Genomic DNA, 72,089 nt, shown 5'->3' with positions numbered 1-72,089 from the left:
ACCCTGTTTCCAATTAGCTTTCATTCACTATCAAGGACTTTAGAAACTCGTGAGTTAAAACGAACCACCTTGACAATTTCTTAGCTTGCTGTCAGTCGTCATTTTGAAAGTTACAAGTGAATATTCATCTGCCATTTTATATTGCAAGAACTCATGTGAACAAATTCCCCTCATTTCAGGTCAAATACCTTAAAAATCAGTGTCCTCTGATTGCTGGCACCCTTCCCAGTGAAATCAGCTTCATTCCATTTACATTAGTGCAGCAAATTTTCTATTTATCGGCACATCTAGGAATGTGCCTGTTCATCAAACATACCAGATAATCAAGAGGTACGCTTAATCCCAGTATAACCTGGCCAAGCGAAACTTTGAGACATCAACATCCCTCAAAAAAATCTATGTAAAAGCATCAACACATCTCCTAAAATCAATGTAAAACCACACAGTAAGTAACAGAAATGTAATGCAGGGCATATATACATCTCGTAGATCACCCATGTAGATGCGATGGTTGAGAAGGCACAACAGTACTCAGCGATATAGAATTTTTGCTGGTTTATCAAAAGCGCCGTTGATTAAGGTGCCAGTTAAAACAAAATTCGCTGTAACACCTCGTTTGCATCAACGTTGCCTGTTCTGAGGAGCTGCTATAGCTCCTACATTCTGAATGTAGCTGAAATCTCATATTGTCAGCACCAACTAGGAACAGGCGTTGGCCATTCAGCCCCTCGACACTGCACTCCATTTAGCCACTTGAATCCCCTTCGACTTCTTTACTAGTCAATAATCTACCCCCCGGTAGCCTCGAAAGGATACAAGGACCCCAACTCCACCGTTCCCTGCACCCCCCCTCACCCCCCCACCGCTCCCTGCAGCAGAGAATTTATCTTGAAAACAATCCTCCATCTCTTCGTCTTCAATGGGATAGTCCCCATTTTGAAACCTTGTGATTCCCAGCTCCAGTCTATCCCGCAGAGAGAAACAGTTTCTCACCACTGGCCCTGCCGAGCCTCCTTAGAAGCCCAAGTATCTCAGGAAGATCACTTCTCACTCTTCTAAGTTCTTTAGGGCGGCACAGAGGCTCAGTGATTACCACGGCTGCGTCACAGCGCCAGGGACCTGAGTTTGATTCCTTCATTGACTTTCCATGTGGAGTTTGCACGGTCTCTCCATGTCAGCATGGGTTTCCTCCGGGTGCTCCAGTTTCCTCTCACAGACAAAAGATGAGCAGGTTAGGGTGGATTGACCATGCTAAATTGCCCATAGTGTCCAGGGATGTGCAGGCTAGGAGGATTAGCCATTGTAAATGCAGGGTTACAAGGATAGGATAGTGGGGTGGGTTTGGGTGGGATGCCTTTTGGAGGGTCGGTGTGGACTTGATGGGTTGAATGGCCTGTGTCCACACTGTAGGGGTTCTATAATTCTAAGCTCCAATGGAGACAGGGCCGTAACCTGCCCATTCTTGCTCCTTAATGAATGAATGATTTTACTGTCACATGTATCTTGAAGATACAGTGAAAAGAGTTTTGCTGCTACAAAAAGAATTCAGAGAAATTACTTAAATAAGGGTTCATTTTCTCCAAAGTGAACTGCCTCTAATCTAAAACAATTATCCTTTCTTAATTAAGGAGGACATGCGCTCCAAATGTGGTCTCTCTAATGCTGGGAAACATTGTAGGAAATCTTCCCTACACTCTCTCAAAGGCAGATGACACTAAGCTGGGTGGCAGTGTGTGCTGTGAGGAGGATGCTAAGAGGCTGCAGAGTGGCTTGGACAGACTGACTGAGTGGGCAAATGCAATATAATGTGGGTAAATGTGAGGTTATTCACTTTGGTCACAAAATCAGGAAGGCAGAGATACAAGGAACTGCAGATGCTGGAGAATCTGAGATAACAAGGTGTAGAGCTGGATGAACACAGCAGGCCAAGCAGCATCAGAGGAGCAGGAAAGCTGACGTTTCGAGCCTAGATTCTTCTTCAGAAATGGGGGGAGGGGAAGGGGGTTCTGAAATAAATAGGGAGAGAGGGGGAGGCAGATAGAAGATGGATAGAGGAGAAGATAGGTGGAGGGGAGACAGACAGGTCAAAGAGGTGGGGATGGAGCCAGTAAAGGTGAGTGTAGGTGGGGAGGTAGGGAGGAGATAGGTCAGTCCAGGGAGGATGGACAGGTCAAGGGGGCGGGATGAGGTTAGAAGGTAGGAGATGGGGGTGGGGCTTGAGGTGGGAGGAGAGGATAGGTGGGAGGGAGGATAGGTTAGGGAGGCAGGGACGAGCTGGGCTGGTTTTGGGATGCGGTAGGGGGAGGGGAGATTTTGAAGCTTGTGAAGTCCACATTGATACCATTGGGCTGCAGGGTTCCCAAGCGGAATATGAGTTGCTGTTCCTGCAACCTTGGGGTAGCATCATTGTGGCATTGCAGGAGGCCCAGGATGGACATGTTGTCTGAGGAATGGGAGGGGGAGTTGAAATGGTTCGCGACTGAGAGGTGCAGTTGCTTAGTGCGAATCGAGCGTAGGTGTTCTGCAAAGCAGTTCCCAAGCCTCCGCTTGGTTTCCCCGATGTAGAGGAGGCCACAACGGGAACAGCGGATGCAGTATATCACATTAGCAGATGTGCAGGTGAACATCTGCTTGATGTGGAAAGTCTTCTTGGGGCCTGGGATGGGGTTGAGGGGGGAGGTGTAGGGGCAGGTGTAGCACTTCCTGCGGTTGCAGGGAAAACTGACAGGTGTGGTGGGGCTGGAGGGGAGTGTGGAGCGGACAAGGGAGTCACGGAGAGAGTGGTCCCTCGGGAAAGCAGATAAGGGTGGGGAGGGAAAAATGTCTTTGTGGTGGGGTCGGATTGCAGATGGCGGAAGTGTCGGAGGATGATGCGTTGGATCCGGAGGTTGGTGGGGTGGTACGTGAGGACGAGGAGGATTCTGTTTTGGTTGTTATTGCGGGGAGGGGCTGTGAGGGATGAGTTGCTGGAAATGCGGAAGACGCGGTCGAGGGCATTCTCGACCACTGAGGGGGGGAAGTTGCGGCCCTTGAAAAACGAGGACATCTGAGATGTATGGGAGTGGAATGCCTCATCCTGGGAGCCATTGCGGCGGAGGCGAAGCAATTGGGAATAGGGGATGGCATTTTTGCAGGAAGGTGGGTGGGAGGAGGTGTATTCTGGGTAGCTGTGGGTGTTGGTGGGCTTGAAATGGATATCGGTTTCCAGGTGGTTGCCGGAGATGGAGACAGAGAGGTTCAGGAAGGAGAGAGAGGTATTAGAGATGGTCCAGGTGAACTTAAGGTTGGGGTGGAAGGTGTTGGTGAAGTGGATGAACTGTTCGAGCTCCTCGTGGGAGCACGAGGCAGCGCCAATACAGTCATCAATGTAACGGAGGAAGAGGTGGGGTTTAGGGCCAGTGTAGGTACGGAAGAGGGATTGTTCCACGTAACCTACAAAGAGGCAGGCATAGCTTGGGCCCATGCGGGTACCCATGGCCACCCCCTTTGTCTGTAGGAAGTGGGAGGAATTGAAAGAGAAGTTGTTGAGGGTGAGGACGAGTTTGGCTAAGCGGATGAGGGTGTCAGTGGAGGGGGAGTGGTTGGGCCTGCGGAACAGGAAGAAGCGGAGGGCCTTTAGGCCATGTGTATGAGGAATGCAGGTGTGTAGGGACTGGACGTCCATCGTAAAGGTGTTGGGGACTGGGGAATTGGAAGTTTTGGAGGAGGTGGAGGGTGTGGGTGGTGTCACAGACGTAGGTATGGAGTTCCTGGACCAAGGGGGAGAAAATGGAGTCGAGATAGGTGGAGATAAGTTCGGTGGGACAGGAGGAGTCGGAGACAATGGGTCGGCCAGGGCAGTCAGGTTTGTGGATTTTGGGAAGGAGATAGAAGCGGGCGGTGCGGGATTGGGAACGATGAGGTTGGAGGCTGTGGGTGGGAGGTCACCTGAAGTGATGAGGTTGTGGATGGTTTGGGAGACGATGGTTTGGTGGTCGGGGGTGGAGTCATGATCAAGGGGGCGGTAGGAGGAGGTGTCAGAGAGTTGGCGTCTGGCCTTGACGAGGTCAGTGCGCCATACTACAACTGCGCCTCCCATGACCACGGGTTTCATGGTGAGGTTGGGATTGGAGCGGAGGGAGCGGAGGGCTGCACATTCTGCAGGGGAGAGGTTGGAGTGGGTGAGAGGCGGGGAGAGGTTGAGGCGATTGATGTCTTGACGGCAGTTGGAGATGAAGAGGTCGAGGGAGGGTAGGAGGCCTTGGGGTGGTGTCCAGGAGGAGGGGGTGTGTTGGAGGCGGGAGAAGGGGTCAGGGGACTTCACAAGCTTCAAAATCTCCCCTCCCCCTACCGCATCCCAAAACCAGCTCATCCCCGCCTCCCTAACCTGTCCTTCCTCCCACCTATCCCCTCCTCCCACCTCAAGCCCCACCCCCATCTCCTCCCTACTAACCTCATCCCGCCCCCTTGACCTGTCCATCCTCCCTGGACTGACCTATCTCCTCCCTACCTCCCCACCTACACTCACCTTTACTGGCTCCATCCCTGCCTCTTTGACCGGTCTGTCTCCTCTCCACCTATCTTCTCCTCTATCCATCTTCTATCCGCCTCCCCCTCTCTCCCTATTTATTTCAGAATCCCTTTTCCCTCCCACATTTCTGAGGAAGGGTCTAGGCTCGAAACGTCAGCCTTCCTGCTCCTCTGATGCTGCTTGGCCTGTTGTGTTCATCCAGCTCCACACCTTGTTAAATCAGGAAGACAGATTATTATCTGAATGGTGGCAGTTTAGGAAAAGGTGAGGTGCAACGAGACCTGGGTGTCATGGTGGAACAGTTGCTGAAGGTTGGCACACAGGTGCAACAGGCAGTGAGGAAAGCTAATGGCATGCTGGCCTTCATAGCGAGAGGATTTGAGTATCGGAGTAAGGATGTCCTGTTGCAGTTATATAGGGCCTTGGTAAGGCCACACCTTGAGTATTGTGTGCAGTTTTGAGGACTGTGTGCAGTTTTGGTCTCCTAGTCTGAGGAAGGACATTCTTGTTATTGAGGGAGTCCAGCGAAGGTTCACCAGGCTGATTCCTGGGATGGCAGGACTGACACATGAAGAGAAACTGGATCAACTGGGCTTGTGTTCACTTGAATTTACAAGAATGAGGGGGGAATCTCATAGAAAATTCTGATGGGACTGGCCAGAACAGATGCAGGAAAAATGTTCCCAATGTTGGGGAAGTCCAAAACAAGGGGTCACAGTCTAAGAATAAGGGATAAGCCATTCAGGGCTGAATGGCTTACCCCTTATTCTTAAATCTGGCATGCAGAAACCCTCAGGTCTCTCTGTTATTACATCCCCTCGGAACCTGTACCAAAGGAAATAGGAACAGCAGTAGGTCATTCAGCCCTATGAGCCCTTTAGTGAGACTGTGGCTGACATTCTGATTCAAGGCCATTTCTTTACTGCCATGTAGTTTGCATTGTCTCCCCTTGGTCTCCCCATCAAAATTCCCTAATCTACATTACTCTGTGTCAAATTACACCAGGCAGACACCTTCCCATTCTAGCATGACCGCCCGAATTTTGTTCCTGCCCTCTTTATCGCTTACCGCATCTCTAGGTTTCGAGCCCTGCAGCACAAATCTTTCCAAAGAAATTGCGCAAAATTCGAGTCGGGGGCACCCACTTTCCTTAAACACGATCAGCAGTCTCAACATCCATGTCAACATTCTCTCTCTTGCATCAACTAGCTTTTACTTCATGCAATGGTTCTCATCTTCAGTTCATTCACTAGGCAAAGAGCTACTAATTATGGGAATGGACTGAAAATAGAAGCATTGTTATCACAACTGTTGCGGACAAATTCCCACTGGCCATGTTACTGAAACCAAGACCAACTTTGGTTCCCAGCAGCACTCATAAATAGCAGAGCACTGTTTCAACATCTGGCACTTCAACCATCCCTAATTCACTCACAATGTTCCTTCGGCGCTAGGTGACCATCTATCTGCCACCATAGATTCTACTGTAGTGCTACTCTACAGCTCAAAGGTCCAGGAAGCAATTTCCGCTTGTTGCAAACAATCTCTGCACCTATTTCGATGCACTCCCCCTGGGCTCTGCAGCCCAATCAGCTTCACAATGCGCAGTTATTAAAAAAAATTAGCCCACGAGCTGACACTGCGCATTCATCACATTATGTTGCCGCTGCCATCTGCTGCTGCTTTTTTTGTTAAGCCTGACAGATTACAGAAGTGGTTGAAAAGGATCCTGAACAACATCCCGGAATTTCTCCTCCTATTGCCTGGTTCTCGCCGTGCATTAGTCTCCAAAATGAGGAGACGCGTTAACTTTCTGCCAAGTTCCATTTGTTGCCCGGGTCCTGAAGAAAGAGAGCACGCAAGGTCCAATTTCTTCCGGGTGCCTTGTGCAGGTCAGGTTTTTGAGACCAGATCTTTAGCCAAAATGTAGGGGGTGCGACCTATTCACAGATAAGTTGCTTGAGGGTTTGAAATCCATCCTTTCCCATCATCCTGCTACCTTCCTCAAGGTTAGTTGAGCCACAGAGTTGCCAGTACAGAGACCGCTCCTGCCAACCCAACACCCAAAACGTTGTACAAGAAGGAGCCAAAATGTCAACAGTCTCTGCAGTCAGAGGTTAGGTGTCATCTTACACATGAGGTCAACTATATGTGAGTATATATGTTTTTTTTCTTTATTTATTCACTCATGGGACGTAGGTGTGACCCAGGATATATTGCCATCCCTAGTTGCCCATTGAGAACACAGTGGTGAATTGTCATCTTGAACCACTGCAGTCCATGTGCTGTGGGTAGACCCACAATGCACTTAGGGAGGGAATTCCAGGATTTTGACCCAGCGGCACTGAAGGATCAGCCAATATACTTCTAAGTCAGGATGGTGAGTGGCTTCGAGGCGACCTTGTATCTGTTGTCCTTGTCCTTCTGATGGAAATGGTCGTGAGTTTGGAAGATGCTGTCGAATGACCTTTGGGGAATTTCTGCAGTGCATCCAGTAAATGGCACACACTGCTGCTACTGAGTGTCGGTGGTGGAGGGAGAGGATACCTGTGGATGTAGCACCAGTCAAGTGGGCTGCTTCATCCTGGATGGCCAGAGAGTCATACAGCATGGAAACAGACTCTTTGGCCCAACTTGTCCATGCTGACGAAGTTTCCAAAACTTAACGAGTCCCATTTGCCTGCATTTGGCCCATATTCCTCTAAACCTTTCCTATCCATGTACCTGTCCAAATGTCCAACATCGACCATAACACCACACAACCCTGCCATAACAACCTTTGCAAGACATGTCGGATCATCGACTTGGATAGTACCATCACGCGTGGGAAGATCACCCACCAAGTGCACGGCAGATACTCATGTAATTTGGCCAATGTTGTCTATCTCATATGCTGCAGGCAGGGATGCTCCGAGCCACGGTACATTGGCGGGACCGTGCAAACACTACGACAACAAATGAGTGGATACCGCGCAACAATCGTCAGACAGGGATGCTCCCTCCCAGTCAGGGAACACTTCAGAGGTCAAGGGCATTCAGCTTCCGATCTTCGGGTAAGCATCCTACAAGGGGGACTCCGAGATACACAACAACGCAGAATCGCCGAGCAGAGACTGATAGCCAAATTCCGTACCCATGAAGACGGCCTCAGCTGTGATCTTGGGTTCATGTCACACTACAGGAGACCCCACCCCACTGTTCTGTATCTGTCAAGTCTTCCTTATTTTCCTGTTTTGACAGCATCAACTTGATAAATTGTTATGATCTCTCTAATTAATTGGTTTGTACAATTTTGAATTACTTGTTACATCTTTCACACACACACACGCGCACATGTACTTACACTCTCTCTCAGACACACACACACAGACTCTCTCACACACACTCTCTCACCCACATACACACACACAAAATCTATAGGGTGAATCACTTCACTGAAGATGTTTGTTTATGTGCAGATACATTCTATTTTGTTCAAAAAACACACAACTTGTAGTCACAGTCAGTCAGTGTGGCATCTTATAAGTTTCTGATTTTGGAATAAAACCAGCCTGATTCCAGGTTAAAACTCTGAGACAGATTCTGAACAAGGCCTCACACCTACAATTTAGTGTCTGACCTGAGTTGTTACCTTTTGTAGATTCCTATCGCTCTGCCTGATTGTCATGACAGTACAGCACTGACATAGACTTTATAAACACCTCATTCGCCTTCTTACACCTTTGGTCACCTGCAGAGACGTATTATCTGCACTCCACTCACACCAGTTGTATGATCTTTTGATCTCTCTGCCCTTGATCTCTCTGCCTATAAACTCTGTGCCTGTGTGCTCTTCTCTTTTACTGCACCTGACAAAGGGACTGCACTCTGAAAGCTTGAGTGATTTCAAATAAACCTGCTGGACTATAACCTGGTGTTGTCTGACTTTCTGACTTTGTCCATCCCAGTCAAGACCCACATCAGGGTCACGCCTCAGGTTTAGCTTTTGCCCAAGTGTTTTCGGGTTTGATTCCCATGCGGCAGATTGTGAAATTTGAATACAATGGAACAAAAGGAGAAAATGTGTATTTAAAATAAAGCCTTGGCAATCATGTATCCAAGTCAATTGTCATCAAAACCTATTGGGTTCACGAATGTCCTTTAGGGAAGATTTTCTGCCATTTTTACCTGGTCTGGCCTACCTGTGACTCCACAACTAAATAAAGGTGATTGACTCTTAACTGCCCTCTGGCCAGTTAGGAATAGGCAACACATGTGATGCCAACATCCCATGAACAAATAAAAACATACCCAGCTTCAAGCTGGCAAAGCCCTAGGCAACAGGTTGGAGATTTTGCCTTTTATTTGACAGAGAGATAAGGTACCCCCGAATTAAGCAAGAAATACAAACAAACAATAAGGTGTAATTAAAATTATGTAAACATGAGAATATAACATATTAGAAATAATTACAGACTCTCTCCAGCCATCCTTGTGACTTTGCTGCCGCCGTTAACTGTGCTACAGTGAGGGACGTAATCAAACATGTCTGATTACCAACTTTAATTAAAAGCAGCCAAATTCTCTCTTGCATGACAGTGCAGTGCATGCTGAATATTTTATTAATCATGCACTTTCTACCCAGAAGATTGGGAGAGTTGCCAAGCCACTCACTCCACACTCAGCAGTCTGTGTCGATTTGGCTGCTCAAATCACAGACCTGTCATAGCACAGGAGGAGGCCATTCGGTCCATCTTGCCTGTTCTGGTTCTATTCCCTCGTGCCAATCTCCTGCATCTCCCTGCACACCACTTCTAATCAAATAACTGTCCTCGTGAATGCCTCGATTGGACCTGCCTCTGTCACATTTCCAGGCAGTGCATTCCACACCCTCAGATTTTTCCTCACATCATCCTTCCTGCTTTTGCTCATCACTTTAAATGTGACCTCTCATTCCTGTTCCTTTTACAAGTGGGAACAGCTGCACAGCCCAGCCGCGATTTCGAAAACCGAAGAGTCATTTGGTGTCAGAGACCTTGAATATTGCTGAAGCTTTTCATCCTGCCCTCATTAGGCAGAAGCAAGAATGCCAAATTTCAAACAATCACAACAATTTGCGCTATGGAGTAATATAAGTGGGAATATAGAAAGTCAAATAGAGTCATAGAGTTGTACAGCATGGGAACAGATCCTTCGGTCCAACTTGTCCGCACCGACCAGACATCTTCAATTAATCTAGTCCAGCATTTGGCCCATATCCCACTAAATCCTTTCTATCCATCCAGATGCCCTTTTAAATGTTGTAATTGTACCAGCCTCCACCACTTCCTCCGGCAGCTCATTCCATACGCCACCCTCTGTGGGAAAAAGTTGGCCCTCGAGTCCACTTTATATCTTTCCCCTCTCACCTTAAACATATGTCCCTCTAGTTTTGCGCTCCCCTACCCTGGGGAAAAGACCTTTGCTGTTCACCCTATCCATGACTTTCGTGATTTTATAAATCTCTGTAAGGTGATCCCTCAGCCTCCGGCACTCCAGGGAAAACAGCCCCAGATAGTTCTGGGTGAATCCAGAAATAGGAGGCACAGTTTTACAATTTAGGGGTCATCCTTTGAGGACAAGAGGTGAGGAGAAGTTATTAGAATCATAGAATCCCCACAGTGTGGAAACAGGCCACTTGGCTCAACAAGTCCGCACCAATCCTCCGAAGAGCAGCCCACCCAGGTCCATCTCCCTACCCTATCCCTGTAACCCTGCATTTCCCGTGGCTCATCCACATAGCCTACACAACCCTGGACACGATGGGCAATTTAGCACGGCCAATCCACCCTAACCTGCACATCCCTGGACACTATGGGGAAATTTAGCACAGCCAATCCACCCTAACCTGCACATCCCTGGACACTATGGGGCAATTTAGCACGGCCAATCCACCCTAACCTGCACATCCCTGGACACTATGGGGCAATTTAGCACGGCCAATCCACCCTAACCTGCACATCCCTGGACACTATGGGCAATTTAGCATGGCCAATCCACCCTAACCTGCACATCCCTGGACACTATGGGCAATTTATCATGGCCAATCCACCTAACTTGCACATCTTAGGACTGTGGGAGGAAACCGGAGCACCCGGAGGAAACCCACAGACACAGGGAGAATGTGCAAACTCCACACAGACAGTCGCCTGAGGTTGGAAGCAAGCCCACGTCCCTGGCGCTGTGAGGCAGCAGTGCTAACCACTGAGCCACTGTGCCATGGAGGAATGTGTGACTTTGGAACCCTGCTTCAGAAAAGGGATCAAAAACAAAAACAAAACTCAGCAACTACGTTGGGAGAGAAACAGGTTTCAGGCCTTTCATTAGAATTGGGAAATGCTAGAGGTGTAATACATTTGAGTCGGCACTGGATGGGACAAGGAGGTATTGCATTTTGGTAAAATAAGCAAAAACAGGACTTATGCAGTTAGTGGTAAGTCTCTGGGTAGTGTTATCAAACAGAGAGACCCAGGCGTTCAGGTACATAGTTCTTTGAAAGTTGCATCACAGGTAGACAGGGTAGTTAAGAAGGTGTTTAGCACGCTTCATTGAGCCTTCAGTGCTCAGACCATTGATTGTAGGAGTTGGGTTGTCACATTGCGGTTGTACAGGATGTTAGTGAGACCACTTTTGGAGTGCTGTGTACATTTCTGGTTGCCTTGATCTAGGAAGGATATTATTAAATTAAGTATTACTAAGAGTTCAGAAAAGATTTACACGGATGTTGCTGGGACTGGGGTTATGAGGAGAGGTTGGATAGGCTGGGAGTCTTTTCAGTACAGCATAGGAGGTTGAGGAGTAACTTTATACTGAGGTTTATGAAATCATGAGGAGCATAAATAAGGTGAATAGCCAAGGTCTTTCTCCCCAGGTTTGGGGAGTCCAAAACTAGAGGGCATATTTTTAAGGTGAGAGGAAAAAGATTTAAAAGGAACCTGAGGGGCAACTTTTTCACGCAGAGGGTGCTGCGTATTTGTAACAAGCTGCCAGAAGAAGTGGTAGATGCAGGTAGAGTTAAAAAGACATTTGGACAGGTACATATATAGGAAAGGTTTAGAGGGAATATGTGCTAAACTCAGGCAAGTGGGGTAAGTTCAGTTGGGGAAACTTGGTCAGCAAGGACAATGTCTATTTCTTTTTAAGAATCATAGAATCCCTACAGTGTGGAAGTGGGCCATTTGGCCCATTGAGTCCACACCAACCCTCTGAACAGCAACACACCCAGACCCCTATCCTATAACCCTGCATTTTTCCCATGGCTAATGCACCTAGCTTATACTTTTCTGCACACTATGGACAAATAAACATGACCAATCCACATAGCCTGCACATCCTTGGAGTGTGGGAGGAAACCCACACAGACACAGGGAGAATGTGCAATCTCCACACAGACAGTCATCCGAGGCTGGAATTCAACCTGGGTCCCTGGTGCTGTGAGGCAGCAGTGCTAACCACTGAGCCACCATACTGCCCCTTGCTGTATGACTCCACGATTAAAGGAGAGAGTTCGTAATAGGGTGGAATTCAGGAGAGATCGTGAGATAGAAAAGTTAAAGCCAAGTCACCATTGGCCTACTCTTTACAGAAAGGAAACTGGCAACGAGTTCAAGCTGAGGGTCACCACATCTCACACAAAGTTTAGAAGGCAGGAGTCTCATGGTCCAGTATAGGAATTGAACCCACACTGTTGGTTCAACTCTGCATTGCAAACTGCTGTGCACTCAACTAACTGACACACTATAGGTAAATGATCATAGTCGTACTGGACTACAGACTGTTCTTATTGGAGCGAGATGACCGGTAGTGCTTTAACCTGAGATTGAGAGGGACAGTCCTGTCATAGTAAACTCAGTCATGGAGTCATACAGCATGGAAACAGACCTTTGGTCCAACACGTCCACTCCAACAAGGTATCCCAAACTAAACTAGTTTCATTTGCTTGCATTTGGCCAATATCCCTCTAAGCCTTTCCAATTAATGTATCTGTCCAAATGTCTTTTAAATGTTGTGCCTGCATCTACCACATCCTCTGGCAGTTTATTCCGCATACAGACCACCCTCCATGTGAAAACATTGTCTCTCAGGTCCCTTTTAAACCTTTCCCCCTCACTTTAACCTAAACCTGTGCTGTTGGTATTACTCAGTATCATAAACCAGCTTTCCAGCCAACTGAGCTAACCCAGCCCAATGGAAAAGCTGTTCTCCAGGGACCAAAAAGAAAAATGGCACAAGAAAAGCAATGAGATTTTGTTTGTCCCCAGCATTTTCTGTTTTTATTACTGATGCCTGATATCATTACAGTGAAGTTTGTCTCATGCCTTTTGTTTGACTGAATGAAACATTTCTCCTCATCTCAGTCCTAAGTTAATGACTTCTTATCTCGTGGACCACAATTCTAAATTCTCCAGGCCAGACCCTCAGTATCTACTTTGTCAAGTGCTCAGCAACACCACAAATTTCAACGATCAATGCACATCCATCTTACCTTCAGAGAATATAAGCGCATTCTACCACTGATTCTCTGATCTTGTAAATTACAATTGGTAAGACATTGGATGAATGAAAAAAAAACACAGGTACGTAAAGAAAAGGAGACAAATTCAGGACAAGAGTTGACAGTCTGGAGTCAGTGGTGGGGACCTAAGAGACCCATTTTGGACCTTCAACCTAAATGCTTACTTTGACTGTAAGTCACTACCTGCCATGAACTGGAGTGTAGCTTTTGCTGTCCCTGATGACCAGGAAAATGAAGAGAGAGCCAGGGACTGATCAGAGATTCTCTCCTCATTGCACACCAGCTTAAAGCAATAAATTATCTGCAGGCCAGCAGACCTTCACAGATGGTAGCACATACAGTCCAGGAGAGAACAGCTCATGGTAATACAATACAAGAGATTGATTTAACATTTAACAGGTAAATGAACATCGTTCAGTGCAAACAGTAATTGATGATCAATGTCGAAGCAACAAGCTCTGAACTGACCTGGGCACTTGCTTCCCATGTGGCCAGACACATTGCCATGCCACCTCTCTCACTCACCTAGAACCCTAGGTGGCTCCAGCTTTTGTGCCATAATGCCTGAGGTGCAGCCTTCAAAATCATGTCTGTCTTCACAAAGGCATCCAGCAAACAAAACTCAAAGGCTCCCGCTGGACGCGGGTAATTAAATGGAACAGTTCCAAACACTTTCAATAACCTGCTGAACGAGTGCCTACCCAGGGACCAAGATAGCAATCAATCTGCGAGAGGTGGCGAGAGCTAACTTCGAGAACAAATTCAGTACTGGCTCCTGCTGCATCGAGAGGCCTGGGTGGCTGGAGCTCAGAAAGTTAAATGTTAGAAGCTTTGGAAACCCACGGCTGGAGTCCACATTTTGGTGATTTGCAATGCAAAGGCCACTGACTGTGAACTTTCAGAAGGCAACCAAAGAAGGGAGTTAGAACCAGCTTCACAGACAGTGTTAACAAACTACAGAATACTTCCTCACAAATGTCTCATGAGATACAATTTCAAATGGACTGAAATGGGTTTAGGGTGGCTCAGTGGTTAACATTGCTGCCTCACAGCGCCAGGGGCCTGGTGTTCAATTTGAGCCTTGGGTGACTGTGTGGAGTTTTCACATTCTCTCCCTGTCCGTGTGGGGTTTCCACTGGGTGCTCCAGTTTCCTCCCACATTCACACTCCCCACCCTATCCCCATAACCCCACATTTTACCGTGGCTAGTCCACCCAGCCTGCACATCCCTGGACATTACAGGGCAATTTATCATGGTCAATCCACCCTAACCTGCACATCTTTGGACCATTGCAGGAAACTGGAGCACCAGGAGGAAACCCATGCACACATGGGGAGGATGTGCAAACACCACACAAACAGACTAGTGCTGTCCCATTAGGTTGGAGCACTATAGGGAACAGGCAGGAAAGTGGAGCTGAGGTCGAGCTGAGATCATCCACGACTGGACTGAATGGTGGAAGAGGTTTGAGGGGCTGAGTGGATTATTACTGCTCCTAGTTCTGCCCTTTCCTACTTCTGAAAATAGAGGATCTAAACCTCACTTGCACACACTCTGTGCAAAAACAGTTTTGTTATCTGGGTCAGCACTTGCCCTGTATTCTTTGTTTAATTCTATTTTCAACCGTAAAGTGCTTTGTCAGCTTTACTTGGTTGACAAGTCTGCCTCTTCACTCCTCAGTGGCAGGCCAATGAGACAGGGGGAGGCTCATTATTTAGGTTATCTGGTTGGCATGGATGAGTTGGACCAAACAGTCTGTTTCCATGCTGTACATTTTCATGACCATGACTTATATGACATAGGCATCGCTGGCTGGGCCCAGCATTTCTTGCCCATCCCTAGTTGCCCCTTGAGAGGGTGGTGGTGAACTGCCTTCCTGAACTGCTGCAGTCCATGTGCTGTAGCTTGACCCACAGTGCCCTTGGGGAGTTTGACCAGCAACACTGAAGGAACAGCTGATATATTTCTATGTCAGGATGCTGGGTGGCTCAGAGGGGCACTTCCAGGCAGTGGTGTTCCCATGTATCTGCTGCTCCTGTCCCTCTAAATGGAAGTGATCGTGGGTTTGGAAGGTGCTGTCTAAGGAGCGTTGGCGAGTTGCTGCAATACATTTTGTAGATGGTGCACACTGCTGGCTGCTGAGCATTGGTTGTGGAGGGAGTGGATGTTTGTGGATGCGGTGCCGATCTTTCCTGGATGGTGTTGAGCTTCTTGAGTGTTGTTGGAGCTACACTCTCGCTTTCCCTCAGAAGTCGCCAGCTTCAGAGTCACTTTTTAAGTGACTGCGCACAGAACAGAAACACAGCTGGGACTTGGAGCTGCAGGATTATCACGGATCGTTTGTCAGGGGAAAGGGTGAAATTTCAAAGAATACACAGTGCACGAGCCCCCACAAGAGTTCTTTTTTATTAACAGGATGTGGGAATCATTGGCTATGCCTGGCACTGGTCACCTAACCCCCAACTATCCTAAAGGTGGTGGTGGTATGTTGCTTCCTGGAACCACGGTGGTCCAGTTTATGGGTCGCAGTAGTTTATGTTCCATACTTCCTCCCACACAGGAGGCCCATCAGCCCTTCAAGCCTGCTCCACCATTCAATACGATGATCTGTTTGCATTCAAAATTCCCAATAACCTTTCATTCCCTTACCTAACTCGAATCTGACCTCCTCCATCTAATAAACACTCAAAGCCCCACATCTCCGAGTCTCTCTGAGGCAGAGAGTCCCAAAATTAAATAACCCTCTGACAGAGAAAGAAATTACCCCAATCGCTGCCTTAAAAGATAATTCCTAATTATAAAACAGTGCTCCCTTGTTCTGGAATGACCTACAAGAGGAAACATCCTTTTCACAGCAAACATTGTTGAAACCATTAATGTCTTATGCATTTCAATCAAATCACCCCTTACTCTTCTAAACCTCACTGGAAATAAGCCCAATCTGTCCAATCTTTCCTCATTAGATACTCCACTCATTCCAAGTATTAGTTGAATAAACCTTCTGCAATGCATTTACGTCCTTCCACAAATAGAGTAAAACTCTACACAATAGTTGAGATGTGGTATCACCAATGGCCTGTATAACAGAAGCATATTGAATATTCCTTTTGGAATAAAGACTAGCATCCCATTAGCCTTCTATATTGCATGCTGCACTGTATATACAAAACTTCATGGCTCATTGTCTAGAACATCTAGACCCTTCTGTAATTATTCATGGTTTAAGTAATACTCTGCTTTTTTTTAAATGCTTCTTGCCAAAGTGAACAATCTCACATTTCTCCACATTATACTCCAGCTGCCAGACTTAAGACCACAACATACAGGAACAGATGTAGACCATTCGGCCCACCGAATCTACATCGCCATTTGACCATAGCTGATATGTTTCTCAATCTCATTCTCCTGCCTTCTCCCAATAAATTTTGATCCCATTACTAATCAAGAACTTATCTACCTCCGTCTTAAAAACACTCAGTGACTTGACCTCCACAGCCCTCTGCAGCAATGAGTTCCATAGATACACCACCCTCTGGCTGAAGAAATTCCTCCTCTTCTCAGTTCTAAAGAGTCGTCCCTTCACTCTGAGACTGTGCCCTCGGGTCCCAGTCTCTCCTACTAGAGGAAACAACTTCCCCATGTTCACTCTATCCAGGCCTCCCTGTATCATGTGCTCCAACTTTGTATAGTAACCTTTGATGTTGAACCTTGTCAAATGCGTTCTGGAAATTGAACTGCAGCACATCAACAGGCTCCCGTTTATCCACAGCAGATTCCAATAAACTGGGGTGGAGATGCCTAGTGGTATTATACTAGATTATTAATCCAGAGACTTCATTACAGCCTTGGTTAAAACATGGACAAAAGAGCTGAATTCCAGAGGTGAGGTGAGAGTGACAGCCCTTGACATCAAGGCTGCATTCGACCGAGTGTGGCATCACACAGCCCTAGCAAAACTTGAATCAATGGGTATCAGGAGAAAACTCTCTGGTGGCTACAGTCATACCTGACACACAGGAAGATGGTTGCGGTTGTTGGAAGTCAATCATCTCAGCTCCAGGACGTCTCTCAGGGTAGTGTCCTAAGCCCTAATCATATTCCACTGCATCATCTTCTCTCCATCATAAGGTCAAAAGTGGGAATGTTCACCGATGATTGCACAATGTTCAGCGACTCCTCAGATACTGAAGCAGTCCATGTCCAAATGCAACAAGATCTGGACAATATCCAGGCTTAGGCTGACAAGTGGCAAGTAACATTCGCGCCACACAAACGCCAGGCCATGACCATCACCAATAAGAGACAATTTAACCACCACCCCTTGACATTCAATGGTGTTACCATCATTGAATCCCTGACTATCAACATCCTGGGAGTTACCATTGACCAGACACTCAACTGGACTCACCACATAAATGCAGTGGTTACAAGAGCAGATCAGAGGCTAGGAATACTGCAGCAAGTAACTCACCTCCTGACTCCCCAAAGCCTGTCCACCATCCACAATTTACAAGTCAGGAGTGTGATGGAATACTCCCCAATTGCCTGGATGAGTGCAGCCCCAATAACACTCAAGAAGCTTGACATCATCCAGGACAAAGCAGCCCACTTGATTGGCATGCATCCACAGGCATCCACTCCCTCCACCATCAATGCTAAGTAACAGCAGTGTGTACTATCTACAAGATGCGTTGCAGAAATTCATTAAAGGCCCTTAGACAACACTTTCCAAACCCATGACCACTTCCATCTAGAAGGACAAGGGCAACAGATATATGGGACACCACCCCTGCAAATTCCCCTTTGAACCACACACCATCCTTGGAAATATATTGCCATTCCATCACTGTCATTAGGTCAAAATTCCGAAATTCCCTCCTCAACAGCATTGTGGGTCAGCAGGTGGACTGTAGTGGTTCAAGAAGGCAGCTCACCACCACATTCTCAAGGGCAACTAGGGATGGGCAATAAATGCTGGCCAGCCAGCAATGCCTACATCCACAAAAAGAATAAATTTAAACAACTCAGGTAATGTTCTGGGAACCTGGGTTCAAATCTTGCCACAGCAGATGGTGGGATTTGAATTCAATAAAAAAAAACTGCAGCTAGAATTCTAATGATGTCCGTAAATACGCTGTTGATTGTTGGAAAAAAAGACCCATCTCGTTCACTAATGTCCCTTAAGGAAGGAAACTGCTGTCCTGACCTGATCTGGCCTACATGTGGCTCCAGACCCACAGCAATATGGTTGACTGTTAACTGCCCTCTGGGCAATTAGCGATGGGCAATAAATGCTGGCCTAGCCAGCAATGCCCTCAACCTATGAATGGATAAAAAAAATCTCCCTTTCACAAAACCGTGCTGAATCATCCCGATATTTTGAGGCTTTCCAAGTGCTCAGTTATAAGCTTAACGATCGATTCTAAATGCTTCCCACAACAGACATCAAGCTCACTGGCATGTAGTTTTTTTTTGTTGTTTTCTGTCTCCTTCTCTCCTTCAATATCCAGTATCATGGAACTTTTCCAGAACCTAATGGATTTTGGAAAATTTAAACCAAAGCATCCAGTAACTTATTTGCCATCACTTTTAAGACCCCAGCCTGAAGCCCAGGACCTGGAGACTTATCACAGAATCCCTGCAGTGTGGAAGCAGACTATTTGGCCCATCTAGTCTGCAATGACCCTCCAAAGAGCATCCCATCCAAACCCAGCCCCTTACCTATCCCTGTAATCCTGCATTTCCCATGGCTAATCCACCTAGCCTGCACATCCCTGGACACTATGGGCAATTTAGCATGGCCAATCCACCTTTGGACTGTGGGAGGAAACCAGAGCACCATAAGGAAACCCACACAGACATGGGGAAAATGTACAAAGTCCATACAGACAGTTGCGGCAGCCACCCAGACACCAGGCTGAGAGCCGCAGTGCCAACGAGAGACCAGACCCAGGACCTGCCACAAGCCGTTGGGAGACCAGGCTGAGGTATGCCATGCTGCCAAAAGACCAGGCCCAGGACCCACCATGAGCCACTGGGAGAACAGGCCCGATCCTGCGAAGAGACCAAAGGGGGGAAAAGAGAAATAAACAAAAGGAGTAGAGGAGGGAAGATCCAACAACACTAAAGAAGCTTGACACTCACCAGGTCAAAACAGGCCCCACTTGATTAGCACCACATCCACAAATGTCCACTCCCTTCATTGCTGATGCTCAGTAGCAACAGTATGTACAAGACACACGACAGAAATTCAACAAGACTCCTCAGACAGCACTTTTCAAACCCATAATCTCTACCATCCAGAAGGACAAAGGCAAAAGATACAGAGGGTTACCATCCCCTGCAAGTTCCCCTCTGGGTCACGCACCATTTGACTTGAAGCTGGGTCAAAAACCTGGAGCTCACTTCCTAATTCTGGCTCTACCTCCATCCCAAGTACTGCAGCGGTTCAAAGAAGAACCTCACTACCACCTTGCCCATTGGCAGAGTGGAAATGTCACTAGCCTAGCAATCTAGAGATCCTACTCTGGAGAACACGAATTCAATTCTTACAATGACAGCAGCTGAAATCACAATTCTTTAGCTAAAAAAAGAGTTCTCGATTTGAAACCTAGTCTCAGCAATGATCACCGCAACAGCTCTCAGTTCATTAAATCCCTTTGGGGAAGGATATGTGCTGTCCTTACCCAGTCTGTCCCTACATGGGTCTTCAGGTGGCTGAATGTGAACTCGCCCTCTGCAACGACCCAGCAAGCCACTCAGTTCAGGCGGCAATTAGAAATGGGGAGCAAATGCTGGTCCAGCCAGCAATGCCCTTATTCCATCAACAAGAAAACAGTTGCATACAAAAATCTCAATTCTAAGCTGACCCCTTTTTTCAAGTACTCTCCCGTCAAGTCATTATTCTTAGTTTAATTAGATTTTTATTCCAATTATGACTCAGTGGGGGCCGGAGTTTTCCCTTTTTGATGGAGAAATTATTCTTTTGCGGAATTTCGAGGCAGCAGGACGCTTCATTTTAATGACTTCATTAAGACTTTATCATTAAAGGATATGAAATTCCATAATTTCACCTGCAGTCACACTGAGACCTCACTGACTGAAACTGGGATGGGGGTGACCATCTCTGAGGATCTAAACCCACCGATGTGTAGTCACGAGGATGTTTGGGAGGCGGGTGGGTTAACACTGACAGTGCAGTTTCAAATCCCCAGTTATGGAAACACTGGAAGATTTTTGCATGTACATACTTGCAATTGTATTAAGTTTACTGAGAGATGGCAAGAACTGCAGATGCTGGAGTCAGAGATAACACAGTGTGCAGCTGAAGGAACACAGCAGGCCAGGAAGCATCAAAGGAGCAGGAAAGTTGACATTTCGGGTCGGGATCTATCTTCTGAAAAAATTTTGTATTTTATAAAAGTTCTGAGTGGATGTATTTAAAAAGCACACAATTTATAGACAGTCAATGTGGCATTTTATAAATTCTTACTTTAGAAATAAAACCAGTCTAACTCCAAACCAAAATATAAACAGATTCTAAACAAGGCCCCAAACCAACATGCATTGCATGACCTACAATGTCAGCTTTTCGTTACACTGATAAAACTTTCAGTTTTCTCAGGACGATGACTTCAAAGGAATTCGGGGATTTACATATACATATTAATCAATTAAAACCTTCTAACTGATTAAAAATTTAACAGCATCTCAGGTTTGTTTAATACATCCTGATCAATGGCGTGACCCTTTAATCTTTTACTTAAAAATTCTGTGTCTGATACTACCTCTCTCACTAACACCTGAAGAAGGACTGAGGCTCCGAAAGCTTGTGTTTTCAAATAAACCTATTGGACTGTAACCTGGTGTTGTGTGATTTCTGACCTTGTCCACCCCAGTCCAACACCGGCACCTCCACATCATAATGTCCTTTAGGGATGGAAACTGCCATCTTTATCTGATCTGGACTACATGTGAATGTCGTTGACTCCTAACTGCATAGAAATTGAGCCTTCATTCTAACCCAGTCCATGCCGAACATAATCCCAAACTAAACCAGTCCCACCTGCCTGCGCTTGGCCCATACCCCTCTGAAACTTTCCTATTCATATACTTATTGAAGTGTCTTTTAAACATTTTAACTGTGCCCACATTCACCACTTCCTCAGGAAGTTCATTCCACACGCGAACCACCCTATGTGTAAAGAATTGGCCCCTCATGCCTTTTTTAAATCTCCCTCCTCTCACCTTAAAAATGTGCCCCCTAGTCTTGAAATCCCCCATCCTAAGGGAAAGGCAGCTACCATGAACCTTATCTATACTCCTCATGATTTTATAAACCTCTATAAGGGCACCTCTCAGCCTCCTACACTCTAGTGAAAAAAGTCCCAGCCTATCCAGCCTCTCTCTATAACTTCCATACCCAGGAACATCCTGGTAAATCTCTTCTGAACCCTCTCCAGCTTAATAATATCCTTTCTGTAACTGGCTGATCAGAACGGGACGCAGTACTCCAAAAGAGGCCTCACCAATGTTCTGTACAACCTCAACATGACACCCCAAATCGTATACTCAAAGCTCTGAGCAATGAAGGCAAGCATGCTAAATGCCTTTTTAACCATCCTGTTTATATGTGATGCAAACTTCAAAGAATTATGTACCTGAACCCCTAGGTCCCTCTGTTCTACAACACTACCCAAGGTTCCACCATTAATTGTTTAAGTCCTTTAGCAATGACATTTCCCCTGTCCTGGTGTGCCAGGAGCATTTCCAACTTGAGCGGCATTACGAAAGCTGTTTTATTTTTAATTCATTCACGGTGGTGGTGAAGAATCAAGGGTCAACCACACTGTGGTGGGTCTGGAGTCACATATAGGCCCAGACTCAGGTAAGGTCATTAGTTTCTATCCCCAAAGGGCATTAGTGTACTGTTGGGTTTGTCCGACAATCAACAATGCGCGTTATATGGCTCTTAATTGCGGATTTTGCTTTTGATTGAATTCAAATAAAAGGGAATCGAACACAGGTTCCCAGAACTTGACCCGGGTCTCTCTGGATTAACAGTCTAACAACAAGAATTTGAGGCCATCAACTCGAGCACAACCCAGTGCCATTACTTTAAGCTTTCTGGGCACAAATCGGCAGACGTTTGCTACAGATAACACCCAGATTTTAGATCTCGAGCAGTTTGGTTTCTGACCACGCTGCATGACATTGTAGTTACACAGCTCACTGCCCAGGATAGATTGGAGCTTCTCTCTGAGACTGGAAGTGGCCATTTCCCAGACTGTCAGACCTCATGCCGAAAGGGTGCATCGATCAGCAAATCAAAACACATAATGAGTTCACAAATACCACTTAAAATACATGAATATTTAATGATCCATCGTTCAGAAAAAAAAGATTAATTTTCTTGCCTGACTGTGCCACATTGCTCACAATTCCATCTTTGAATCTCTCCAATCTGGTTCCTGTCCCTGCCTAAGCTGTGAGCAGGCCCTTATCAAAGTTATCCTGTGGGACCACAGTGTATTATCTCGCCCTTACCTTCCTCAACCTCAGCAACCAAGGGTATAGCTGAGTACACACACACTCATATACTCTCTCCCTCTCTCTCACACAGACACACTCTCTGGCTCGCTGTCACATACACATACTCTCTCTCTCTCTCTCACATACACACAATCAATGCATTATCCTCTCAAAGCATTGCCCAAGCAGACAGAATCCATTCTCACATGTTCACTGGCAATGGCCAGCTCTGCCTCACTACCACCTCTCTTGAACCCTCTAATGTTTTGAATTCAGCACCTGTGGGAAGGTAGTGGCATGTGGGAATTTAGCTGAATTAATAATTCTTGTACTCTGGCAACACAGCTTCAACTGCGACCCATAGCGGCTGATGGAATCTCGATTCAGTTAACATCAGAGTGTTTTGTGAGGTCGCTTCAGAGGGCAGGTAAGAGTCAACACTGGAATTGAAAGTGAATGACAACAGACCATGAATTCATAAATTCCCCTGAACCCGCTCCCAACACACACCCCACTCCTCCTTAGCTATGTGTCAATTTTTTTTTGTTTCGTAATAAAATAAAACTGGGAATCTGAAATAGAGAGAGGAAATGCTGGAAATGCTCACAAGGTCAGGTGGGGTCAATAAGGAGAGAGAGAGAGTCAGAGTTAAACATCCCAGGGATGTGATATCCCACCTGCTCTGTCCCCTCTTCACCATTCAGGGCCCCAAATGTTCTTTGGAGGTGGCGATGGCCTAGTGGTATTATCGCTGGACTGTTAGTCCAGAGACCCAGATAATGTTCTGGGGACCCAGGTTCAAATCCCAACATGGCAGATGGTGGAATTTGAATCCAATAAAATATCTGGAATTGAGAATCTAATGATGACCATGTGTCGATTGTCAGAAAAACCCATCTGATTCACTAATGCCCTTTAGGGAGGAAACTGCCATCCTTACCTGGTCTGGCCTACATGTGACTCCAGGCCCACAGCAATGTGATTGACTCTTAACTGTCCTCTGGGCACTTACGGCGGGGTAATAAATACTGGCCTGGCCAGCAATGCCCTTATCCCATGAATGAATAAAAGAAAAGTTCTACTTCGTAGCCTCCGTTTGTGAGCTGTGAGAGGCATTTTTCTCTCCCCCTACACCATTTACTTTGCATTCTGTTTTATTCTTAAGCTGTAGGTGACACTGGCTGGGCTGTCCCTTAATCCCTTCAAGGTGGCAATGGGGAGCTGCCTTCTTGAACCGCTGCAGTCCGTGTGCTGTGGGTTGACCCACAATGTCCCTTAGGGAGGGGATTCCAGGATTCTGACCCAGCGACACTGAAGGAGCAGCCGATATATTTCCAAGCCAGGATGGTGAGTGACCCAGAGGGGAACTTGCAGGGGGTGGCGTTTCAACGTATCTGCTGCCTTTTCCAAAGAAATACTTTTTTTCACACATCAGGAGGTTTAAGGTCTAGAATGCGCTGCCTGAGAATGAGGTGGCGGCAGGTCCAGTTGAGACATTCATCAGGGTGATTATTTGAAATGGAGCAATGAGCAGGGTCAGGGCAGGAGAATGGCACTGAGTAAAATGCTCACTTGGAGAGCTGGCGCAGTGATGATGGGCTGGTGGGTCTCTCAGAGTCGGAGGAACTCTCCCTCTCTCTTAGGAAACAGTGAAGGTAGGGCCATTGAATGTTTTTAAGGCACAGATCAATGGACACACAAACATGGCAGTCAAAAGGTATCTGGGCGTTAAGTGGAGTTGGGACACAGTCAGGTGAGCCATTGAATGGCTGAGCAGGATTGAGAGGCCGAATGGCCTACCCTGCTCTAAATTTGAATTTTTTACATTCATTCATGGGATGAGGGTGTCACTCGCTAGGCCAGCATTTATTGCCCATCCCTAATTGCACAGAGGGCAGTCAAGAGTCAATCACATTGCTGTGGGTCTGGAGTCACACGCAGGCCAGACCGGGTAGGCCCTCCCTCAGTGAACCAACAATTGGTTCCAACAATTTCCAACAATTAACAATGGTTTCATGGTCATCATTAGACTCTTAAATTCAGACTTTTATTAAATTCAAGTTCCACCGTCTGCCGTGGTGGGATTCAAACCCGGCTCCCCAGAACATTAACAACTTGGAGACAGTAAGGACTGCAGATACTGGAAGTTAGAGTCAATAAATGTGGAGCTGGAAAAAGACAGCAGGTCAGACATTATCCGAGGATCAGGAAAGTCAACTTTTAGACCCAAAATGTTGACTTTCCTGCTCCTCGTTTGCTGTCTGACCTGCTGTGCTTTTCCAACTCCACATTTATTGACTCTAGCTTCCAGCATCTGCGGTCCTTTCTGTCTCCAAGTCACTGAAAACTGTACTGCCAAGTCTCTTCTAAGGATGCCCAACTTGAAGAAGTTTTCCTCCTCCCTCCGGAGTCCTGACGAGAGGTTTCGGCCTGAGACGTTGACTTCTCTGAGTTAACAGTCAAGAGATAATACCACTGGGCCATCACCGCCATCACTAGAGGAAGGATCACCGGACCCGAAATGTTAATTCTGATTTTTCTCTTCACAGATGCTGCCAGACCTGCTGAGCTTTTCCAGCAACTTCTGTTTTTGTACCTCCAGCATTAGGTTTATTTTTGCCATTGGAAGGCTGAAGTCAGATATAGGAAAAGACCACTCGGACCTCGAGCCTGCTCTAACATTCCATAAGGGTGTAATTGATCCGGTTGTGGTCTCAACCATTCTTTACCACCTGAACTACCACCCTCCCTCTTCCTCAACCTGTGTACCCCCTTCCACTCCATAACCCTAGATTCCCTCATCAATCAAAACTCAAATCTAACTCAACAAATCTAACAACCGAGCCTCCACCATGTTGAGGGGAAAGAGAACTTCATGCTCTTTAAAGCCCTCTCAGCGAGAGAGAAAAAATTCTCATCTCTATTGTAAAAGGGAGTGGTGTTACTCTTGAACCATGTCCCCTACTTTCAGTCTCCCTCACAAGAGGGAACACCCTCTGGGTATGTGCCCTATTCAGTCACCTCTAAGGCTCGAAATGCTTCAATAAGATCATTCTTTGAGTCCATCACCCCCACCAACGGATTTGGGGCTAACCGTCCCTTGAGAGCCATGGCCCTCGGTGAGATCCAAGACGCGTGCCTCTGAGAATGGTGCTACATAAAGGCGCAGCTTGTCAGTTGTTGCCATGTAGCAAGCAGAGAGTTCCACCCTTTGTCAGCTGGGACGCCCCGTGAAAAATACCGCAGTTTGGATTAAAAATAAATATTCCGCTCATATCCGGGTTGGTGTTCCATCTCATGGCATCTGCAATACTGAAAAACTTCTCACTTGCTGAGGCAGTCTAAATATTAATGGGAATGCTGAGTGGCTTTCAACATTTATGAATAGGAAGATAATAACCCTTCTGACAGAAAGAGGCCGGAAAAATTAGGATCATTTTGAAAGAAATTTTATTTCTTACCCGCAACCCCTGCCCCCATTCTCTACTGTGAACTTGACACAATCATCATCTTCCAGCAAGGCCAATAGATTAACCACATCAACAAGGCTGAGGGCACTGAAGCTTGCAACGCTGGCTGGACTGTTAAAATATTCATTCCCTTCTGTGGGCATGGCCGCAGACAGATATACATTCTTCTCAAAAGGAAGGCTTACACACTCTGAATCAATGGTGGCACTGTGTAACAAGCTTAGTTGGAGTGCCTGACTCAAGATGCAAGAGGTTTCCTACTGCACTCACTAAACCCCCAACTCGTCCTGCCTTTTCCAGGGCGATTAGGGACGGACAACAGCTAAGCCGTGAAGCCCACATCCCATCGATAAACAGCCGACTACTGCCTCCACCTGCTACTCGCTGGTGTAAGTCACATGTACTTTAAAACCCCACCCATCCACAGCATGGTACCACCCATTTAGCAACTCTTGCCCAGCCAGACTATTCCGCGTGGGATACTAATTTCACTGTGTACTAGGGTTCTACTCGTCCCTGGTGTTACAAAGGATGGGGACTGGCCTCTTTGCCATGAATCACTCCCAAGCAGTTGGACCTTTCAATATCAGTTGTTGTGCGTGGAAAAAATTGAGAGAGAAAACAGCTTTGAGCACAAGTCCATCAGGCAGTGGTCAGCATCCTGGAAACCCTGTGGGAAAAGGAGAGGATGGATCCTGTCGGGCTGTTCCCCAAGCAGACTGTCAATGTCATTTGACGAATTGTCTCGTCGCCAGAACTTTCCAACAAGCGCCACAAACGTAGCTTGGCTGGTGGTGAAGAAGGGTGGTGAAGAAGGGCACCAATCACTTCCTTTGTGCACGCTGCCCTTGAAGCAGCTGCGCCGCTGAAGGGACTATCAACATCTCCTTCTGGAATGTACCTTTGCAAAGAAGGTCTGGAGAAAATCGCAGTGGTTTTTTTTGAGGTTCGTCCTGAGAAGCTCCATGACACGGGACTCTGTGCTCTACAGTCCATTCCCCGGCACGCACACCAAGACAAACATTGACCATCAACTCAGTGAAAGACGCTCTTTGGTCTGCCTGAAACTTGTTGGTCTTCCAGTGCAATGAGTTGACCTCAACCGACTGTTGCAGACTGGCACATTCTAAGGTCCAGGACTATGTACTGAGGGATGCACTAAAGCTTGGGGCATCTGCCGCCAAGACTCAGTGGGGAAAGACCACTGTCCAAGGTCTTTCTGCCAAAGTACAATGGGGGTCTGTTCAATTATCAGACCCTCTCAGTCCTTCACATGTATGAAAATGCAGTCCTGCACAAGTAAGAAATGTCTTGTTTTTTTTTGCAACTGCAGCAAATGCCAAATTCCAATATTTGTTTGTTCTTCTTGTGTAAGAACAGTCACAGTGTATGTATATAAATATTTTTTATGAATAAAAAGTACCTTTGTGATATATAAAAAAAACCCAAAATACTGCGGATTCTGGAAACACAAAATAAGACCAGAAAAGGGTGGACAGACTCTGGCGGTCTGGCAGCATCTGTGGGGAGAAAAACAGTCAATGTTTTTCTCTCCTCGGATGCTGCAACTCTATGCAGGAAATGCTTCAGATATTTTTGTGAAGACCTGTCCCTTTGGGAGAGATCGGGGGAATGTAGTTTACAATGCAAATGAGGGTGTTTCCCATTTAAGATGGCGATGAGAAGAAAATTTTTCTCTCAGAGGATCATGGAAGATCAGGAGGTCATTCAGCCCTTCAATCTTGTTCCATCATTAAATTTGGCTGCACTTGTTCCTGAATACTCTGAACCAGGAACAACATATTCACCTTCTTTCCAAACTTTTTTTGGATATTCCCCCTCCCAAACATTAGTCCGAACAGAGTTTGTGGCAGAAGGGGGAGGACAAACAGACAAGTAAATCCCCACTGATCTTAAGGTGAAAAAGTGCTTCCTGGCACTCCCCCCCGACACACACATGCCCACAAACACCAAGAGACATAAACACACCCTCTCTCTCTTGCACACATACCCACACACATTCTCTCTCTCACACATGTAAATAAGCACACTCTCACGCACATACGCACACACACACACTCCCACACCGTGTCTCTCTCTCTGACCTTCACTCTCTTGTGCGCAATCACATACACTCTCTCATACATATATTCTCTCATACACTCACTCTCTTTCACACACACAGACTGTAACACACCAATTTTATCACACACACATTCTCCTGCACACAAATCCACTCTCTTGCGCGCGCACACACGCGCACACACACACACACACACACACACACACAATCACCCAGACCTTACCACAGGCTTCTTGCACGAGTTACAAAACTGTACAAAGCAATTCTCTCTTCAGTATGTGGTGTCCTCGACACAATGACAGACACGTTTGATGTCAGGTGGTTCACGTTATTGGAAAATGTACTTTGAAGTAATTCTTCAGATTTATTTTCTCAATAGCAGTGTTTCCCTTTTACACTTCTAGATCAAAGGAGGTGGTAGTAGCGTCAATGGGCCAATAACACTCTGGGGAATCCACATTATAGGAGGGATGTGATATCACAGGAGAGGGTGCAGAGAAGATTCACCAGGATGTTGCCTGGGCTATGGAGTTTCAGTGATGAAGGGAGACTGGACAGATTGAGGCTGTTTTCCATAGAGCAGAGGAGATTAAGAGGAACATGATTGAGATGGATAAAATTATGAGGAGCACAAATAGGGCAGACAGGAAGAAACTATCCCTTTGATGGAACAATGTTCTGATGTCTCACATTGTGATATTTTCCAGTAACCCCTGATTAGCAGTACAAAAACTGATGTACTTGGAGCATTAATGACAATGTTATTCCTTGATTTTTCATTTATTATTGTACCATTGCTGATAACAAAATTTAAACTTTTAAAATTCAGTAATTAAACATTTTTCAAAGAACCATTCCATAAATGAAGAGAAATTAAAGTAATTCAAATATTGACGGATTTAGAAGACACAAATTGATGGAAGGATTAATGACTGGGGGGCAAAGATTTAAATGGCAGGAGGTTTAGAAGGATGTGAAGACACTGTTTTTCACTCAGAGTGGTGGGAATCTGGAACTCACTGCCTGTAAGAATGGTAGAGTCAGAAACCCTCATAACATTTAAGAAATATTTAGATGTGCACTTGCAATGCTAAGGCATACAAGGCTATGGGTCAAACAATGGAAAACAGGATTGGCCTGCTGTGTTCATCCAGCCCTGCACCTTGTTGTCTCGGATTCTCCAGCATCTGCAGTTCCTACTATCTCTGATTCAATTTTAACCCCAATGCGAAGCCTCTTCTAAGGATGCCTAGCCTGAAGAAGTTACCCTCCTCCCTCCGGACAAACCTCAGGGGATCTCTCTCCCACTGCAACTCTCTCGTAATCCTCTCCTCTATCCATCTTCTATCCGCCTCCCACTCTCTCCCTACTTATTTCAGAACCCCCTTCCCCTCCCCCTTTTCTGAAGGGTCTAGGCCCGAAACGTCAGCCTTTCTGCTCCTATGATGCTGCTTGGCCTGCTGTGTTCATCCAGCCCTGCACCTTGTTGTCTCTTAAAATGCTGAGGTGGTTGTTTTTGACTGGCATGGGACTTGATGTGCTGAAGGGCCTTTCTCTGTGCTGTATATCTTCATGACACTGGGTTCAGATCTCAGCTGGTGGGAATTCAAGGTCAATTAAGAAATTTCGAACTGAAAGCCAGTCTCAGTAAAGTAACTCCCATCGGCTGTCACAAAATTTAGAAGGTATGGTTAGTGCGTTTGTGGATGACACCAAGATTGGTGGTATAATGAACAACGAAGAAGGTTATCTGGGGATGCAGCGAGATCTTGATCAACTAGGCCAGTGGGCAGAGGAATGGCAGATGCAGCTTAATAAAGCAAACCAGGGCAGGACTTACATACTCAATATGGGGCTGTTGTAGAACAAAGAAATCTAGGGGTACTGGTTCATAGCTTCTTGAAAATGGAGTCACGGGTAAATAGGGTGGTGAAGAAGGCTTTCAGCATGCTTGCATTCATTGGTCAGAGCACTGAGCATGGGAGTTGGGACATCTTGTGCAGCCTTACAAGGCCTCTTCTGGAGTACTGTGTGCTGTTCTGGTCGTCCTGTTATAGGAAGGACATTATTAATCTAGAAAGAGCGCAGAAAAGATTTACTAAAATGCTACATGGACTGGAAGGTTTGTGTTATAAGGAGAGGTTGGATAGTCTAGGACTCTTCCCTGGAGCATAGCAGACTGAGGGGTGACCTTATAGAAGTCTATGAAATCATGACAGGCACAGACAAGGTAGGTAACCGACAGCTTTTCCCCATAGTAGGGGAGTCTAAAACTAGACGGCGAAGGTTTAAGGTGAGAGGAGAGGGATCCAAAAGGGTCCAAAGGGGCAATGTTTTCTACCCAGATGAAGCGAGTACAATTTCATCATTTAAGAAACATTTAGACAGGTACATGGGTGGCATGGGTATGGAGGGATACGGACCAAACACAGGCAAATGGTAGGAGCTTAAATTGTGAAAACAGGGGGAAAGGGGCAAGTTGGGCCAAACGGCCTGTTTCACGCTGTAGACATCTATGTAGACTATGACTCTAAAAACCCCACCTGGTTTGCAAATGATCTTTTTGGAAGGAAATCTGCCACCCTTCCCTGGTCTGGCCTCCCTGTGACTCCAGACCCCTCAGTGATGTGGTCAAACTCTTAACTGCCTTCCGAAATGGTCACACAAATCCACGAGGCTTCACACCAATACCAATATCCCACGTAAGAATGATTTCATCCATAAATTTTTTCCAGCGTTGGCTGCCTGGGCCATGAACTCTGGAATTCCCTCTCTGATCACTCTTGCTGATCCTGTAAGACAGTCCTTAAAACCAACCTCTCTTGACAGAGATTTTTGGCTATGTGTTCGAATTACATAGCTCAGCTTTGAAGTTTGTTTAGTAAAGAAAAGGTAAAGGCCCCACAGTCTCATTAGGGAGAGAGAGGACTGGTGGAAGTTTAACCTGAGAGCCACCACGCCTCAGCTGAGGGGCCAGCTTGAGAAGGTGGGACCTTCATGGCAACCTCAGCTACTGCAGGAACTGAAACCGAGATGTATGGTGTCACTCTGTGTCACAGACCCAGCCATCCAACCAACTCAGCTAACTGGATGTTTAACTACTTTAAAGAAACTATACAAATGCAAGCTGATGTCATACCAACCTCTAGCCTGAACTTGTCCAGCTCTTAGTTATTAATTCATATTTTATAGTTTTGGGCTGACTTTAGTTGACAACAATATCACATTCATACAATCCCTACAGTGTGAAAGCACGTCATTCGCCCCATTGGGTCCACACAAACCCAGCCCCTACCCTATCCCTGTAACCCTGCATTTCTCATGGCTAACCCACCTAGCCTTCACATCCCTGACACTATAGCATGGCCAATCCACCCTAACCTGCACATCTTTGGACAGTGGGAGGAAACCAGAACACCCAGAGAAAGGGGAGAATGTGTAAACTCCACACAGACAGTCACTCAAGGGTGGAATCCAGCCTAGGTTCCTGGTGCTGTGAGGCAGCAGTGCTGACCACTGACTCATCATGCCACCCACATGGCATGTGGTTTGCTCTGACTATGATACAATTGATTCCAATCACAAACTAACCAGCCAATCTCCCATGGTGATATGCAAGATGAATGGACAGACAAAATATAATTTCAGTTGGTGAGGTTAGATGCTGAGGAATAATTGCACCAGGCTTTCAGATGTGATTCAATAAACACACTGAACAAAAACCTTCTCACCTCGCTTTTATATAGATCCATTACAAAATTCTCTCATCTTGAACTTTTAACACAAATTGGCTCCTTAAACAATTATGGTGTCCCCAGCTTGGAAAATAATAGTTTAAAAAAGGAAGAACACACAGATGCTCATATTTGTGTGTGTAAGAGTATGTTTGTGTATGTGTGCATGATTCCCCATGCTTGTCAGTATAGGACTGTTCTGCAGCTGTCAATACAGGCTAAGTCTGAATGTGTGACCATGTGACACCGTACGCATGCATGCATTTCTGTGTCTCTCCATCTGTGCACGCATGTGTGTGTGAGCATGTGTCTCTGCATGTTTACATGCACATCTGTGTCCATATATGTCTGCATGTGTGCATGTCATTGCATCTGTTTGCACATCAGTGCATGTTTATGTCTCTGCATCTGTGCATGTATCTATGTATTTGAAGGTGTGCATGCATGTGAGCTATTCTCAGCATATATGTGCATCTGTCTCTGCATGTGTATGTGCATGTCATTGCATATGTGTGCGTATCAGTACGTGTTTGTGTCTCTGCATCTGTGTGCACATCTGTGTGTTGGCAGGTCTCTGCATGGATGCATGTATATGTGTGTGTGCTTGTCTCTGCATCTGTCTGCAATTGTGTGTGCATCTGTGTGTGTCTCTGCAGTGTGTGCACATCTGTATGTGTGTACATCTCTGCACATGTGCAAGTGTCTCGGCAGCTGTCTATGTGCAGCGTGTGTCTCTGCATGCGCATCTCTTGTATGCATGTCTCTGCCTGTTTGCATATCTGCATGTACAAGTGTATGTTGCTTAATTCTACACTTGGAGACCCTGGAGAACTGATGTCTTGCAAACACATTTTGCTGAAGATGTCTATAGCTGTAGCTGTAATCGTCACAACAAATTAACTTATAAAGCAGAGTTCGGTGACTACAAAAATTCCACTGAGAGAGAAAGAATAGAGTAGCCACGGACACAGAACAATTGTAGGGATCACTTTCTGTTGCAAAAAATGATGTGAAATCTGTGCCGCACTTTCTGATGATGCAACGGGCTTGGATAATAAATCCTGTACCTAGTCAGATGGACTGCTAGCTTCAACAAACACTGATACTGTCAGAATTATCATGATCAAAGATTGCCATAAACATCAGACGTCTGTGCATCCACTGCACAAATTACTCAGCAAACACACCAAGTCTGGTATCCTCCCCTGTCTTTCTATCTCTCAGGTCCACGAAGCTTGATTCTTCATAATCGTTTGTTTCCAAAATGAAGTTTCAATGATGTGACTGAAGAGATACTGTATAGAATACTGCAGACATGGTCTCACATTTGCCCTTTATAACTGAAACATCCTTACTTTTGCCTTCAAATCCCCTCACAAAAAACGATAACACTCGACCAGCTTCCCTGATTACTGCTGTACCTTCTGTGATTCGTGCACCCAGATCCCTCTGCATCTCAGAGCTCTGCAAACTCTCACCATTTAGATAATATGCCTCTTTTTCATGCTTCCTGCCAAATTTGGCAATTTCATGTTTTCCTACATTATATGCTACTTCCCAATCTTTGCCCGCTCACAAACGACGTGCATCCCTTTGCAGCCTTCATTTGTCCTCTTCACAACTTACTTTCTTTGCCATCTTTGTGTCGTACTTTCAGTCCCTTTTCCTAAGTTATTTACACACATCGGAAAAGGTTGACATCCTAGCACTGGTCCTTGTGGCACAACACTTGTTGCCAACCAGAAAATGGCATATTTATGCCTACTTTCTACTTCCTATTGGTCAGCTTTGATCTTCTATCCATGCTAATATGCCATCCACTACATTGTTATTGTTTATGTTCTAGTTGAGGCCACAATCAGCTGAGCCCGAGATCCTACTGAATCACAGAATTGTTATGGCACAGGAGACCATTCAGTCCATCATGCCTACACCCAGTTCTATTACCTAGTGCCAACCTCCTGCAATTTCCCCATATCCGCTAGTGAATGGTGGAACAGTCTGAAGGAGCCAAATGTCTGACCCCTGCTCCTGCTTTGTATGTTCATTGAAACTGCACGCCCTCATTCTCTCATCCATCCTTTATACAGTATCCACTATCCATTACGCTGCACCTTCGAGTGAAATCATAGTTCCAAGGTAATACACAATTTGTCTTTTGGCAACTTTCAACAGTGGGATGGTGGTAGCGGAGTTGGGGGAGAGCTATGGAGGTGGACTAGAGTTAAAGGAGTGGATAAAGCTGGAAGAGATTGCAGAGACTGGATGCACCAAGGCTATGAGGCGATTTAATTCCACAATGGGAATTCCTGCTGAGTTGGGAGTGTGATGATACAATGAATTTAAGAGCTGCGTTTTGTCCTGATTTCTTCTGAACTCCAGCAAATGTAACATATGGCACAGTGGCTCAGTGGTTAGCGCTACTGCCTCACAGTGCCAGGGAACCGGGTTCAGTTCCACCCCTGGAGGACTGTGTGCATGCAGCTTGCACATTCTCCCCGTGTCTGTGTGGGTTTTGTCTGGGTGCTTCAGTTTCCTCCCACAGTCCAAAGATTATGCAGGTTAAGTGGATTGACTATGCTAAGTTGCCCATAGTGTGCAGGCTAAGTGGATTAGCAATGGGAAATGCAGGGTTACAGAAATAGATGGGTGGATCTGGGTGGAGTGCTCTTCAGAGGGTTGATATAGACTCAATGGGCTGAATGGCCTGCTTCCACATTGTAGGGATTCTATGATTTCTTTTAGAGATATACTGGGGGACAGGTAGAGCAGTCAATGAGAAGATAAACAACTTGTGAAGCCTTGGGTATTGTTTAAATTGGAACAATAGAAGCAACCTGAATGGGTGTGATCAAGCTCTCACGGAGTTTGGGATTTTAGGATTAGCTTTCAGCAGTTGCTGTTGGGAAGCAGTGGGAGCTATTTTTTTTCCTCTCTTGTTACAGCCACAAGCTGGGGGATTCTCTGCTTGCTATGGGAGTTACATGTGAGACCGTGTTCTGAATGTATCTTTTTGCTAAGGGTCTGTTTATGGGATGTTAGTATATTAGAACAGTTAATTTGTAATAGTTACTGTATCTATTATTCTGTCAAGTTTTCCCATTATTCTAATTCCTTCTTTCTTTTGTTATATGTTGACTACAGTGGATAAATAAAGTGTGGCTTGCTTTAAATCCAGTAGTCTGATTAATCAAATTGCATCTGGAATGCAACACTTTACATTTATCCTTAAAATAAGAAAAGGTTAGGTCAAGAGTATCCTCTGAATATGTTGAGGCTGTTTGGTCTGGTCCATAAGAGGTGCAACAAAGATTAGCGAGTGCTGGGTAATTCTCCACTGCTTTGTCAGTTCCTCTCAGAAACTACTGATGGCTTTCCCCGCCTAAAACCCACCCAATGGCCTTCGGCTAGGGTTCTGATGGCTGCCACTGAGTCTGCTCTCCTATCTGGCAGATACTCAACAGCAAAGAGGGTGGTGCAGTGGTTAGCACTGCTGCCCTACAGCACCAGGGACCCGGGTTCGATTCCACCCTCAGGCAACTGTCTGTACAGAGTTTGCATGTTCTCCCCATGTCTGTGTGGGTTTGCTCTGGTTTCCTCCCACAGTCCAAAGATGTGCAGGTTAGGGTTGACTGGCCATGCTAAATTGCCTACAGCATCTAGGAATATGTCGGCTAGGTGGGTCTGGATGGGATGCTCTTTGGACGGTTAGTGCAGACTTGATGGGCCAACTGGCCTTTACCTGCACTGTAGGGTTTCTATGATTCATTGCTGATGGTTTACTCCTGAATTTTTAGTTAAGTCAGATTGCGTAGTTGGGCTGTACCTTGCTGACATATGCTGAATAATTTATGAGAAACGTTTCTCCCCACACCCACACCACTACCTGCCTTTGCTTTTTCACCCTCCTGTCGCTGGATTGTAAAGATTAACCATCTCCCCTTACATGGATATAGTGGCAGCTTACTGTCACTGCCTATGGATCCACTATCCACAGGCCCCAGCTCAATGCTCTGGGGACACAGGTTCACATCCTGCAGAGGTAGAATGGAAATGGAGTTCACAAAATCTGAAAACTATTCTCAGAAAGAGGAATAACATAAGACAAGAAAGTACTGTCGATTGTTGGATAAGAAAATGTGCCCAGCTAACCGGACTGGGCCTACCTGTAACTCTAGACCTGCAGCCTCACAACTGATTCATAACTACCCTCTGAAATGGCCCCCTATCCTTTGAAATGGCCCTAGTGAGCCATTCAGTTCAATGGGCAATTAGGAATGGGCAACGACAGGCCAGCAACGCCATATCACATCAAAGAAGATTCATGTAGATAGGTTGGCACAGACTCAATGGGCCATAGGGTCTCCAGCTGAGCTGCATGCCTCTATCGTTTGAAGATTTGTTAAAAGAATCTGCGCCTCTCTGGGACACTGATCATTACTTTGTGGGAATTAACCATCGAAGGATTTAAATTTGGTTCACTTGTGTCCTTTCCAGGGAGGAAAATCTGCTGTCCTTACCAGTTTGGGCCTACACGTGACTCCAGACCCCATCGTTGATTGATAACCACCCTCTGCAAATGGCCAAGCGAGCCACTCAGCACTGGGGCAATTCGGGATGGGCAACAAATGCTGGCACTGTCAATGTCCTATCAAAGAATCACAAAAGGACAAAAGTCTCTCCTCTAAGGCAAGGAACATGCTGATATTTCATATTTCACCCGCCCCTCCCCCATTCCTCTTCACTCCCACTGAACTCCGTTCTCTCTCCCTCTCCTGGTCCACACATTATTCCCTTAGCATGGATTCTGCACCCTTTCAAATGAGGAATGAGGCTTGAACAGATGAAATATTAAACATCAAGGCAGAAATGACCTTGACGTTCGGGCTGAAAGGTGGGGAGCAAAGGGGAAAGGTTTGAAGAAAGCTGAGGGGAGGAAGGTACACTTGAGTCAAACCCATTTCCACAACTTCTGCATTTCCAATGCACACATGTGACTATCAGCTTTCATTTTGATCAATTCAGTGCCAATTGGGAATGATTACAAGCAAACACAGCTTCCAAATTAAACATGGGCTGGGTTTTACTTGACTGGTTTATAATCTGAGGTGCCAAGCTGCCAATCAACTGCTGGTTTAGCCTGACTTCAACAATTGTGCCCCATGCATCATTCTATGCCTTGGGTAAGGACTGAGACAAAAAAAAAGTGTACTTCGAAATATAAACATGTAGAAAACCAATTAAATATTGAAGGCAGGGTAAGACTGAAGGACATGTCAACCGAGGAGAGATGAGAAATGTTTAGAGTGTGGAGTAGGTAGGAACAGTGGGAGGCTCAGGGGAACTGGACTAGGGGCTAAACAAGCCTGTCCTGCAAGTAATGAATTGCAACAATTAAAATGGAAATTACGAGGGGAAAATATGCAGGCAGCCTACAGGGAGACACATAAGGAGCAGACATTGAGGAAAGAGCAAGCATTGGCTCCAATTTTAAAGGTGAATAGGAAGCACAGTGATGGCGGTCTCCAAAATTGATTGCAGAACCCTACAGGAGGGGGAAAGGAGGCCATCCCACACGTCTCAACAGGCTCACTTTCGCAGGGTGACCTCCCAGCTGTCAGGGCACAGGGTGGAGATCGGGAAGAGTCAGGGTGGCAGATTGGGGAGCGTGGGAAAGGGTGCAGAATCCGTGCTAAGGGAATAATGTGGGGACCAGGAGATGGGCAGAGAATGGATTTCAGTGGGAATGAAGAGGAATGGGGGGGAGGGGCGGGTGGGAGGTGAAGAGGGTGGAGATCAGGAGGGGGAGAGAGTGGAGATTGCGAGAAGATGGAGATTGGGAGGGAGGGAGTGGGAGGAGATTGGGATGGAGGGAGTGGGAAGAGGGTGGAGATTGAGAGAGAGGAGACAGGGTGAAGATTGGAAGGGGGAAGAGGGTGGAGGTTGGGCGTGGGGAGAGAGGGTCTAGATTGGAAGAGGGGAGAGAGGGTGAAGATTTGGAGACGGAAGAGAGGAGAGAGGGTGACGATTGGAAGGGGGAAGAGGGTGTGGTGGAGTGGGTGGAGGGAGTGGAGATAGGGAGAGGGCGGGGATTGAGGGAGGAGGGTTGAGATTGAGGGAGCGGTGGAGAGGACAAGGATTGAGGAGAGGTAGGGAAGGAGAGGGTGGAGATTGGGGGCGGAGAGGAGAGGGTTGTGATTGAGGATAAACGGGAAAGTAGAGGGTGGACATCAGGGGAAAGGATGGTGATTGAGGGGAGGTGAGAGGGAATGGGGAGAATGTGGAGATCAGACAGGACTGAATGTAAAACTTGGATGGATGACAACTAAAGTAACAGAAAAGAGAGAATTATGATAAATGGATCAATTTCAGCACAGCAAATCTTAACTAGTGGAGTGTCAAGTAGTCCCATGCTGGGTCCTTAGCTCCTTACAATTTATATTAATGACTTGGATGATGGAACAATTGTGTTGCAGCAAATCTGCTGATGATACAGAGACAGGTAGGAAAAAGTAAATTGTGAGCAGGATGTAAAGAGTTTGCAAATGGATATACATTGGTTAACTGAGTGGACAAAGGTTTAGCAGATGAAGTATATATTTAAATATTTGTATATAATTGAGACAATTATTTGCATGGAAATATTGTGTCCATTTACGTGGAAAAGGCTGGAGAAGGACACTAAGTCACCATGTGCATTCAAAGGGCCAGTATAGGCAAAATGGACCAAATGACCACCGCGTGCATCATAACAATTCTGTGATATCATGAGTTTCATGTGGGAAAACATGAGGTTTTTCACTTTGGCAAGAAGAACTGAAAAGCACAATATTATTTAAATCCAAGGAGACTACAAAATGCTGCAGTGCAGATGGATCTGGGTGTCCTTGTGTGTGAACCACAAGAAGGTTAATATGCAGGTACAGCAAGTAATTAGGAAGGCAACTTAAATGTTGACTTATATAGCAAAGGAATGTTAAAGTGGGGAAGTCTCACTGCAAATGTACAGGACATTGGTGAGGCCATACCTAGAATAGTGTGCACACTGTTGGCAGCAGCTCAGAGAAGATTTGCTAATCTGATTCCTGCATGATAGGGTTTGTGCTACACAGGATCAGTCAGCAGGTTGGACATATACTTGCTGGAGTTGAGAAGAATGAGAGATGATCTTATTGCCACATACCAGATTCCAAGGGGAACAGGAAGAGATACAGAAAGAATGCTTCTTCTCCTGGGGGAAACCGAAGGCATACAATTTAATTAAGGATAGAGATGAGGAGGCATTTCTTCTCTCAGAGGGTCATTAGGCTGTGGAGCAGTGGAGGATAAGTCATTGAGTATAACTCAACGCTGAGTTACACAGGTTTTTGATTGATGAGTGAGTCAATGTTTATGGGGAGTGGAGTTGAGGCCACTAGCAGATTACTCATGATCTTACGAGAAGATGGAGCAGGTTTGAGAGGCCAAATGGCATACTCCTGCTCCAAACTTTTTATTAGATCTAATGTGCAGGTATTAACCAAGAGTAACAACACTGCTGACAACTTACATTCGTGAAATGCCTTTATTTTAGTGAGATGTCTTAAAAAGCTTCACAAGAGTCTTACCAAAAATAATCTGACAGCAGGACAATATTACGGCAGCCAGCCAAAAACTTAGCTAAGGAACACCTTAAAGGAGGAAAGCTAAGTAGAGAGGAAAGGCACTCCAGAGCTCAGGGTGCTGGCAGCTAAAGGCACTGTCATCAAAAATGGCGCAGAGTGAGTAAGGGGGTGGGGGATGATTGGTCAGAATCTTTGATTGCCACGCTGTGAATTCACACTGGAGGGACTTGCCAATCACAGATTGGTGGTCTTGGAAAAGTATTCTTGCCATTACTCAGTGTGACATGGGGGAGTTGGCTAGGGAAAGAGGGGCGTTATGAGGTGAATAAGACTACTTCAGAACAAGGAGAAGAGGATGGAAGTGGCGCTGAAGGACTTGGTGTAAGACCATAAGACTTGAGCAGAAGTAGGCAATTCAGCCCATCGGGCTGCTCCACCACTTACAAATGATCTGATAACCCTCGACTCAACTTTCCTACCTGTACGGAAAAGCCTTGATTCCTTTACTGAATTAAAAATCTATCTCAACCTTGGATCTTCTTAATGGCCCAGCCTCAGCAGCTCTAATTTGTAAGGAATTCCATACATTCACTACCCTCTGACAGAAGAAATTCCTCCTCATCTCTGTCTTAAATGGGTGACTCCATATTCTGAGATTATGCCCTCTGGTCCCAGTCCCTTCCACAAGAGGAAACAAATTCCCCGCGTCTACTCTATCAAGCCCCTATGCATCATGCATGCTTCAATAAGGTTGCTTCTCACTCCACTGAGTACAGCCCAACCTACTCAATCTCTCCTCTTAAACCAATCCCTCCACTACAGACATTACAGAAATGCAAACTATTGCTGTTACTCCACTGAATCCACGTACACAGGATTTGCAAATTGTTGCTATTTCCATGGGGTTAATGATCACATACGCATGCTCTTGTTCACAAATTAATTGAAAAGGAAGCTGAATGTTCTTTCATGTTACCTTGTTTTAAATTTACTGCTGAGGATTCCCATCTGTGCAGCATGATGAAGACAAGAACGCTAATTATTTTTTTTCCCTTTTTTGTTGAACATGGATACAAACCTGTGCTTGATTATAATTAGCTAACAGACAAGTGCTTCCAATTCAGAGATAATTAGACACTTCAATGCCAGCTCTATTGTGTAGCAGTTTATAGTTAGAGGGGATTCATTTTATCCACAAGCGGCATAATAACTAACCTTTTGGAAACAGGTTTTTGCTTGTAGACATGACAAACAGAAAACTCTCAAAATACAGTAACAGTGAAACATCTGTGACAGTAGAAATGGGTTTTTTACTGCAATTGTGGGGAAATTGTCAGCATGTATTGTGAAACTGGTAATAACCTGTCCCGGATGGGAACACAAGCAGGTCAAAATGGAATTTCAGAGGTTGCGGCCAGTGACTCTCTGTCCCTCCTCCGCATGCACTGGTGCAATCCGCAATGCCACCGATCGTTCAACATCACAGAACTGATGCAGACAGGATAGAGTATTGTGAGCACTTCTGAAAGCTGCATTCTAGGAAGAAGGTGACTGCATTGGAGAGGGTGCAGAGGAAATTTACCAGGATGTTGCCCAGTCTGCAGAGATTTACCAGGATGTTGCCCAGTCTGCAGAGATTTCCCAAGACGGTGCCCAGATTGGAGAGATTTACCAGGATGTTGCCCAGTCTGGAGATATTTACCAGGATGCTGCCTGCGCTGCAGAGTTTCCGTTATGGAGAGAACGGACAGACGGGGGTTGTTTTCCTTGGAGCAGAGCAGATTGAGGGCAGACTTGATTGAGATGTATAAAATTATGAGGGGGGCGTAGATAGGGTACACAGAAATGCACCTTTTCCCTTTGGTGGAAGGATCAATGACCGGGGGCATAGATTTGTTAAGGGGCAGGAGGTTTAGAAGGGATGTGAGGAAAAATGTTTGCAGCCAGAGAGTGGTGGAAATCTGGAACTCACTGCCTGCTCCCCTGTTTAACTGATTGAGGGGAATGAGATGATGAAAGGAACAGAAAGTGTTTCATCAGACTTTGTTTCAATTAGTTAAATTGGAAGGGTCCAGGACTCATGAATTTAAGGGCAGATTGGGCGGGGGTGCTCTTGTGATTCAGGGGGTAGCATCTGCACCTCTTGGCTAGAAGCTCCAGCTTTGAATCCCACCCCAATGCAACCAACCTGTGGATCTTTTTGATACACAGGCTGCTGGACAGGCATACCGAAGAAGGTAACATCACACCACTGGAGTATCTCACAAAGCACTTGTCATATGTCACAGAATCTCAGAATTGTTATGGTGCAGAATGAGGCCATTTGGCCCATCGTAGCTGGACTGGTTCTGTTATCGAGTGTCAATGTCCTGCCTTTTCCCCATATCCCTGTGCACCATTTCTATGAGAATAGCCATCCAGTGCCCTTCTTGTACGCCTCAATTGAACCTGCCTCCTCAATATTTCTAGGCGGTGCATTCCACACCCTAACAACTCGCTGGGTGAATATGATTTTCCACACATCTCCCTTGCTTCTTTTGTACATCACTCTAAATCTCCACTTTCCTGTTCTTTATTTTAAACTTTTACGAGCGGGAACAGCTTCTCCCTATCTTCTCTGTTCAGCCCCAACTCATGATTTTGAAAACCTCTATCAGTTCTCCCGCTCAGCTTTCTCCTCCCCAAGGAGACAGTCCCAACTTCTTCAAATCTGTCCTCAGCACTGAGATTCCTTAAACCAAAGGGAAGGTTAAAGGTTGCTACTGGCTTCTGAGGGCATGGTACCTGGAGGGTGAGGTGGAGACAGAAGGGCAGATGGGGAGCTGAGCTTTCAGTAGGTGGTTCTTTTCACCAAGAATAGACAGTACAGAGTGCCATGATGAATGCTGACTTGGCTGAGTTTGTTCAAATGAAAGCTGGACCTGTTTCTGGCTGGGAAAGAACATCTCCTCTGACAAAATGATGGAGGTCAGTGTGCCAGAGACCTCCGCATCAAGTGTGGTATCATAGAACCGCTATAGTGCAGAAAGAAGCCATTCGGCCCATCAAGTCTACACCAACCCTCTGAAGTGCATCCCACTTAGACTGTGGGAGGAAACCCACACAGACAGTTGCCTGGGAGTGGAATCAAATCTCGGTCCCTGGCACTGTGAGGCAGCAGTGCTAACCACTGTGCCACCCTGCTGCCACATATCTTTGGCTGGCGAATCTTCCAGGTAGCTTTTTCCCAGTTGGGCCTGAAGTCTTACCTCTTGCAGAAGATCGCACAGTTTTACACTTCATAGAATAGAATCCCTACAATGTGGAAGCAGGCCATTTGGCCCATTGAATCCACACTGCCCGTCTGAAAAGCACCCCACTCAAACCTATCCCCTACCCTATCCCCTTCACTCCGCATTTCCCACCTAACCTGCACATCTTTGGACTGTCAGAGGAAACCTGAACACCCAGAGGAAACCCACACAGACACGGGGAGAATGTGCAAACTCCATGCAGACAGTCGCCTAAGGCTGGAATCGAACCCAGCTCCCTGGTGCTGTGAGGCAGCAGTGTTAACCACTGAGCCACTGTTTCTTGGGCACAGGTGTCATAATCATGCCAGACAAGCTTGCTCAGTGAACCAAGTGGCCTTTCCCCCAAACATATTGGCTCACACTCGCCTAATGCCGTAAACCGGTTCTATGACAATGCAGTAGCTTCCCGAGGCTCCTTTCGCAGTATCTGGAAGGACAGCAGAAGCAGAATCCATTGGCAATTTACTGAAAGGTTTTTGAGGAATCTACTGCTTTCTTTGTCGTCGCTGGGATCAAAGAACCTGGTGACCTAAGAGTGCAGTAGGAGTATCACTGCACACAGAGTGCAGTGGTCCAATAGATCACATCACCACCAGCACCGTTCCAGGGGACAGGACTCTCCTAGGCACCCACAACCTGAGAGGTTGAAAGGTCGCATGGCACATAACAAAATTGGAAACTTGGGTGAATAAGCAAACCCGAACCCTCCATCCCCTATATGTGGAATATGTCCATATTCTCCATTGTGCTACCCTGATGTGTTTGAGCAAGAATCCAAGTCCACTGGCCACACTCATCAAAAGAGGTTTAGTTCCTTGTCTCTCCAGCATATCTAAGCTCCTAATTCACTTGAGCCTCCTGGATCTTAATAGTTTCCCCGACTGGTGGCCATGTTTTCAGATGCCTGGGGCTCTAAGCTCTGGGAATCCCTCCTTCTATCTCTTTGCTTTGGGCACCTGTCCTAATATCTCTGGAACTGCTTCCATATTTATTTCCTTCTCTGAAAACATTCCTGCAAAGTTGCTCAAGAGCTTTGCTGCTTTAAGTGTACACAGGGTGACCTTACAGAGGTTTATAAAATCATGAAGGGTATCAATAAGGTGAATGGCAGGTGTCTTTTCCCTTGGGTGGGGGATTTCAAGGCTAGGGGCCATATTATTATGGTGAGAGGATAAAGATTTAAAAAGACAATGAGGGGTAATTTGATTTTTTACACAGAGTGTGATTCATGTGTGGAATGGACTTCCAGAGGAAGTGGTGGATGAGCGTACAGTTAAAATGTTGAAAAGACACTTAGGTAAGTACATGAAAAGGGAAAGTTTGGAGGGATATGGGCCAAGCACAGGCAGTTTGGACTAGTTCAGTTTGGGATTATAGTCAGCATGATCTAGTTGGACAGAAGGGTCTGTTTCCATGCTGTACGACTCTATGACTATTTTGTGAGTTGGGGAGGTTTGCTCTGAGGTCTGGGATCAGTTACGGAGATAGACTGAAGACTGTTCACCTCAGAGAAGGTTATAAGAACTATTGGGGGTGTTCAAAATCACAAGGGGCCTGAAGAGAGCAACCACTGTTCAGTATCAAGAAGGAAAGGACACAGATTTAAAGTTATTGGCAAAAGAAATGAAAGGGAGACGGGGAGCGAAAATCCTTTCCCCACACGGGGAATAGTTAGGAACACAATGCCTAGAGTGCAGTGGAGGCAAGCTCAACTGAGGCTTTCAGAAGGGACTTTTAATTCACTGGGTGTTCAGAACTAGATGGCATAAGGTGAGTGCAGAAAGATTTAAAAGGGGCCCAAGAGGCAACTTTTTCACACAGAGGGTGGTTTGTACGTGGAATAAACTGCCAGAGGAAGCGGTAGATGCAGGTACAGTTACAACATTTAAAAGACATTTGGACAGGTGCATGAATAGGAAAGGTTTAGAAGGATTTGGGCTGGTAGCAGACAAATGGGACTAGTTTAGTTTGGGAACCTTGGTGGGCATGGACTGGTTGGAACGAAGGGTCTGTTTCTGTGCTTTGTGACTATGAGGGGACGTGAGTGTTGCTGGCTGGGTCCAGCATTTACTGTCCATCCCTCCTGTGCCCTTGGGAAGGTGGTGGTGGTGAGCCGCCTTCTGAGACCACTGCAGTTCGTATGCTGTAGGTAGACCCACTGTGTCCTTAGGGAGGGTAAAAACTGCAGGGTTATGGTGAGAAGGCAGGGGGCAGGTGAATGGCCCATCCAGAGAGCAGGCGCTGACATGACGGGCTGATTGGCCTATATCCGCACCGTCGACAGTCTGTGATCCCACGGGATGGAGACTGTCTGGATCACAAGTCCCCTGGGCACAGAACAGCAAATCCACCATGGAGTTCTGACCGTAACAAGTAGTTAAATTCTGCACAGAAGTTCGATAATCCTTTTCTTTTTTGGAAAACGAAAGCACCAAGGCAATTAAATTGGTGCGGTGCTTGCGTGCGATAAGGCAATGGTTGTGGGCAATACAAGACCAGCGTGCAAATGTACATTTTAGCTGCATTCAGCGCTGATAGGACCTCCATTGTATAATGACATATTGTCTTCCCGGTTAAGGCTCATTATTCCAACACTTCTAAAATTAGTGCAAAATGAGTTCCTTTGTAGTGTGCTGCCGGCAAAAACTGTCCCATTTGAATCCACTTTCAATGTGAATCATATCCATTATTGACTCTGAAACAGTCTTATTCAATATTTAATATGCTTAGTTACGCAGCAAGTATTTTCCACATCCAGAACATGATTTTTGTGTTGGCGTTTCAAGAAAAATACTAAAGGGAAGATAATATCACGAGCTGTTTATATAATCTTATGAAGCGCACATACTTCAGTCAGTAACAATCACCAGTGGCTGCTCAGATAATCTAATAAATGTAGAATGGATCAGTGGGACCAAACACATTATCAAACCAATTTATTTGATCAATACTTTGTCAGAGAACCCGCAATGCATTTGAATGTTGTCTTGTTCTGGACAACAGCATATGACCTCATCCTGGTATCTGTGTCCCAAATGCATCTCTAGAGATTTTAATTATTGATTGTTCTTTGTCGATTAATATGCTAAAAGAATTTTAAGTCTGTGCAGACTTCCAGTCATAAGCTTTACAACATCAACCCTTTGCACTCTGGCTACTGCTGGTGTAAACTACTTGTTTATAAATTGCACCCACCTCCCGTGGGGAGAGGCTGCAGGACCTGAGAAGAAGGTTGAAGGTAAGCCGCACATTTTATTGTGAGAGTTAGAAGCACAGAAAAAGGGAGGAGGCCATTCGAGCCTGCTGCACCACACAATAGGATCATGGCTGATCATCCATCTCATTCCCCTCATCCCACTTCCTCCCAGTACCCTTTGGTCCGTTTAGCCATAAGAACTATATCTAAGTCCTTCCTGAAAACATTCAATGTTTTGGCCTCAACTGCTTTCTGTGGAAGAGAATTTCACAGAGTATCCACTCTCTAGGTGAAGACATTTCTCCTCATCTCAGTCCTAAATGGGTCTACCCCGTAATCCTTAGACTGTGACCCCCTGGTTCTGGACTCCTTGGTCATCAGGGACATTGGTCCTGTGTTTACTCTGTCTAGTCCTGTTAGAATTTTATAGGTTTCCATGAGATTCCTCACCTATTCTTCCAAACTCCAGTGAATACAATTCTAGCCAATTCAGTTCTTTCTTCATACATCAGTGCTGCCATCCTAGGAACCTCTCTGGCAAACCTTTGTTGCTCTCCCCCATCGCCAGAACATCCTTCCTCAGATAAGGAGACCCCAAACTGCACACAATACTCCAGGGGTGATCTCACCAAGGCCCCTGTAAAATTGCAGAGGATCAGTCATGATCACATTAATTGGCAAAGATGGCTTCACATTTATAGAGACATACAGCACGGAAGCAGACCCTTCGGTCCAACCCGTCCATGCCGAACAGATATCCCATATTAATCTCATCCCATTTACCAGCATTTGGCCCCTATCCCTGTAAACCCTTCCTATTCATGTACTTATACAGATTACTTTTAAACAGCGTAATTGTATCAGCCTCCACCACTTCCTCTGGCAGCTTGTTCCACACACGCACCACCCTCTGCGTGAAAAAGTTGTCCCTTAAGTCCCTTTTAAATCTTTCTCCTCTCACCTTGAACCTATGCCCTCCAGTTTTGGACTCCCCACCCTCAGAAAAAGACCTTATCTATTCACCCTAACGATGCCCCTCACGATTTAATAAACCTCTTTAAGGTCAGTCCCTCAGCCTTCGATGCTCCAGGGAAAATAGCCCCAGCGTTCTCAGCCTCTCCCTATAGCTCAATTTCCTAGTTTGTATGTTTCTATACAGACACAGGCAGTTGGAGCTGAAGGCCATTTGGCTTTTAATGTTTCAACGAAGATCTGTAGCTCGGGTTGCGGTTGGAGTTGTTGGTTGATTCACCGAGCTGATTGGTTTTCATGCAACCATTTCGTCTCCCTTCTAGGTGACATCGTCAGAGCTGTGTAGCCTCTGTTGAAGCGCTGTTGTTCTGTCCCGTTCTGAATTTATATAGTCTGGTCTGTCATGGTGGGTAGTCCTGTTTCCAGTTTTGTACCGTAGTGGTATGTGATGGGGTCTATATCAACATGTTTATTTATTGCATCAGTGCTTGTTTTTGTTTTGCTTGTCCGAGTACTGTAACTTTGTCCCAGTTAAACTGATGTCCTTCTGTGTTGGAGTGTATTGAAATGAGGGAGAGTTGGTCGTGCCGTTTTGCTGCGAGTTGGTGTTCATGTATCCTGGTGGCGGGTTTCCTGCCTGTCTGTCCTATGTATTGCTTCTCGCATTTGCTGCATGGTATTTTGTATGTCGCATTTGTCCTGCTCATTGAGAGTATGGGGTCTTTCGTCTTTGAGTGTAACTGGCGAAGCGTGGCTGTTGATTTGTGTGCTGTCCTTATTCCAAGAGGTCATAGGAGTCTTGCAGTCAGTTCCGATGTGTTTCTAATATAGGGTAGGGTGGCCAGTGTGTTGGGGCGTACGGTGTCTTCCTGGTGTTGTTTGTTTTCCAGGCATTAGTGGACGAATCTGTTAGCTTACCCATCGTTTGCAATGATTCCGTACAGGAGTTCCTCTTCGTTTTTGCGCAGTCCAGGGTGTTGCAGTGAGTTATCGCTCCTGTAAACAGAGTCTTGACGCAGCTCCGTCTGTGGATGCTGGGGTGGTTACTTTTGTAATTCAGGATTTGGTCTGTGTGTGTAGTCTTTCTGTATACACTGGTGAGGAATTCACCATTGTTTATTTGTTCCATCATTACATCTAGAAACGGGAATTGATTGCTGTTCTCCTCTTCCCTGGTGAGTTTGATCCCAGTGAATATGATGTTAAGAAGATGGTGTGTTTCTTCTAACTTTGCTCCCTTTAATGATCAAGAAGGTATCGTCCACATATCTAACCCATAGTTTAGGCTGGATCTCGAGAGGGCTGTGCATTCCAATCTTTGCATAACAGGTTCTGCTATGAGCCCCCAGATGGGTGAACCCATGGGTGTTCCATTAATTTGTTCGTATACCTGGCTGTTGAAGATGAAATGTGTGGTAAGGCATAGATTTAAAAATTTTAGCAAGTTGTCCTTGCTGATGGTTTCATCGGAGGTTTGTGATATATAAAATATCATGCAGCAACTGCGAGAAACATTGTGTAGGACAGACAGGCAGGAAACTCGCCACCAGGATACATGAACACCAACCCACAGCAAAACTGCACAAGCAACTCTTCCTCGTTTCAATATACTCCGATACAGAAGGACATCAATTCAACCAGGACAAAGTTACAGTACTAGGACAAGCAAGACAAAGACAAGCACAAGAATTCCTGGAGGCCTGGTTTTCAACCATCAATGCAATTAACAAACATGTTGAAATAGACCCCATCAACATACCACTATGGCACAAAACCTGGAAACTGTACTGCCCACCATGACAGACCGGACCATATAAATTCAGAGCAGGACGGAACAACAGCACTTCAATGGAGGCTACACAGCACTGATGACGTCACCTAGAAGGGAGACGAAACGTTTGCATGAAAACCAGTCAGCTCGGTGAATCAACCAACAATGTCATTTGGTTTCTCTGACCTGCTCCACCATCTGGTAAAGACATAGTTGATTCGATCGTGCCTCAGATCCACTTTCTCACCTCCCCCCAGTGACTATCTGCTCCCCCATTAATCAAGAATCTATTTACCTCTGCTTTAAAAATGTTCAGTGACATCTGGTCACCTCTCTAAAGGGAGGATGTGACTGCGCAAGAGAGAGGGTGCAAAGGAGATTCACCGGGATGCCACCTGGGCTGGAGTGATTCCGCTACGGAGAGAAACTGGATAAGGCTGGGTTGCTTTCCTTAGAGCAGAGAAGGTTGCGAAAGGTCCTGATTTTTGCTGTGCAAAATTATGAATGGGTACAGCAGATAGGCAGAAATATATTCTCCTTACTAGAGAGGTCAATGCCCAATTCTAAGGGAAAGAGCAGGAGGTTTAGAGGGAATTTTAGGAAACATCCTTTTCACCCAGAGGGTTTTGGACATCTGGAACTCATTGCTTAAAAGGGTGGCAGACCCTCGAGACTCTTAGGAACTACTGAGATGAGCACTTGAAACACCTTTGTGGTGCAGTAGTAGTGCCCCTGCCTCTGGACTGGGAGGCCGGGGTTCAAGTCCCACTTTGCTCCAGAGGTGCGCGATAACATCTCTGAACAGGTTCATTGGAAAATATTGACAAAGCTGGAGGTCAAGCGCTGGAAAATAAGATTAGAATAAAACGATGTTCGATGATTGGCATGGATGCAATGGACGGAAGGGTCTCTTTCCGAGCTGCAGAAACCTCTCTGACTCCTCCATTACTTCGTAAGGAGACTCATAATACCACGTGAGGAAGCAATTAAAAGGAAGCTGCCTTAATTTTTAAAATGTGCCCCCATCCTCCTATTCTCTCCCATGTGGGGAAACCATCTTTCAGTATCCATCCTGTCCAATGCCTTCAGGATCTTGTAGGACCAAGTTTCCATAGTTGGGGATTTGAAAATGCAAAAGTAATGATAGTTTCCCCCCGTACTTTGTGAAGAAAGCTTCAGTGGGATGATGCTATTCCCTCAGAGATGCTCACCCTCCGAGACTCCATACAGTCTGGGGTGAATCCACTTGGAATCATAAATATTGCATATTTTTTCTTCTAAGCAATCTTAACACAATTATAGAGTCATAGAGCATGGAAACAGACCCTTCCGTCCAACAAAACTGGCCTCATTTGCCTGCGTTTGGCCCATATCCCTCTAAACCCTTCTTAATCATATAGTCATCCAGATGCTTTTTAAATGCAGTATTTATACCAGCCTCCACAACGTCCTCTGGCAGCTCGTTCCATACACGCACCACCCTCTGTGTGAAAACACTGCTCCTCAGGTCCCTCTTAAATCTCACCTTAAACGTACGCCCTCTAGTTTTGGACTCCCACACTCCGGGGAAAAAGACCTTTGCTATTTACCTAATCAATGCCCCTCATGATTTTATAAACCTCTATTAGGTCACACCTCAGCCTCCGACACTCCAGGGAAGAAAGTCCCAGTCTTTTCAGCATTTATTGCCCCAACCATAATTGCCCTTGACAAGGAGGTGGTGGTGCGCTGCCTTCTTAAACTGCTGCCATCCATTTTTTGGTGTAGGTACAGCCACAGTGCCATTAGGAGGAAATTACAGGGTTTTGTCCTGGCAACAGTGAAGGGATAGCCATGTATTTCCAAGATGGGATGGTGAGTGGCTTGGAGGGGAACTTGCAGGATGTGGTGTTCCTGTGTACTTGCTGCCCTTGTCCTTCTAGATAGTAGTGGCTGTGAGACTGGAAGGTGCTGTCTCAGGAGGCTTGGTGATTTTTTGCACTGCATTTTAAAGTTATTAAAATTAACCATTGTACTGCTTAAAAACTCCACAAATATCATTGCTTTTCTGCCAAAAGGGCAAACTGTGGCCCCAGCTAAAATGGTATTGGAGTATAAATCTAATTAAACCAGAACAATGACTGCTAGACAGAATACCTGAACAAAGGCATAACTTGAAAATTATAATCAGCTGCAAGCAAATCTACAAAATTGTCCTTCACATACAGGGTTGTGAACACAAGGCTCCAACAACAGTGACCTTAATTTATATATCACCTTTTCTGTAATATCATGGCCTTAGAGGATCCGCAGGAGTATTCTCAAACAAAATTTGGCATTGATTCAGTCCCACAACCCTGGGTCAGATCCCCAAAGTGCTGACGAAGTTTTTAAACTCGCAAAAGAGCACTGATACAGCCAAAAATGTCTACAGGTGTAAATTAAGTGGCTGGCTGAAAAGGGAGACAGATAGGATCTAACAACTGAGGTGCCACCTGAAATTTCAAATAGGCTAGACTGTCATCTCTTGACTACAAAGATAATGAGGGGCGGAAAATCTCCAGCTCAAAAGCAAGCCACCCCTGTGGATTATATCCCAAACCGTAGATCCATTTTCTGTTTTACCCATTAAACAGGACAAAAGGACAGGGTTAAAAAGCCAGTTTCAACTCTACTGGAGTGTACTAATGGGACTGAATGTGTACCAGCCTGGATCTGAGCATTAGCGTATCGTGACGGTCACATTCGAAGAACTGTCCTCTACTGACCCCTGCGTTGCAGGTAAGAATGCTCTCTCTCTCTCTCTCTCATTGACTGCTGCAGACCTTAAGAAGGAAATAAGACAATTAATAGCCTCTCTCTCACTCTGAATGCTGGAATCCAAACACCGTTGATTAGAGTCAGAACTACAAAATTTCAACCAATCTGAAAAATTAAGCACCATGAAACCAACTGTTCAATAACCAACGTCAAAGATACTGGCAAACCTTCAGTGCAACATGCTATGATCCATTCTTTCAGAACAATTCAGAGACGGATTTGCATATCTTTTTTATTATCTATTATCTTTTTGGACTCACCTTCTCATTTTTAATCTGTTTCAATATGTGGTGCGTTACTAATTCTCATCATAGAATCCTACAGTGTGGAAACGGGCCTTTCGGTCCAACAAGCCCACACCAACCCTTAGAGCATCCCAACCAGACCCTCTAATCTACACATCCCTGGGCACTATGGGCAATTTAGCATGGCCAATTCACCCTAACCTGCACATCTTCGGACTGTGGGAGGAAACCGGAGCACCTGGAGAAAACCCATGCAGACACGGGGAGAATGTGCAAACTCCACACAGACAGTCGCCAGAGGCCAGAATTGAACCCGGGTCCCTGGCGCCATGAGGCAGCAGTGCTAACCACTGTTCCACCGTTTTTCACATAAAAGTAATTAATAAACTCAATCCTTTTGTTAAGTCAAAAAAGCCTGACTAAAGTGGCTCCTTTTTAAAATACAAGTTCATTTGGTTCTGGGGGAGATTTATATACAAGGAATGGGGATTCTTTCAAAATTAACCAAGAGGGTGGTGTGGCAGTGAATGTGGAAGGCAAGTCAGTTCATCCCTCCTCATGTGGGGACCTGGTAGTTTGGGATTTCTCATCCAGGATTGTATCGATGTAGGGAACCTCTCCTGGGGTCCAATTGCAACATGAGAATAAAGCGACATTCGCAGAAATGTTATCTCTCGTGGGATGGGCTCAAACGAGGATTGCAGGAGCAGGTGTAGTCCATTCAGCCCTTCTTCCAGCCTGATACACAATTCAACACAACCACAGCAGACTACTTTCCTCCAAGCACCTTGACCAACTACCCGGTCTATCGAAAATCCAAATCGGCCTTGGATTTTAAAATTGAAACCAGGGGGCCCACAAAAGACAGCAACAAGGTGAATTTTGTCACTGAGAAAGAGGGTCATGTCTGTGTGGAACTCTCTTCCTCAGACGGGGATTTGGAGGCAGGGTCACTGAATACAGTCAAAGACAGAGGGAAACAGATTCTTGACCAACAAGGGAGCCTAAAGTTAGCAGGAGTCAGGGTCATGGGAGAAAGCTGCGTTGAGGGAAGAACAAGATTAGCTATGATCTTGGAGGAGTAGATTGTGGAGCCGAACAACAGCTACGCCGGCTGCTAACATGCACCGATCTCACAGATCCCAGCGTTTAGAAGCTGAGGCCGGATATTAAATCTGAGAATATACATTTCTGTGGAGATTTTCAGAGATAGGGTTCTAGGGACATGGCGTGGGGGAATGCAGATGAGTTGGGTCTAAGTGGTACAACTACTTAGCCTCCACCTGCTTTATTCGAAGTCCAGTTACCAGAGATGCAAAGAGAGAGGGAGAGAGAGAGACAGAGACAGGATACAAGAGAGATCTCTGACCTCCTCGCAGTGAGTGTCCATGATAGGTGTTGAATCTCAGTGCATCATCCTCAGGGCTTCCCATGCAGTGGAACATGACCCACCTCAGCCCCCACGAGAATAGATTTTGGGGTCACATGAGCTCAGGGGGGAGCAATGGCTGCCGCAGAACTCAGGCTGAGCATGAATGGACTCGAGTACTGCTTAACAGGCAGACCATTGGGGCCTGATTGATGTTGCAACAGGAGAAGACTAAACCCTCACCTCTCCCCCCTCCGCTCAACCTACCCCACACCCGCACACCTCTCCTGCAGCCCACACCACCCACCTGCTAGGCCCCTTTAACAACTAAAGCCCTCCTGCACTCCCCTGGCGAACAGTCTCTCTTCCCCAAACCACCAACGCCAACATCCTCGGGCCCACATGAAGCCTGGGCCACTCATTGGGGAGGGGAAGTGGGGTTCCTGACGAATGGCTCCAGGCCTAAATCCCTCTCCCTGGCAGGTCGGGCCTCCTCCCAAGAAGCAGCCAGTTTCCATGGCTTTCTTCCCAAATTCCAGCAGGGTGGGGAGTGGGGAAGGCAAAGTTGACAGCTCACCTCCAGCAAACAAGACTCCAAAGTCTTGGAGCAGCCCTGCTGCTGTGTGAGACAACTCTGGCAGCTATAATTGTACTACCCCCATGCCTATCCTACTCACGGGGTCACTTCCCCACCATCCCCAATGTTCCGGGATCACAGATCTGTCTGAAGGCAACGAAAGCAGGGGTCTGCTCAAGGCAGAGCAAGAATAGACTCTTGTCTATTGGCAGAAGAGGGGTGGGGGTGGGGGTTCAACGGTTGTCAATGGGGTTAGACAGAAATGCAGAAACCAAAACAGATCAGCCGCGATTGTACGGAACAAGGGAGCAGCATGGGGTGGAGAGGCTGAATGGCCTGCTTCCATTTGCATGCTCTGTATTTGTGTGTGTAGGAGTTAAGTGACCAATATGGAGCCCTCCCCCACAACTCCTGTTCACAACACCAGCTTTTCGGCACGTCATTTCCCGCAGAGGCAGGGAAGCTGCTGAAGTAGACTTGTGTTCCAAATTCCTCGTTACTGTCTGACTCCCCTCCCCCACCCTAAATAACCTGTGATTCCCTCACCTGCGAGACTCAGTCTATCCCTGTCCTAAAAACATTCAATGATCCCCACATCCACCACCATCTGAGGCACAGAGTTCCAAAGTTGCATATCCTTCCGAGAGAAGGAAAACAATTCTCCTCAACTCTGTCCCAAAAGGGTGACCCTTAATTATAAAGAGCACCCCCTTGTTCCGTACTGACCCACACCAGGCAATATCCTTTCCACATCCACCTTGTCAAGATGATTCAGGATCTTATAGACTTATAATCAAGTGACCACCCCCCCCACCCCACCCCCCTCACTCTTCCAAACTCCAGCGGAAACAACTCAGAGATAGTAAGAACTGCTGATGCTGGAGTCAAAGATAACACAGTGTGGAGCTGGAGGAACACAGCAGGCCAGGCAGCATCAGAGGAGCAGGAAAGGTGACGTTTCGGGTTGAGACCCTTCTTCAGATTTCTTAAGAAAGGTCCCAACCCAAAATGACAGTTTTTCTGTTCCTATGATGCTGCCTGACCTGCTGTGTTCCTCCACTTTCACACTGTGTTATCTCCAGTGGAAACAAGCCCAGTCTGTCCAATCTTGCCACGTAAGACAACCTGCTCATTCCAGTTATCAGCCTCCCAAACCTGCCTCCTCATGGTGTAACGGGAATATCAATGGACTAGTAAGGTAGAGGTCCAGACTAATGTCGGGGGTCAAGGCAGCTTTGAAACAATCTGGAAAAGAAGGCTAGTTTCATCTGGGTCACTCTCGCCTTCGAGGGAAGGAAACCTGTCGTCTTTCTCAGGTCTGGCTGACGTGTCATTCCACTGTTGACTCTTATCTACCTTCCGAAGTAGCCAAGTGAGCCACTCTGCTCGGGGTGGGGGATGCAATTAGGGATGGCCAAGAAACGCCGGGCTTCACTAGCGACACCTGTGTCCCAGCAAGGACAAGAAATGCAAATAACTGCATTCGACCACATGGGAAATGCTTCTGTATCGCAACAGTGTTGCAGGGTGTAGTGACTGGAACAAGGGCCAGGTGGATCTCAGTATGAGATCCCTGATCAGGGCTGTTAAACTGGACCAATCAGGGAGCCCTGTCTGACAGATATAAACAGGAGATTCAGAGAGTCATTCATTCTAGTGACTGGGACCAAGTTGGCTGGTCAGAGTTCATGTACTGTGCACATGTTAAAAAAAGGGTGACTTGGTGACAGGGTACCGGCTTCTCTTTGACAAGGTTACGATCACATTAGTGTGCAAGAAGTTACAAACTGGGATGGTTCAAGATGGCAGCTCACCACCCTGCTTCTCAAGGGTGACTAGAGACAGGTAATAAATATTAGGTCCAGCCAGCGACGCCCATATCTCATTGAGGGCAAGAGACGGAAGCGATCATGAGGTTGCCAGGTTATGATTACAACAGCTTACAAATAGCCACACAAGAAGCTCCAAAGTACAGGTCTCCTTCATTCACAGAATTAAACCTGAAAGGTCCAGTGCCCAGCAGTGATGACCATGCATCAGGCATGGAGTTCATTTCATTGGACTTGTGCTGTTTAAGACCACATGAAGTGGGATTTGATATGAACCTAATCGCTGTGGGGAGCACGTTAAACAGAAACATCCTGATAACCAGGCTTTCGAAGCAAATGTTGTGTTAAGGGCTGGGGGCTGCAGAGATACGTTAAGGCAAGGCTGTGCAACACAGCAGCTGCGGAAACTAACCAAAAAAATCTCAAGATATCCAGACGCTGGATAATCGCTACCCTGCCTCCGTTTGCATAAATTGCCCTGCATTAGCATAAGCACTCTCCATGCAATTTAAACAGCAAAAAGTGCTGCAATTATGAGGCGGATACAGTCAATGGCAATGAGAGAGATCTATTCAACAGACGCCCTGAGTGTTCACACTCATCTCAGAGCTCTTTGTGTGATTAGAGGCTAATTTCACAATAAATCCAGGAGAACCACAGTTAAATGGACTTCCAAAACCAAGTATCAATGTCAGAGAGGGAGAGAGAGTGTGTGTGCAGAAGTCCCTGGAATTATTCACAGAAGCAACTGATCTATCATAATGGAGACTGATACAGACATTCTGGAGCTGTGCCCAACTCCATTAAACCAGCAGTTGACATCCTCTCTGCTTCAGATTAACACTTTAGACAAATTAAGATTCATTTCCAGTGTCACTTCGGCTCCACTTTCCCTCTTGAATGAGAAACATGAATGCAGAATATCTCTTCCACTCCCACACCCACCCCAGGCAACTCCTTCAATGCTTTTGAGTAAAGCCATTTCTTTTCAAGATGGCAGCGAAGCAGGAGTAGCTGCTCTCGTCAGCTTTCTGTCTCTTTTGTTTTCTTTTTGCTTTTGCCTTTTTTTTCATTTTTCTTTTTTCTTTGTTTTCCTTTTCTTTTGGGCCTCCGGTGGCAGTGGGTCTGGAACAATCCCGACATGGCTCCACCCCTGCCCAGGCTCTCCTGGCAAGCGAGGAACAGTTTCTGGCCGACTTCCCCGACCTGGATTCGCAGGCTAGGCCGAGGATCCAGGTCTGCAGCTAGGCCCGAGGACCTGAAGGAAGAGAAGGGCAGGTCTTGCCTCATTGTGGCGGTCTCCCTGTGGCAGTCTTGTCCCAGAATGGAGGTCTCGTCCTCGTGTGGAAGTCTTCGTCTTCGGTGTCCAGGTTTCCCAGTGGCCCAGCAGGTTGTCTCGTCCAGGAGGGGCAGTGTCCCTCAGTGGAGGCCTCTGCCCTTGTATTCACCGGCCTGATGGAGCAGTATAGTGCCGGTTGCATCTTCAGGGCATTCCATCGTTCCTAAGTCTGCTTTTTCCAAGGCCAGGAGCCATTAACCAAACTGAGATGAGCTTTGTCTTAATTTTACTTTTGTTTTATTATTATGTATGACTTCTGCCATTGATGTAGGTGCCACAGTGAGGCAAATTATACACTTTCTGCTGCATTTTTCATGTAAAAGTGCGCGTGACAATAAATTTCTATTCGATTCTAAAACAGAGCTTCAAATGGTACTCCAGGACACTCAATTTAATTCTATTGTGCCACGGTAATTTTGTTCTGTTTGATAAAGTTTCTCATTGAGAGAGGAGAAATGGGTTTGGGGGCTGAAGACGGGTGTGTGAGTGTTGAGGGCAATGCTACTTTGCCCCAAGTGAGTTGATTCAGAAAGAATCTGGCATGACCACCCAAAGCGATGGAAAATAGACTCAGTAAGAAGTGGGCAATTTTCTCTCAAGGAATGCTTCCGAGTCAAGGTTTATCGATTGCGAAACACCGCACTAAGAGGGGAGATCTATACTAAATCGTTGAAGATAGGTGTAGGATAATTCCTCAAAATCGATCAGGAAGGAGACAGGAAAATGGAACAGTTCATTTTCAGTCATGGACGACATAGTTACCCCAGAGGTGGTACATCACAGGTTCATGAGCAGGGCATTAGGCTTAGGGCTAAAGGATCAGGATGAGTCAGGAACATTGGAAGAAGAAGCAGGAATAGGCCATTCAGCCCCTCAAGCCTGCAAAGCGATTCAACTAGGTCATGGCTAATCTTCCAGCTCATCACAATATCCTCCCCACACACAATCCCATATATTTCTTGATATCTTTCATATCTAGAAACCTACTGAACTCTGTCTTGAATGTACTCAATGACTGAGTGCCCAAAGCCGTCTAAGGAGGACAGACAGTCATACAGCATGGAAACAGACCCTTTGGTCCAACTCGTCCATGCCAACCAGACATTGTAAACTGATCTAGTCCCATTTGCCAATATTTGGCCTCTATCCCTCTAAACCCTTCCTATCACGTACCCATCCAAATGCCTTTTAAATATTATATTTGTACCAGCCTCTACTGCTTCCTCTGGCAGCTCATTCCATACACATACCACCCTCGAGAAAAAGTTTGCCCCTTAGGTTCCTTTTAAATTTATCCCCTCTCACATTAACCCTATGTCCTTTAGTTTTGGACACCTCTACATTGGGGAAAAGACCTTGACTATTCACCCTATCCATTTCCCCTCACAATAAACCTCCATAAGGTCACCCCTCAGTCTCCGATGCTCCAGGGAAAATAGCCCCAGCCTATTCAACCTCTCCCTACAACTCAAACCTTCCAATCCCTGCAACATCCTTGTAAATCGTTTCCGAATCCTTTCAAGTTTAACAACCTCTTTCATATAGCATGGCACCAAAATTAAATGCAGTATTCTAAAAGTGGCCTCAACAATGTCCTGTACAACTGCGACATGACATCCCAATTCCTATATTCAACGCACTGACCAATAAAGGCAAGTGTCTTCCCCACCCTGTCTACCTGTGACTCCACTTTCAGAAACTATGCACCTGCACCACTAGGTTTCTTTGTTTGGTAACACTCCCCAGGGCCCTACTCTGAACTGTATAAGTCCTGCACTGGTTTGCCCTACCAAAATGCAACACTTCACGTTTAACGAAACTAAACTCCATCCGGCACTCTTCGGCCCATCTGATTAAGGTCCCATAGTACTCTGAGATAACCTTCTTCACTGTTCAATTTTGGTGTCATCTGCAAACTTACTAACCATGCCTTCTATGTTCACATCCAAATCATACAAATGATGAGAAGAAGTGGACCCAGCACCACTCCTTGCAGCACACCACTGGTCAAAGGCCTCCAGTCCATAAAACAACCACCACCACCACCCTCTGTGTCCTACCTTCAAGCCAATTTTGCATCCAGTTGGCTAACTTCCCTTATATTCCACGTGATCTAGCCTTGCTAACAAGTCTACCATGCGAAACTTTTTCACGCACCTTGCTGAAGACCATATAGACAACATCTACCGCTCTGCCTTCATCAATGTTCTTTGTCACCTCTTCAAAAAACTCACTCAAGTTGGTGAAACACGATTTCCCACAGACAAAGCCATGTTGACTATCCCTAATCAGTCCTTGCCTTTCTAAATGCACATAAATCTTGTCTCTCAGAATCCCCTCCAACAACTTGCCCACCACTGATGTCAGGCTCACTGGTCTACAGTTCCCTGGCTTTTCCTTACCGCTTTTCTTAAATAACAGCACCACATTAGCTAACCTGCAACATTCCGGCACCTCACCCATGGCTGTCAATGATAAAGGTATCTCAGTAAGGGGCTCAGCAATCTCTTCCCACAAAGTCCTGGGATACACCTGATCAGGTCCAAGGGATTTAACTATCTTGATATGTTTTGAAATCTCTAGTACCTCCTCTTCTGTAATTTGGACACTTCAAGACATCAGTATTTATTTCCCCAGGTTCCCTAGTCCTTCTCCACTGTAAATACTGAAGCAAAATATTCGTTTAGTATCTCACCCATCTCCCGTGGTTCCACACATAGATGGCTTCATTGATCTTGAAGGGGCCCTAATCTCTCCCTAGTTACTGTTTTGCCCTTAAGTATTTGTAGAATTTCTTTGGATTCTCCTTAACCCTATTTGCCAAAGTTATCTCATGTCCCCTTTCTGCCCTCCTGAATTCCCTCTAATGTATACTTTAACTGCCCTTATACTTTTCTATGGATTCACTTAATCCCAGCTGTCTATACCTGACATATGCTTCCTACTTTTTCCTGGCCAAAGCCCCAATTTCTCTAGTAATCCAGCATTCCCTACACCTACCAGCCTTGCCCTTCGCACTAACAGGGACATACTGTCTCTGAGCTCTTGTTATCTCATTTTTGAAGGCCTCCCACTTCCCAACCACTTCTTTACCTGCGAACAGCCTCTCCCAGTAAATCTTTGAAAGCTCCTGCCTAATACTGTCAAAAATGGCCATACTCCAATTTGGAACTTTAACTTTAAGATCAGGTCTATCTTTTTCCATAACTCTTCTAAAGCTAATAGAATTATAATCACTTGGCCCAAAGTTTTCCCCTACTGACCCCTCAGTCACTTGCCCTGCCTTATTTCCCAACAGAAGATCAAGTTTTGCTCCTCCTCTAATAAGTACATCCACATAGCCCTTTAAAAAAATTTTCTTGTATACTTATTTGTTTCTGTTCAAGTACTTAACACTATGGCAGCCCCAATAAATGTTTGGAAAATTAAAATCCCCTACCATTAGAGCCCTATTATTCCTACAGATATCTAAGATCTCCTTACGTATTTGCTTCTCAATTTCCGTGTGAGAGTGCGGGCATGTGAGTGAGACCAGTGCGTCTGAGCTTGTGCAGATGGATTACAGCAGTTTATTTCCAACTATGGGACCCAGTATCGCCTGCACTGGGAGCACACTCTGTATTTAAGGAGCATCTCAAAAGGAGGAGGGAAGGTGCGGAGAGGATTCTGGGTGGGAATTCCAGAACTCCGATGGGAGGGATTGAAACAGGGATGGGGTGAGAAACAGGCCAGAAGAGGAAAGCAATTTAGGCCCAAACACAGAATTTGCAGGCATGACGATCAAGTGTCCGCAAGTCCGGATGGAATGACACGGTTGCCCCTGGAGTGCTGCAGAGGTACCAAGGAAGATTCCACACCCACGCTCGGCATACACAAAGCAAAGCACTGACGCAGGATGACAAAAAGCTTCACCGAATAAGCATAGTGTAAAGAGCATTTCGGAGCTGAACATATTGGCACCGAGCGCCCGTTACCTCAATACGACCAGTGTCTGGTTGGAAGCCACGTGCTGGATCTTCAGTTGTAACTCGACACTGTATGGCACTGCCGTTGATGCGGATGTTTTCCTGCTTGAGGCCGAGATCGGGTAAACTCTTCCCCTCGGTCACATGTATCTGGGCATGTACAAGGTCAACACTGCAGACGCGGACAGGGGAAGAGAAAGAGAAAGAGACAGTCAGCCAGTGGAAACGGCACATCCGAGAGCAGGGCACCTCCCCAAAGCCAAGGAGCACTGCAGCAGCAGGCTCTGCATTTCAACTTGCTTCACCATTGATTTTGTGGCCAACACTTTCATTAACCCCAAAACTACAAGCCGGTTTCTGACACTCCAACATCTGTTCACAGTTAAGTCAGATCGTCAGTTTCCCCGGGATCTCCCCGGAGTTTCTGGGAACTGAAACACAGAAACAATGAAGATACCGGCTGGAAGCAACTCAGAATTTAAGGGTGTGATTTTTTTTTTTACAAGTTTTCTGTAAATGGTTTTAATTTTAAAAATATCAGAAATGGAAAGAAGACTGTCTGGCTGACATCAGAAGCATCAAATCAGGAAAAACAGTGGGTGATTTGCAATGAACAATTTTGGGTGAGTTGGAGATGCAGTGATAATGTCACTAGACTAGTAATACAAAGGCAAAAACTGAAATTGTTGCAAAAACTCAAGAGGTCAGGCAGCATCTGTGGAGAGAAAACAGAGTTAACATTTTGGGTCCAGTGACCCTTCTTCAGAACAAGGTTTGACTTATAAGGAGAGGGTGGATAGGCTGGGACTATTTTCACTGGAGCGTGGAGGGTTGAGGGGTGACCTTGTAGAGTCTTTTAAATCATGAGGGGTATAGATAAGGTGAATGGCAGGTGTCTCTTCCCTAGAGTAGGGGATTTCAAGACCTGGGGACATATTTTTAAGGTGAGAGGAGAACAGGACAAAAAGGACATGAGGAGCAACTTTTTTACACAGAAAATGGTTAGTGTGTGCAATGAACTTCCAGCTACAATGTTTAAAAGACATTTGGTTAAGCAGGAAAGATTTGAATGGGTATGGGCCAAGCACAGGCTAGTTTAGTTTAAGAAAATGGATAGCATGGACTGGTTGGGTGGAAGGACTGATGGTCACAATGAAAGGTTGGTATTTATGGAGAAGATGGGGTAGGGGAGGGGGGAGGAGTAAACAACAGGTGGAGATGGAGCATAATAATTCTCCAGCATTGCACAACACAACAATCTCTACTCAGAACACTGCTAAAATTTGAGAAATGTCAAGGGACTTCAAAAGATTCAGTCAAGCTAAATGGCAAACATGAATTACTCACACAGTTCATGAACATCGCTACAATAGAACTTCTATTAAATATTTACTAAACTCCTAGATTTATTTTAAACAGTCAAGTTTAAAGTCTATTTGGAATCACGGAATCAGACAGCCTAGAATGAGGCTAATCAGCCCATCACATCAGTGCTAGTTCTTTGGAAGAGTTGTTCAATTAGAGGCACTCCCTCACTCTTGCCCCATAGCACCTAACAGTTTCGCTTCATTTATCCAATTTTTGTTCTAAATTTGTGTCCATGCCCTTCACAGATGCAAATTTCAGATCACAGCTGGTTGCTTCATTAAAAGAATGAATCCTTATCTCTCTACCTGGTTGCTGATCCTCCTTCCAATGCAAAATGTCTCTCCGTATTTCCTTACTCACTCCAGACCATATTTCCAGACCTGGGGGACAGGATGAAACGGTAGCAGGAACACCAATGCTGGCAACATGTCTCCCCTAAGTGAGAGAGACAATTTAATTCAGGGGATTAATTTTGGTGCCGGAAACTTTCAGAATGGCTGTGTACGGGTATGTGGTGAGGTTGACCGGAGGTCAGGTCCCATGACCTACAAAGTTCAGGTAGATGATACAGTCCTGGATCACCTGAAAGCTGTTACCTCGCAAGCGGGGCAAAACATACCTGGCCCCTCAGAATAGCCAGAAGGCCTGTCAGAAGCCATAGGCTATCCCCCTCTGTTTAGTGTCGAAGAAACCTCAGAATCTGAGATGGATGCAGCCTCGATACCATTACAGCCAAGAGAAGAAGAGGAAATTCTGCTGAGACGCTCCACATACAAGAGATGGGCTATGGTCTGGTACACACCGCCCATGTCAGAGTCTGAGTCAGAGGACCTGGGGCAAAAACATCGCAGGAATAGCTAGAAGGGAAAGACCAAGCCTACGTCCCCGGACTTAGTGTGGGAGGGATGTAGTGATTGGAACCAGGTGGATCTTGTTAACTATGAAACCCTTGATTGGGGTTGCTAACCTGGGCCAATCAGGAAAGCCCTGGCTGACCGATATCAACAGGAGATTTAGAATCTCCTCAGTTGAGGGGACTGGCTCCGAGCTGGCTGGCCACAGCCAGTGTACTGTGCACAAGTAATTAAAGGGTGACTTGGTGACGGGATACTGGCCTTTGTGCAGTTATTTCAACCTCTTACTCTGAGACTGTCTCTCCGGGTTCTAGACATTTCCCTGATCTCCAGAAAGGGTGAACTATCCGTCCTGCACCTACCCTGGCAAGTGCTGCAAATATTTCATCTATTTCAATGACATCACCTCTCGTTTTTCTAAAATCTATTCAATGAAGACCTGGTCCTCTCAATCTCCCTTCACAGGACAATCCCACCACCTCAGTGTTCATAAAACCCTGTATCCTTCCACAGGAAGAGAAGAGGAGGCCGCTCACTCCATCATGACTGTTCTGGCTGCTTGAGAGAATGACCTAATTCAAACTATCCACTCTCCCGATCCTTTATCAAATTTGCCCAACCATTTCTCCCGTGCTGTTTTAAATTTTTTAATCAAAACCCTTTCGAAAGTTGCACTGAATTGGCTTCCATCGTTGTCGTAGGCACTGCATTCCAGATTGCAACAGATCACTGCGTTAAATTTTCGAAAAGAACTAATAGAGTCATAGAGATGTACAGGATTGAAACAGAACCTTCAGTCCAACTCGTCCATGCCAACCAAATATCATTAATTAATCCAGTCCCATTTGCCAGTATTTGGCCCATGTGCCTCTAAACCCTTCCTATTCATGTACCCATCCAGGTGCCTTGTAAATGCTGTAATTGTACCAGCCTCCACTACTTCCTCTGGCAGTTCATTCCACTCACATACCACCCTCTGCATGAAAAAGTTGCCCCTCAGGTCCCTTTTAAATCTTTCCCCTCTCACCTTAAACCTATGCCCTTTAGTTTTGGACTCCCCTACCCTAGGAAAAGGACCTTGGATATTCACCCTATCAATGACCTGTATAAGATCACCCCTCAGCCTCCAATGTTCCATGGAAAATAGTCCCAGCCTATTCAGCCTCTCCCTATAGCTCAATCTCTCCAACCCTGGCAACATCCTTATAAATCTTTCCTGAACCCTCTGAATTCCCCCTCTGTTGCTGCCTCCTCGCCCCTTAAATTTGCATCCCTCTGCTTAGTTGTAAGTGGTCACAATTCCTCCCTATTTAGCCAATCCAAACCTCTAATAATACATTTTGCAACCTCCCTCCTAAGAAAAGATTCTACTGCCAAACACAGAATTTAATCTGTGATGGTTTAATGAGGAACTCTGCACATCATTGTGTTTTTTTTTGTGTGTGTGTGTGTGGATTAGTTGAACAGCTTGCATGCATTGCACAATCAAGTTGGAGATAAATACCTGTTTTGCAGATCCATTTATATGAATAATTATAGCCATTCCTCCGAAATGACTTAATTTTCATGAAAAGTTCAGGGAGGTATAATTAAACCAAAAGGTAATCAGCATTGTAATCAGAATTATTTTTGTGTCATCACATGCTTGGGGGCCAAAGTAAAACCTTGCAGACTGAAACAGTCAAGTTGGCAGACAGTCGTATATTGGCGGTTCCCCAGGCTGCCAACAAGTTCTGTTCTTGTACGCAGATCAGAACATAATGTAGGACACTATAAAGTAGCCATTTGTAGGTACAGGAAATAATCGTATGTTGAATCTTGAAAACTACACCCCTTTGTAAATTGGGTACCCGCTGTACTGTTGCCAGGACAGTTTCCAAGACCAATATGTTTTGGATCCAACCAGGGATCAGGCTGGTTCAGATCTAATGGTGTGCAATGAGGCAGGTTGAATAAATGAGGTGGGAGTAACAGATCCCTTAGGAAACAGTGATAATTACTTATAGAATTCAGCATTCAATTTCAGAGAACATAAAACATACACAGAACTGTACGGCACAGGAACATGATGCCAAATTAAACTAATCCCTTCTACATGCCCTTGGTCCATATCCTTCCATTCCTTGCGTATTCATGTGCTTATCTAAAAGATGAATGCCCTTATCCTATCTGCCTCCACCACGAACCCTGGCAGTGCGTACCAGATTACTACCACCCTCTGTGCAAAAAAACTTGCCCCTCGATTCTCCTTTGAACTTTCCCCCCTGACTTTAAATGCATGCCCGCTACTATTAGACACTTCAACTCTGGGAGAAAAGATTCAGACCGTCAACCTTATGTATGCATCTCATAATTTTATAGACTTCTATTGAGTCTTCCCTCAGCCTCCACTGCTCCAGAGAAAACCACCTGAGTTTTTCTAACCTGTCCTTATAGCTCATACCCCCTAATCCAGGCAGCATCCTGGTAAACCTTTTCTGCGCCCTCTCCAAAGCCCCCACATCTTTCCTGTAATGTGGTGACCAGAATTAAATGCAATACTCTAAGTGTGGCCTAACCAAAGTCTTTCAAATTGCAACATAACATCCTAACTCTTGTACTCAATTCCCCGGCCAATAAAGACCAGCATGCCGTATGCCTTCTTCACCACCCTACCTACTTGCATGACCACTTTCAGGGAGCTAAGCCATTAACGGTGTATTTTTCCTTAACATTTGATCACCCGAAGTGCAGCACCTCACACTTACCCAGATTAAACTCCATCTGCCATTTCTCCACCCATGTCTGCAACTGATCTATATCCCGTTGTATCCCTTGACAACCTTCTACACTGTCCACAACTCCACTGATCCCTGTATTGTCTGCAAATTTACTAACCCACCCATCGACATTTTCACTTAAGTCATTTATATATATCACAAACAGCAGAGGCGCCAGTACAGATCCCTGCAGAACACCACTAGTCACTGACCTCCAGGTGAAAAATACTCTTCCATCACTATTCTCTGCCTTCTATGGGCAAGCCAATTCTGAATCCACGCGGCCAAGTAACCGTGGATCCCATGCATTTTAATCTTCTGGATGAGCCTACCACAAGGGACCTTGTCATAAGCCTTACTAAAATCCATGTAAACAACAACCACAGCTCTACCTTCATCAATCACCTTCGTCACCTCCTCGAAAAATTCAATCAAGTTAGTTAGACATACCTGCCCTGTACAAAGCCATGCTGACTGTCCCAAATTAGGCCATGCTTTTCCAAATGTGCGTAAATCCTATCCTTAAGAATTCTCTGCAATATCTTCCCAACCACCGAGGTGCGACTCACTGATCTACAGTTTCCTGGATTATCCCTATTTCCTTTCTTGAAAAGAAGGATATTTGCTACTCACCAGTCCTCCAGAACCTCACCAGTGGCTAACAAGGATATAAAGATGTTGGTCAAGGCCCCAACAATCTCCTCTCTTGCATTTCTCAATAACTTGGAGTAAATACCATTGGGCCCTGGGGACTTACCCACCTTAATACTCTTTGAGAGATCCAACACTTCTTTCTTGATCTCAAAATGCCTTAGCATATTAGCATGCTCCACACTAATCTCACTATCCTCCATATCCTTCTCCTGGATGAATACCGATGCAAAGTACTCATTTAGGACCTCACCCACATCCTCTGCCTCCAAGCACATGTTCGCTCCTTTATCCTTGAGTGGTTCTACCTTCTCCCGAGTTATCCTCTTGTTTATAATGTATCTATAGAATGCCTTTGGATTCTCTTTAACTCTACGTGCCAAGGTCATTTCATGGTCCCTTCTTGCTCTCCTAATCCCCTGCTTGAGTACTTCCTCACAGGCCCTGTCCAATTTTAGCTTCCTAAACCTTACATATGCTTCTTTTTACCTTTGGACTAAATTCACAACCTCCCTCGTTATGCAAAGGTCCCTTACATTGTCATCTTTGTCCTTCCTCCTTGCTGGAAGTTGCTGGTCTTGAACTCTCATCAGCAGGTCTTTAAACAATTCCCACATGTCAAATGTGAACTTGCCTGACAACAGCTCATCTCAATTAATACTCCCTAGCTCCTGCCTAATACTGATATAATTTGCTCTCACCCAATTTAGTACCTTCCTACAAGGTCCTGACTTATCCTTGTTCACAGCTATCCTAAAACTTAAGGAGTTGTGATCACTGCTTGCAAAATGCTGTCCCAATGAAAGGTCAGCTACCTGGCCAGGCTCAATAGCCAATACAAAGTCCAGTATGGATGTTCTTGGGTTGGGAGCAACTGTGCTCGGATTAAATAAGGGTAATTACAAAGGAACCAGGGCAGAGCTGGTGGAGTTTAGCAGCAAAAGCAGACAAAATAGTTCACAGTATTCACTTCATTCCTAAAAAGATTCCAAGAATTGAAAGAAAAGCACACAATGTGGCAAAGATTTATGGTAAGTCAGAGAATTGGGAAAGCTTTAAAAACCAACGAAAGATGATCCAAAAAAATGAAGAGGGAGAAAATAAAGTTTGAGGGAAAACATCCATGTAATATCAAGATGGACATCAAGAGCTTCTTTGAGCGTATTAAAGAAAGACAGAAGCCAAGGTCAACATCAGTACCTTACAGAATGAGCCTGGAGAAATAATAATGGTGATCCTGGAAATGGCACAGGATTTGAACAAACATTTTGCACCATCAGGAGGGTGAATGGGGGCACGATATAGCTTTGGCTGAGAAGATTAGGGTGAACTCAAAGAGATTCTTTTAAGTATATTAAAGGAAAAAGAATAACTACAGAGAATAGGACACCTCAAGGACCAAAGTGGACATGTATTTGTGAAACCACAGGAGATGGGCAAGGTCCTCAATGAATATTTCTCTCCTATGTTTACCTTGGAGAAAGACAAGAAGACTTGGGAACTTGGGGAAGTTAGTGGCGATATCTTGGGGACAGTCCATATCACAGTAGAGGTGGTGTTGGAAATATTAGAATGTATGAAGGTAGATAAATCTCGTGGCCCTGACCAGAAATATCCAAGAACACTGTAATAGGCTAGAGAAGAAATTGGGGGGGCCCTAGCTGATATAGTTGCATCATCGTTAGCCACTGATAAGGTCCCCGAAGACCGGACAGTAGCAAATGTTATGCCCTTATTCAAGGGTTGCAAAGAAAAACCTAGGAATTATGGACCAGTAAGTTACTTGAGAAGATTCTGAGGTATAAGATATACATGCATTTGGAAAGACAGGGTTTGATTAGGAGTAGTCAACATAGCTTCATGCATGGGAGATCATGCCTCAAAAATCTGTTAGAGTTCTTTGTTGAAGTGACCAGGAAGGTTGATGAGGGAGGGGCAGTAGATGTAGTCTATATGGATTTCAGTAAGGCCTTTGATAAGGTTCCGCATGGTAGGCTGCTCTGGAAGGTTAGATCGCATGGAACCCAGGGAGAACTGGCAGACTGCATACACAATTGGGTTGATAGTAGGAAGCATAGAGTAATAGTGGAAGGATGCTTGTCGGACTGGAGGCCTGTGACTAGTGACATGCCTCAGGGCTCAATGCCGGGCCCATTGCTGTTTGTTATCTATATCAATGATTTGGAGGAGAATGTACAAGGCATGATTAGTAAGTCTGTGGATGACGCTAAAATAATCGGATCATGGACAGTGAGAAAGATTATCAGAAATTGCAGCAGGATGTTGATCAGCTGGTGAAGTGGGCTGAGAAATGGCAAATGGAGTTTAATGTACATTTTGGAAAGTCAAATCAAGGTAGGAGCTTCATGGTGAACGGTAGGGCCTTAAGGAGTGTAGTGGAACAGACGGACCTTGGAGTTCAGGTGCGCGATTCCCTGAAAGTGGAGTCAGAGGTAGACAGGGAAGTGAAGAAGGATTTTGGCACACTGGCCTTCATCAGTCAGGGCACTGAGTACAGAAGTTGGGAAGATATGTTGCAGTTGGACAGGAAACTGGGGAGGCCACACTTGGAGTATTGTGTTCAGTTTTAGTCACCTTGCTTTAGGAAGGATGTTATTAAACTGGGAAGAGTCCAGCAGAAATTTACAAGGTTGTTGCCAGGACTCAAGGGGCTGACTTATAGGGAGAGGTTGGACAAGCTAGAGCTTTTTTCTTTACGGCAGAGGAGACTGAAGGGGGATCTTACAGAAGTGTATACGATCATGAGAGGCATAGATAGGATGAATGCACTCAGTCTTTTTCCCAGGGTTGGGGAATCAAGGACTAGAGGGCATCAGTTTAAGGTAACAAGGGAAAGAATACATGGGAACCTAAGGGGCAACTTTTATACACAGAGGGTGGTACGCATATGGAATGAGCTGCCAGTGGAAGTGGTTGAGGCGGGTACATTAACAACGTTTAAAAAGCATTTTAATACATGGATAGGAAAGATTTAGAAGGATATGGGCCAAGTGCAGGGAGATGGAATTTGCGTGCATGGACGTTTTGGTCGACATGGACCAGTTTGGGCCAAATGACCTGTCTCCGTGCTGTAGGGCTTTATGACTTTACCTTCACAGTAAAAGACAACAGTAGTTCTCCAAAATTACTAAATAATTAAGAGGCAAAAGGAGGAGAAAAAATAAATACTATAACTAGCACAAGAGAAAAAGTACAAGGGATATCAATGGGTTTAAAGACCAATAAGGTTGCAGCCTAGGACATTAAAGTAAGTTGCTACAATAATAGTAATTGCACTGGTTGTGATCTTCCAGGAATGCTGGATTCTGGAAAAGTCCCAGAGGACTGGAAAACTGACAATGTAACAACAGCGGTGGTGGAAGGAGTATGGAGTCTCTTTAAGTTATATCTTTTCTAAAATTATTCTTAAACTATTCAAAACGGTGCAGGAATCATGGCGACAGTGGAACCTTTTCACTGTAAAATACACATGACAATAAAATCATTCATCTGTTCATTCACTTTATTTAAAAAGGGAGGTAGACAAAAATGGGCAATTATAGGGCAGTTAGCTTGACTCTTGTTGAGAAAATTTTAAAGTCTGTTAAAAAGGATATAATAACAATACGTTTGGTAATACATCACATGACCAGGCAGAGTCAGCATGGCTTCATGAAAAAGAAATTATGTCTGACAAATTTACTAGAATTCTTTAAGGAGGTCACAAACAGGATAGATAAAAGGGGAAACAGAGGATGTAACATTTCTGGATTTTCAGAAGGCATTTAATGAAGTATATTACTTTACTTGATAAGATAAGAGCCCATACTGTTGGATGTAGTATTTTAGTATGTATAGAGCAGTCGTTAACAAATAGCAGACAGAGAGTTGGGATGGGCGGGGGAGGTCATTTTCAGGAATGGCTACCTGCAATAAGTATTGTCACACAAGGATCAACGCTGGAGGCACAACTGTTTACAATAATGAGGTCAACCCAGTGGACCTCATAGAACATGAGTTCTTTGACTGGGGCTGTTAACCTGGTACATCAGGGAGCCCTGGCTGACAGATATAAACAGGAGTGTCAGAGGTTTTGCTCACTCCGAGAGTTGGCTCTGAGGGAGCTGGATCAGTGTCAAGGGGTCTCCATGTGTAAATAAGGGGTGACTTGGTGACAGGATACCGGCTTCTGTGGAGTAATTTCAATATATTCAAGATTTAGATGAGCAAAGTAATGGACGACAGCCAAGTTTGTGGATGACACTAAAAAGGTGGGAAGGCAAGTGGTAAGGATGATTCAAAGAGTGTGCAGAGGGAGATAGAGAGATGAAGTGAATAGGCAAAAGCTTGGCAATTGGAATATAATGTGAGGTTATGCATTTTTGCAGAGAGGAAAAAGAATCTGAATACTATTTAATGGAGAAAGACTGCAGAAAGTTATGGAACAGATGGATTTGGGAGTCCCTGTCCATGAATTTCAAAAAGCTAGCATCCAAGTTCAGTGGTTAATAGGGAAGGCAAATGGATTGTTGGCCTTTATTTCAAAGAGAACGGAATCTAAAAGCAGGAAGGTTTAGCTAAAACTATTCAAGGCACTAGTCAGACCACAGCTTGAATACTGTTAACAGTGTGGGACCCTTTGTCTCAGGGAAAATATACTAGCATTGCAGGCAGTCCAGAGAAGGTTCACTCGGCTGATACCAGGTATGAAGGGATTGCCTTACGAGGAGAGGTTGAGCAGGTTAGGCCTGTATCTCTGAACCAAGCCTTTTTGCTGAAGGGAACCTGCTTTCGCAATTTTATTGCTTCGTGCCAAGGTAGCAAACTCTGCTGAAAATCAGGAATTCAGTCAGAAATTATGCTACTTTTTGCCTCCTGGATGTCCATAGTTTAATAACAGCCTTTCTTGCTTTCTCCCCAGTAATGCCTTGCCCCAACAATTAGAATCTCCATTCTCATCCTCTGAAAGATAGTCACTAGCTCTTTACCTTTTTAAATACCTGTAGAAACTGGAGCTATTGATTTTATGTTTCTAGCTCACTTCCTCTCATGATCTAATTTCTTCCTTCTGGTTAATTCTTTTGTCACGCTATAAATTCTGACCAATTATCTGACCTGGCATTGAGCAATTATATGCTTTCTCTTCACGTTTGATCAGTTCTTCAGTTAACTATAGATGGTGAGTCCTCCCCTTAGAATTTTCCTATGTTGTAGGAGTACACGTATTCTAAGTATTTTGTTGTATCCCATTTTTTTCCCTGAATATCATTCATCTATATCTGAGCTGATTCTGTAATCTGATATCCTGAACCAATGTTATTTCTAACAATGCAAAAATGCCATCCTTGATTAACAGTGCTACCTCTCAACAATGATCTAGCTTTCTATTCTTCTTCAATGTCATATCAGCTTCACTATTCAGGGCCCAATCCTTGCTATCCTGTAACAGCTATCTGATCACATTTATTTAATTCAAAGTGCATGATCAATTTATTTACTTTGTTATGAATGCTACGCACATTCAGATGCAGAGCTTTTGAATTTTGATTTTTTTTTACCTTTATGATATGTAGTCTTGACTGTAATTTTAGGTTTATTTTCTCCGTCCCTTCCTCCCATTCTCTGACACTCAATTC

The sequence above is a fragment of the Rhincodon typus genome, chromosome 43 (genome assembly GCF_021869965.1).
Source record: "Rhincodon typus isolate 14 chromosome 43, sRhiTyp1.1, whole genome shotgun sequence".
NCBI lineage: Eukaryota > Metazoa > Chordata > Chondrichthyes > Orectolobiformes > Rhincodontidae > Rhincodon > Rhincodon typus.
Note: the sequence above shows the minus strand (reverse complement) of the source record.